General features: G+C 38.6%; 1 protein-coding gene across 1 annotated transcript; it reads left to right on the top strand.

Moving 5' to 3' along the window:
• Positions 1 to 10,518: 10,518 nt before the first annotated feature.
• LOC145403306 (uncharacterized) lies at positions 10,519 to 13,716 on the top strand. Its single transcript, XM_080275108.1, has one exon. The coding sequence runs from the start codon at positions 10,519 to 10,521 to the stop codon at positions 13,714 to 13,716; it is 3,198 nt and encodes a 1,065-aa protein (XP_080131234.1).
• Positions 13,717 to 65,030: the final 51,314 nt, after the last annotated feature.

Raw genomic sequence — 65,030 nt, 5'->3', positions numbered from 1 at the left:
GCATATGACAGGGTGGATGGACAAGGATTGTGGGAATTATTAAGAATATATGGAGTAGATGGCAAGTTGTTGAATGCTGTGAAGAGTATGTGTGAATATATGGAGTAGATGGGGAGTTGTTGAATGCTGTGAAGAGTATGTGTGATTGTACCCCCTCCACAATATGTCTACCCCCGATGTATATGTCCCCCCCCCAATGCATACATGCCCCCACTAAACTTGGTAGGTCAGCACCCTTTCCCACGCCTGAAGACGGCGTTATTGCATCAGTTCTTAGCAGACAGCCGACCCGGGCAGACTGTTTTACTGTGAGCTTGTAATAAACTCCTTATCTAGCTGTTTGTACATGGAGTTTCTATCACCAAAGTATTGCAAGTTACATTTGGTAGCAGCGGTGTTTCGAACCATCACATTCTGACCGCCTCCTTGGATTTTTAGTGATACAACAAGATACACGACGACTAGCATCTGCCAGCCTCGCCCCTCCTCCGTGCCTCTATACCTTGGCTGTGCTTTTCGGGTGTACCATTTTTCTCACCAGTGCTCACCTCTCCAACAACCACACCCATACGCCTTGTTCCTGACCGCACGTGTCGCCGTCGCCAACCTACGCACCTGTTGCACCTGTTCCCAGCACCTGTTCCGGACTCATCATAGCTCCTGCCCCCACGGTGCCACTTATCACTGTCTGCCTGCTGTCTGCCCACCACCATTCTCTGCATTTGCAATTCACCAGCTCTACACCTGCCTTGCGCCGACATCTGCCTCACCACCCACCACCGTCCTCCGCCGTCGCCCGCATCTGGTCTGCATTACGGAGCCTCCTAAGCCGCCACTCCCTGCCGGTGATTCATCGCGGCGTCTCTTCTCCTCTCCGCCCAGCTGTCTCTCCACCCCCGCCCCGCACCGCCCCGCCCCGTCGCCCCGCCCTGCCCCAGCCCAGCTACGCCCAGCCACCCTGCACGTCATACATCTCGACACTCCCGTTTCTACTGTGTAACTATAGCATATCTTTCCTTTCTCCAGAGATTATCCTCGATTTTCTCTACAGATTGGTTATTGTAAATATTCCATCTCATTTCCATTACCTCGTTTTCATCTTCACCTACGTTATTTATTATCCATCTCATCCTTCGCATTTTATTTACACCATCCATGCCCGCACCTTCATTCATTTTCACACCTAGTGTATTTCATTCTCTCATTGTTATTTATACATTCCCACCTACGTATCCATCTTCCTCCTTTCATCTTCCATTGCCGCATTAAATGTCATACTTTCCACGTCAACTTCTTACCACCAGCCCTCACGACCCGGAAACATCACCTGCTCATACCCCGTCTGCCGACTCTAACACAATCACTCATTTACGAAGTGGCAAAGAGTACCACCGCCCTGTACCTGAGACTCCCGTTTCACTTCCCGCAGAATTACTTACTACCCATCCTACCCTCGTAAATCCAGATACCTCCTCCTCTACTTCTGCCTCTACCCTCCCTTCTTCTTCCTCTACTCCTTCCCCAGTTGTTCCTTCTCCTCCCTCCCTTCATACCCCGTCTTGCTCGCCCTTAACTGCCACTACCTTCTCTCTCTCCCACACCTCTCCTGCCGCCACTTCTGCTCTTCCAGCCGCCAACCCTCCACAGTCTATCTATCTCGACGATGCCAATCATCCCAAATTTACCGGCCAGGACCCAACTTGGTCTGTCTATGATTTCCTCAGAGAAGTCGAAACTGAAATAAATAATAGACAAATTACCGAGGAATCGCTCAAAGTAGCTTACCTCCTCGGTCGCTTGCACCACGGTAAATCAGACATCGGATCCGCGATCCGTGCAGGACATTTCGATAGCATTCGTACCTTTGCTGATTTTCATACGGAACTCATCAGCCTTTGTTGCCAGCATTCAAATTCCGTGATGGCTGTATCAACTTGTTTTGGGGGGAAATCGCTAAGCATGCAACTTCACAAAGAACTCAAAATTTAATGGGAATCACTCCCATTAACACCTAAATTCAGATGACCTTTCTGCGAGTGAAAACATCACATTTACGAAGCATAACAAGAAATCGAGTGACATGTTAAGAGAGCTGGCATCTGAGGTGTTTAAGAACAGTAAGTTTAAACTGATGTGGGGACAAAGCAACAAGCGAGAAATTTCCCATGAGTATTGTTATTTATCTGCAGTAGAAGCACTTGAAAATTACGTGGGGTTTCCTGATAGAATGGAAAAAAAAAAGGAATATTTGTACATTATCAATGTTCGTGTCACCCCATGAGCCACATTTCTCAGGTAAAATCTCTCAAAATTGCGATAACTCGTGAGAAGGAATATTGATTAGTTAGACCCTCACATAAAGATTAATACAAGAAAATATAAGCAATCTCAGAATACCGAAATATATAATTCATTACCATTTATTACTTTATTCCGTATCTCCCTAGACATTTAGTGCATTAAACCTACAAGAAAAATGCAATTTGAAGAGCACTGACTGAACTGTATTACTGTCGTCTGGAGATTGTTTAGATTTTCACGTAAGGAAGAGGGTCATGTGACTTTTTTTATTTGTACTGATAACTTTAGATTTAAAAAATGGTAAAGATGTTTTGTTACGGTAAAAGCATCCGCTTTAGGAATGATTCAAAACTGTTATACTTGAGTGACCCTAGAAGCCGCATAATTGAGGGCGAAAATAATAATATCCTATTTTCCCATTTGTGCTCTAAATTAGCTAAGAAACACTCCCAATTGTATCTATTGTATATTTGATTAAACATTTCCGCCATTGTGGAATTTCCGTCTCGAGAAAGAAATCAGTAATAAGGCTAAATGAAATAGCACGTAGGATGAAACTGATTCACAGGTAAAGAAGTCTGGCATTTGAGGGGTTCAAACCCAAAGAGTTTCATTTGATTAGAGACGTGTATACAACTTGGAAATTCAGAGATAAAAAGGGTATTATATTTATCTGCATAACTATTCGGTACAGAGGAATCTTGAGGCTGCTGATCAAGTTAAAAAAAAAAAAAAAAGGAATATTTTAGCAGTATGACTTCGTGTGATATCATTATCCATATTTCTATCTATCCATCTATCTATTGCCAGACGCCTCAATCCCGTTTCGTCAGTCTTTCCATCCTCTCCACATGGCCAAACAACCTCAATTTGTTCCTCATAACGCTTCTTATCACATCGATATCCACACCACAAAGCTCCTTTATATCCTCATTCGTCAGCCTGTCTCCATGTGACTCCACAGGGTCCTCTTAAATAACTCATTTCCACTGCTCCCACTCTTGACTTGGTCGTCCAAGCTTCACTTCCATACGTTAGAGTTGGTATCACAATACTGTCATGTAGTAACTTTTTCACTTCCATGCTCACTTCCCTGTTTCTTATCACTGCTTTCAAAGAACCAGCAACCTTTCTTCCCTGCTGTACCCTTTCAAACACTTCCTCCAAACTTCCATCCATACTCTTCACACTACCCAAGTACTTAAACGTACTCACATTTTCCAATTCCTCACAATTCAACCTCGCTGTACATTCACTGACTTCACCTCTCTCAAAGACCATCACTTAACTCACTTTTAGATTCCGTTTCTTACACACTCTCCCAAACTCATCCACAAAGCCTTGCAGCTCCCCTTCGTCTTCACTCAACAACACAGTATCATCTGCAAACAACAGTACAGTGAGTTTCCAAACACTATCCTCTCTCACCAGGGCCACTCCAACATCCACTACCCTACCTTGTACCTCGTTTATTACCCCATCCATGTACAGATTGAACAACCATGGAGACATGACACATCACTGTTTCAACCCAACATTCAAAGAGAAAAATTCACTTAGTTCATCATCCACACGCACTGCAGCCTTAGCACAATCATATATACTCCTCAGCATTCAACAACTTCCCATCCACTCCATATATTCTTAATACTTTCCAGTCCGAAAAGCAATATATCGTATAAGAGAAAAATGTCTATTATCAGATATTTATTAATAGGAAAAAGTAATTACATCGCCGTACTGAGATATACGATTTATAAACATTACTTGGTTCCTCATATAAGCAGTTATATTGCTCATGATGAGTCTTTAAAAATTCAGGCCCAAGCGTCGACCTAAACTGTTGTATCTGTCTACTGAGATTAACTGGATTATTTTTATTTTCGATGAATCTATTATTTTTTTTTTTAATTCATCACAGCCGTGACTTAAAGGATAAAAAGTAATAAAAGTTGTGAAATAGTTACGGCTAACATCCGTTTTAGGGGTAGTTCAAAACTATTTTACTGGAGTGTTGTCTTTATAAAAGTATTCTGGGGCGAAATCCCTAAATATGCTATTTCCATAAATCTAATCAAAATTGATTTGGAAACACCCAATTATTTCAGTCAAAAGACATTTGTGTTAAAAATCACATATAGGAAACATAAAAATCGATTTACATGTAAAGGGAGCTGGCCCTTGAATTATTTAAGAACAATACGTGTGAATTAATTTCGTGGTCACCAAAACAACCTAGAAACTTCGAATGAGTATTCATTTTTATCTGCAGTAGAAGCACTTTAAAATTACATCGAGCCTCCTCACACAATTTAAAAAAAAATGAATTTTTAATGATGAAGGTTCGTGTTACCCCATAAGCCACATATCGAAACTATTTTACCTAATTTGAAGGAATATTCATGAACTTTTGACACGTAAAAATTTGTATGAGAAAGTATTAACACTGTGTCAGTACCGAGATATATAATCAATTATCATTTATAACTATTCCTCATCTTAGACATTTAGTGCAAGTGAAAAAAAAAAAAAAAGGAAAACTGAATGAAGTGTATTAACGTCGTCTGGAGATTGTCTCTTCTGAAGTTAGGAAAAGTCTCATTTATGATTTTTATTTCATTTGTAGTAGTAACATCAGATAAAAAAAAAATTTGTTTTGTTACGGTAAAAACATCCTCTTTAGGAAAAATTGAAACATACTTGTGTGATCCTTAAAACCGCATAATTGAGGTCGAAAACGCTAAACATGCAAATTCTTCAAATGTACTCTAAATTAAGAGAGAAACACTCCCAATTCTTTCTTAAATTCAGAAAACATTTCTGAGGGTGAAAAAATTTCGTCACCTCAAAAAATCAGTAACCAGACAGAATGAAATTGATTCACAGGTAAAGAATTCTAGTATTTTAGGGGTTTAAGCTCAAAGAGTTTCGTTAGATTAGACATGAAAAAATCACGGAAAATTAGAGACTAAACGAATATTATTTTTTTCGGTATAATTAGGCCTATAAAGAGGCATCTTGAGCCACCTGATCAAATATAAAAATGGAATATTTTTTTCTATATAATGGTTCGTGTGGTATCATTATCCATATTTACCATGGTAAAATCACCGCGAAAGCAATAAATCGTTTACAAGGAAATATATATATATATATATCATTAGGAAATGTACATACATAGCCGAGCTGAGATATACAATTTATAAATTTTACTTGGTTTCTCATATACGCAGCTTTATTGATCATGATGGATCTAAAAAAAAAAAATCAGGCTGCAGTAGCATAGACCTGAACTGTTGTGTCCATCGTGTTGAGATGAACTGGATTTTTAGTGTGCTAATAGTATACTGTCTTTTATTCGTCTTGGCCGTGACGTGAAGGATAAAAAGTAGTCCAATTGTGAACTAGTTACGGCTGATAGCATCGACTTAAAGTGTAGGACAAAATTATTTTCCTAAGTGATGGCTGTATAAACTTATTTTTCGGCGAAATCGTTACGTATGGAACTTCCCACAAATGCTTACACATTATCGGGAAACACTCAATTACAAAACTCAGATGACCTTTCTGAAAGTGAAAACATCAGATTTAGGAAACATAAGAAATCGATTGGTATGTAAAGTGGACAGGCATCTAAGGTTTCTAAGAACAGTAAGTTTCAGTTCATGTGGAGGTCAAAGCAACATGCGAGAAATTTATAAGGAGTATTTTTTCTTATCTGCAGTAAAAGAAAAAGCAGGAACATTTGCACATCATCCAGGTTCGTGTAAACTCTCTCGGATTAAGGAGGTATATAATTAATTATCATTAATAACTTTATGCCTCATGTCCCTAGACATTTAGTGCATGACAGCTACAAAAAACACGCAATTTCAAAAACAATGAGTGAACTATAATAATGTCGTCTGCAGATTTTTTATATTTTTACGTTAGCAAGAGGGTCATCTATGATTTTTTCCATTTGTGGTGGTGACTTTAGACAAAAAATAAAAGTAAAGTTGTTTTGTTAGGGTAAAAGCATCCACTTTAGGAATAATTCACAACTGTTATACTTGAGTGATCTTGAAAACCGCATAATTGAGGGGGAAAACACTAAATATAAAACTTCTCCAACTGTGCTCTAAATTAGATAGGAAAAACTCCCAATTGTATCTATAATTCAGAAAAAAATTCTGAGCATGCGGAATTTCCGTCTCGGAAAAAGAAATCAGTAACAAGGCTAAATGAGGTAATACGTAGAATGAAATTGACTCACAGGTAAAAAAGTCTGCCATTTCGTTTAAGCTCAAAGACGTGAAAACAAATTGGAAATTTACAAATTAAACAGATATTACTTTTATCTGTATAACTAGGGCTTTAAAGTGGCATCTTGAGTTTCCTGATCAAATATAAAAATTGGAATATTTTCTCTGTATGACAGTTCGTGTGATATTATCCGTATTTACCATGGTAAAACCACTCCGAAAGGCAATTGTTTAAAAGAAAATTCTGTTTGTAATGATAATCAGATATATAATATTAGGAAACAGTAAATACATGGCCGTACTGAGAATTACAATTTATAAACATTACATGATTTCTCATATGCGCAGTTTTATTGTTCGTGAGGGACTAATAAAATCAGGCTGCAGGACAATCAACTGAACGGTTGTGTCCGTCATGTTGAGATTGATCATTTCCGATTAGTAATTCTTTTTTTATTCGTCTTGGCCATGACGTAACTATAAAAAGGAGTCCAGTTATGAACTAGTTACGGCTAATAGTATCCTAGACATTTAGTGCATGACAGCTACAAAAAACATGCAATTTGAAGAACATTGAGTGAGCTTGTTTTTTTTTATTTTTACTTTAGGAAGAAGGTCACCTGTGACTTTTTTCATTTGTACTCGTAACTTTAGATTTTAAAAAATGGGAAAGTTTTGTTAAGGTAAAAGCATCCGCTTTAGGAGTAATTCAAAACTGTTATACTAAAGTGATCCTAAAACGGCATAATTGACGCACTCTCCTGCTGACCGCCGTACCATCGACACCTCCTGCTCCTGTCTTGCCACAACAAGGGTAACAGCTCTCCGGTTCGGCGTTGATTGAGCTGCTCTGCCCTTTTGTCTCACGCCAGTGCTTGAGGTGTCTGCTGTTGCGGCTGTTTCGCATTTTCTGACTGCCGTTGTGGTGTGAGAATCTTGTCTCAGATCACTCCAGTAGTCTTCTGGCTGCCCTAGTGCGTATCACTATATCCTGTGCTTCGCATTGCATTTGCAGTATTCCCGGCCAAGCTTTCTGGTCTTCCCCCACGTCTGTGTACCGGGGTGCGCACACTTGTGTGCACCCGCCCTTTCGTGGGTCTTTCGTTCCTTCTACTTTACTTCCTTTCTGGCCCTCAGCGTCCTCTGGTACGTGGTACGACGCCGAACCCCGCGGTTTCCTGGCGCAGGCCAGGTACACAAGGGGGCCCCTTAGTAGGGGTGGTTATAGGAAGCTGCAGAGGTGGGCCAAACACTGTTAGGGTTTAGGCAAAGACCTTCGGGGCTGTGGCAAGGGCTGTCGTACTCCGCTAGCGGGGGGGCAGTTCCACCACAGTAGGTAGGCTCCTTCTTTAATTCTGTGTGATTGTGTGTGTGATTGAGAGTGTGAGTGTGGTGTGTCGGCCGCCAACGAGGGCGAGCCAAGGATGTCGACATCCAAGAGCCTCCCGCGGGTGCCCCATGCATCCCGAGATCCACGACTGGAGTCAAAGATACCGCGGCCTCTCACTGGTAACAGGAAGCCACCGACGTCAGGGAAGCAGAAACGAACCAGGCACAGGTCAGGAGAGAGCAACTCGTCTACGGGATCGACTGACCCACCATCGAACACTCATGGACAAGCAGGAATGTCCATCGGATCCCGAGGTGAGAGTGCACACACGGAAGCCTCAGCAGCTCCCCGCAAGATGCTGCGGACCACGGAGGTCATGGATGTAGTTCTCCCGGCGTCCTCAGACCTCTGCGGCTTCTCAAAGCCAGCGCCCGCCCCGAAAACCAAGCCTGCCTCCTACACACCTGAAACCACTGCGGCTCCGTGCAATCCACCGCGCACGACAGAGGATACGGACCTTGCACTGCTGGCACCCCTTGACCCCCGCCCTTCCCAGACATCCGCCACGACCTCCACATCTGCGCCGGCCGCCTCCGCACCACCTGCGGCAACCCCTGCCATTGCCAATGAGGATGGTTTTACCCTGGTAACCAAAGGGGGAAAATGGAAAAATACCAGGAAGGCAGGGGAGGTTTTTACAACACCACCTCCTGCTCGGCCAGTGCCTCGGGCACGCCCATCAGTGTCGGTATCCGCACCTCCGCCTCCGCGCTCCGCCTTCCCTGCTTTCAGAGTACCACAACAGGAGGGGTACGCCACCTCATACGATGCGGTAGCCGCTCTCGAGGCGCAGCTGCCGGACCTAGCTGTACAGAACCGCTTCGGCCGGGACGACAGCTGTGTCCTCATCCCTCAAACAGAGGTGGCATATCAACAACTAAAGCAGGTAGCAGAGGACGAGGCTTCTATGGTAAAGATCATAGAACTACAGAAAGGGGGACAAACAACAAAGGCAGTGGTTATGGGGTACCCCAGGAGAATGCCACTCGATCTCCTGCGCAGACACGAACTAGTAGAGGAGGCAGAGAGGTGCCAGCATCAGCGCACCAGGGAGGAAACACTACAGGTCCTTGTGACCCTGCATGGCCCCATAGTCCCGTCTTTAGATCTAGGGAACTGGGGCAAATTTTGGCTGCGCCCCTTCACACCAGAGCCACTGAGGTGCTACCGGTGCCAGCGCTATGGCCACCACAGGACCACTTGCACCAGACCCTTCGTATGCGGCATCTGCAGTGGGGCGCACGACACCACGATATGCCTGAACAAATTCAAGGCAAAGGAGGCGGTCACTGCAAGATGCCCCAACTGCAAGGGGGCACATCACGCCTGGCACCCCAACTGCCCAGCCAGAACACAGAGAGTAAATCAGGGGAGAGAAAATCAAGTGGCTTGGGTAAAACAGCAGCAGACCTCCCTTGCCTCCCCAGCTCCTCCAGGCACTTTTGTTTGGGGGCAGCAACGTCAGGCACCACCACCTGCACCGGCTCTAGCTCCAGAAGCATTCCCACCACTCCCAACACCTACGATCATCACCACAGTGGCGGAGGTCCACAACCCTCCTGCACCGTCGTCAGGGCCCAGTCAGACACCTCACCACTACTGCCTGCCTCCCTCACCTCCTTCTCCACCTCCTACGGCCCCAGCTCAACCAGCAGTCACCATGGAGCAGGTGATGGAGGTTGGGAAGTCCATTGCGATGCACCTCCTGCAGCTCATGGTAGAGTTTATACCAACCACGGTGCCGAAGGAACAGTTCCTGGCAAGGGCCAAATCAGTCCTGGATGTGGAGACGGACAAGCTGTATCCTGGGGCGATACCCACAACATCACAGGCCACAGAACAGGAGCCATCACAGACAAAACTGATATCACAGGGCGAAGAACAGGAGGGTTCAGCTCCCACAGTTCCCGAGGGTGCCAGGGAGAGACCGAGGAACAGGTGCCAGCACCGCAATCGCCGGCTGCACTCACCAAAAGACCACAGTCGGAGCCGCAGTCGCCAGCGCTCCCCAGCGGACTCACGGGAGGCCCCATGGTCTCTGCATGTGCTGCAGGAGGAGTCGGGCACACGGCTCCAACTTTCCCCAGACCGGGGATCCCCACCTCCCTCAAGATCATGCAGTGGAACTGTGCGGGAGTACTGAAGAAGCTCTCACTACTCCAGGAGGTGGCAGTGAGGGACCAACCTCACGTGTTCCTTCTGCAAGAGACTCTGCTGGGGGAGAGATCCCCGTTCCGTCTGCCGGGATACACCACTCATCTCCTCCCTTATGTCCGGGGTATTACTAGAGGATGTGCCATTTTAGTCCAGGACCACATCGCTTTCACAGTGTGTAAGCCCACTCCATTCTGTGGAACTGATGTAGAGGTTCATGGTGTGCAACTACAACTTGCTCAGTCGTCTCTCACGGTATACAATGTATACAGCAGACCCGGTGCTGCCCTGGAGTTGGGGGACTTGTTCTCCCAAGCTACTAGGGAGCCCGTGCTCTTTGGGGGCGACTTTAATGAGCACCATGACCTCTTGCAATCAACGCAAAGGTCCAATGAGGCAGGACGGCACATAGCCCTAGTATTAGAGGAAATGGCTGGTGTGTCTCTGTTGACAGATGTCACAGGACCCACTCATGTTAGGGGGGGGCGTCTGGATTTAACCTTCGTGTCAGATTCCTTAGTGGATTTGGCACGTTGGTCCATACACCCCACCCTCATGAGTGACCACTTTGCTATAGTTACTGAGCTAGGTTTAACTCCCCTCCCACCTCCCGACCCGCCATCACGGTGGGATGTGGAGAGAGCGGACTGGGCGGCTTTCGAGCGAGCTCTAGCCGGCGCTTTTTCCTCATCCCCCCCCCCCACAGACTTGGAGAGACTGGCGGATCAAGTAGCCTGTGTCTTCAGGCAAGCTGCCACAGAGGCAATCCCTCAGAGGCGGCGATTCTCGAGGTCATACCGGGACGGTTGGTTCTACTGTGACCGAGTCAGGGAGCTGAATAGGCGGCTGAATGCGGCGCGTCGAGATTACCGGCGGCGTCGAAACTCACCTCTTCGAAGACGCTTGGAGGCTGTGTCCCGACACGTCCTGGTTGAGAAGCGTCGCCTTCGGGAAGAGGCGTTGGTTCGGTGGTGTCGGACTTTAGGACCTCACTCCACTCTCCGACAGATGTGGAGAAGGTTGCGGTCCATCACCGATCCCCGCCCCTCTCGTCCGCCGTCACACCCTGACCCGGCCTCAGAGGCTGACCGCCTGGCTAAACACTTTGCAGATCGCTCAGCCTCCCACAATCTCCAGAGGTCCGTTCTAGCCCAACAGGAGCAACTGTCGGACTCTCGCGCTGCGGTTATCCGAAAAGCTTGTGCTTGTCCTGATGTGGCGGATTGCCCCATCACGGATGATGAGCTCCAGGTAGCTTTGCGGCGCAGGGCTGACACTGCTCCTGGGCTAGACGGGCTTACTTATTCGATACTGTCCCATGCTGGAGATTGTGAAAAGAAGCGACTCTTAGATCTGATAAATCTCTCCTGGTCTGAGGGGCGATTACCGAGGTCGTGGAAGACTGCTGTCATCCACCCCATTCCGAAGCCAAACGACCCAGGCGCCATGCGTCCCATCTCCCTGCTCAGTTGTATAGGAAAGACAGCTGAGAGGGTAGTGAGGGCAAGACTTACATGGCGTCTGGGTCCACTACACCCGAGGATATTTGCTTACCATCACGGCCGCAGTGCTGCACACTGCTTGGCGTCTTTCCTCGGGGAGCTTCGGGGTGGAGTGGGGATGGCAGTCTTCCTCGATCTAGAAAAAGCTTTTGAGCTGGCAAGCCCCCTGGTTATTCTTAGTGCCCTTGTGGCTCGAGGGGTGGGAGGCAAACTCCTACAATGGATTCAGGACTTCTTCCTCGAGAGAACTGCCAGCGTCCGCTTCCAAGGACTTGTCTCCCCGTCATATTCACACGAAAACGGCACGCCTCAGGGCAGTGTCCTAAGCCCCATCCTCTTCAACATCTTGATGGAGGGGCTTTTAGATGTGAATTACGGCCGGGGAGTCACGCTTCTTGCATATGCGGACGATCTGGTTCTAGTTTTCCCGAGAAGAGACTGCTACACACAAGCCAATGAAGCCCTCTCACGGCTATACAGGAAGTCGGCGGAACTGGGGCTAAAGGTCAATATGGCGAAGACTCGTCATATGCCCTTTGGTCTCCGCCCACCGGCTTTTCCGTTGTTGCTGGGAGGGCAACCATTGACGTGTGTGACTACACATAAGTATCTGGGAGTGTGGATGGACACAGGGTTAAAGTTCACAAGTCATATCAGGTACCTGCGAGAGAAGGCTAAGACTCGGATGGCAGCACTTCGATTTCTTTCTAGAAAGGGACTGGGGGCCTCGTTTGGGGTCCTCCGCACCTTCTATGTGCACGCCATCCGGTCGATGGTCGACTACAGCGCTATCTGTCTGACAAGCTTGCCCCCGAAAGTGGCTGGATCGCTGGAGGTGATTCAGAATGAAGCACTACGCATCATGCTCCGCGCCCCCATGTGGACCAGAATAGTAAACCTCCGTCTGGAAGGCGGCCTTCCCTCTTTGAGAGGTAGGGTCGTACTCCGGGCTACAGCAGTTGTCCTCCAGCTTGTGCAGCGTAGACCCCAGCTTGCGGTCTCAACTCTGCTGACACGGTTGCTTGCCCGACCTCCAGATAATACACCTGGTAGAGACTGGGTCCGTGGGCTGGTTGCTGCGATGCATGGGCTGGGAGTGGCTGCTGGTATCTGCGAGGAACCAGATGCACCCTGTGTGGGCTACACTGACCCACCACCCTGGTCACCACCTTCTTTTGAGTTTGTTTGTCCGGAGGGGGGCAGGGCACGGGATTCCGTCCCTGCTCTCCTTCGGCAACGGGCTCTTGAGCGGGTGGAAGGGCTGCGGCATGAAAGGACCGTAGACTTCTACACTGACGGCTCAGTTACTGCAGGCGGAGCTGCTGGGGCAGCCTTCGTCTGTAAGAATGTGGTGGCGTCGTGGCGCCTTACACAGGATGTATCTGTCTTCCAGACGGAGCTTACAGCTATTCTGCAGGCTTTACGGCATGCCTACAGACAGAAATATGACAGCGTGGTGATTCATTCTGACTCACTCTCAGCGATCCAGACCATCCGTTCACGCTCCCTGGAGGACAATCAGTTCTTGTTGTCCTCCATTCACAAATATGCAGCTCGCATAGCAAGCCGTGGAAATAAGGTAATCCTCCACTGGGTGCCAGGGCACGTTGGTCTGGCGGGTAATGAGCGTGCAGATCAGGCGGCGCATTCTGCGTGCTCCCTCCCAGAGATCACTTTTGTTCTTAGGGAAGGTCCACGCAGAACACTTAATACAGCTAAGGCAACAGTGTGGCAGTGGGCTCGAGATGACCATCGTCTCTGTGTCACGGAAGCCTCCCGATCGGCTACCTGGTACGCGGTAGCCACGAGATATGAGCCACTGCCATCTCTGTCTGCCGTCCCCAATAATGTTCTTGTGCATCTGCGCCGCCTCCGTTTAGGATACCTGTCCTACAATCAAATTGCTCATACCCGACCAGACCCATGTGAGCACTGTCACGAAGTGGAGGAAGAGCCACTCTTACATTATATCTTGAGATGCCCAGTCGCACATGCCTTCCGCTCGCGACTGGGTACCGACTTTATACGTACAGGGGTGGACATCACTGATGCCCCAGAAATTTTATCAAGAGTGCCACTCTCCACGCTGCTCCGGGTGGTGTCCAACTACCCTCCTCCTCGCTAATTTTATGATGATGCAAGCAAGGCATCCCACTTAACGGGCTCATGTTTGCCCGTACCTCAGTGCGCTGAGGTTAATATTCCACCACCACCATAATTGACGGCGAAAACACTAAATATGAAACTTCCCCAGTTGTGCTCTAAATTAGCGAGGCAACATTCTCAGCTGTAATTATAATTCAGAAAAATATTCTGAGCTCACGGAATCTCCGTCTCGGAAAAAGAAATCAGTAACAAGGTTAAATGAAGTAACACGTAGAATGAAACTGATTCACAGGTAAAGAAGTCTGGCATTTGAGGGGTGTAAGCCCAAAGAGTTTCGTTTGTTTAGAGATGCGTATACAACTTGGAAATTTAGAGATAAAAAGGTTATTATTTTTATCAGTATAACTATTCATTACAGTGAGATCTTGAGGCTCCTGATCAAAGTTAAAAAATGGAATATTTTAGCAGTATGATGGTTCGTGTGATATCATTATCTCATTATCCATATTTACCAAGGTAATATCAGTCCGAAAGGCAATATATCGATTAGTTTTTTTTTTTTTTTAGTAGATAGATATTATTAAGAAAAAGTAAATACATAGCCGTACTGAGATATAGAATTAGTAAATATTACTCAGTTCCTTATATACTCAGTTTTTTTGTTCATGATGGGTCTTTTAAAATTCAGGTTGCCGAAGCGTCGATCTTAACTGTTGTTTCTCTCCTATTGACATTAACTGAGATTTTTTTTTTTTCGATTATTGTCGTTTTTTATTTTTAAAATTCATCGGTCTTGACATCAAGGATAAAAAAGTAGTACCAGCTATAAACTAGTTACGACTGATAACATCCGCTTTGGGGGTAGTTCAAAACTATTTTACTGGAGTGATGGCTGTATAAACGTATTCTGTGGCGAAATCGCTAAATATGCTCCTTCCAGAAACGTACTGAAAACTGATTGGGAAACACACCCAATTATTTCAAAACTCAGGACATTTCTGAGGGTGAAAAAATCACATTTAGGAAACATATAACAATAATCGATTTAAATATAAAGAGAGCTGGCGTCTGAATTAAGAACAACAAGTTTGAATTAATGTTTGGGTCACCGAAAAAGCTACAAACTTCGAATGGGTATTCTTTTTTATCTGCAGTAGAAGCAATATAAAATTATATCGAGCCTCCTCAATAATGTTAAAAGGAAAATGAAAACTTCCACATTTTGAAGATTCATGCTGCACCATAAACCACATATCCCCAGGTAAAATCTCTCAAAACTTTTATATCTAGTGAGAAGGAATGTTGATGAGCATTTGACTCTCACCTAAAAATTTATACGAGAATGTATCAACACTGTCGCAATACAGATATATAAATAATTATCATTTATAACTAATCATCTTAGACATATAGTTATGAGCTACAAAAATGCAGGTTGAAGGAACAATGAAAGAATTGTATTAATGTCGTCTGGAGACTTTATATTCTTACGTAAGGAAGTGGGTCATTTGTAATTTCTTTTCATTTGTAGTGATAACTTAATATTTAGAAAATGGTCAAATTGTTTTCTTACGGAAGAAACATCCATTTTAGAAATAATTGAAAACTAATATACTTGTATGGTCCTAAAAACCATACTATTGAGGGCGAAAACACTAAATCTTCAACTTCCACACGTGTGCTCTGTTAGACTCGATATACCCGCAATTTTATGTTAAATTCAGAAAACATTTCCGAGGGTGAAAAAAAAAAAATCAGTAACAAGGCTAAAAGAGGTAATAGGTTGGATGAAGTTGATTCATAGGTTGCATATGAGGGATTTATGCTCAAAGAGTTTCCCTTAATAAGAGGCGTAAAAACAACTTGGAAATTTATACTTATATTATTTTTGTCTGTATAACTAAGGTATTAAAGAAGCATCGACTATTCTGATCAATTATTTTTAAAAAATAAATATTTTCTATGTATGACGGTTCGTGCGATATCATTATCCATGTTTACTATGGTAATATCACTCCGAAAGGCAAAAAATCGTTTACAAAAAATTCTTTTTGTATTGATAATCAGGTATATATTTTTGGAAAAAGTAAATACATGGAAGTACTGAGACATACAACATATAAAGATTACCTACTTTCACATATACGCAATTCATGATGGGTGTAAAAAAGAAATCAGGCTGCAGGAGAGTCGACTTGAACTCTTGTGTCCGTCGTACTGAGATTACCTGGATTTCTAATTTCCGATTAGTATATCTTTTTTTTATTCGTATCAGCCGTGACATCAAGGATAAAAAGTAGTCAAACTGTGAACTGGTTACGGCTAATAACATCCGCTTTCCGCGTAGGACAAAAGTATTTTCCTGACTGATGACCGTATAAGCTTATTTTTTAGCGAAAACGCTAAGTATGCAACTTCCACAAATGTTCTCAATTCATTGCAAAACTCAGAAGACGTTTTTGAAAGAAAAAAAAAAAAAAAAAAGGAAACATAACACCAGATCGATTGACATGTAAAGAGAGCTGGCAGCTGAAGTGTTTAGTAACTGTAAGCTTGAATTAATTTGAGGGTCAAAGCAACAAGCGAGAAATTTCGCGTGAGAATTGTTTTGTATCTGCGGTATAATCACTTGAAAATTACTTGGGGCTTCATGATTGAATGTAAAAAAGAAGGAATATTTGTACAGTTGGCCGCACTCCCGCGAGGGCCACCTTAGTGTTGGCAACGCTGGCCGAGATAGTAACCGCGAATCATTAGTAGTGAGCTCTGATCGAAGCATTCACAGGACTGGGGGAGGGAGCGGGTTTGAGGTGGGTAGGTGGGTGCCTGTACACGAGAGGCGAGATATGACGATTGTTGAGGCGACAGAAAAGTGTAATATTTATTAAAAGAATTTTTTTTTTTTTTTCGGTGTTACTTTTGCCATCATGAAAAGTAAAAAGATCAACTTCAAATATTATACTGCAAAACAAAGACAACCGATCAAGATTCATAATTGTAGACTTTAATCGTATTTTATTTTATTGTTTCCAAGCAATGGACACTGTAAAATACAGACAAAAACTGCCTGAAAATAATGAATCAGAATGCTGTTTATTAATCACATGTAACAAATGTAAGTAACTTCATCCGGAATGTGGCAGCTGCTGACACCACTGGCACATATCAACATCGCCCATATCTAGCGTTACGTAACAAGCAGTTGAAAATCGCATCGTTGCGTCATCGCATCGTGGAGTTATCAGGGCTCCCATTGACCTTCACATGATAGCAGATTAAATATATATATATATATATATATATATATATATATATATATATATATATATATATATATATATATATATATATATAGATAGATAGATAGATAGATAGATAGATAGATAGATAGATATATATAGATATATATATAGATAGATAGATAGAGAGAGAGAGAGAGAGAGAGAGAGAGAGAGAGAGAGAGAGAGAGAGCAAGAGCGGGAGAGAGAGAGAGAGAGAGAGAGAGAGAGAGAGAGAATCACAAATTGTTTAAAGCCTCATTGGTCAAGACGCCCATAATTTCATTTTTACAAACAACCATCTGTTGCCATCGTGTCCGTGCCTCTTTGCCTATCTCTTATCGATGTAAATTTTTACATAGCAAAATCTGACTATAGCATTTAGCGTTTAGTATCATTAATCAGAATGTAGAAAAAATAGTAAGGTAAAAGAGTGATACAGCATCCCTAAATGCGGTGTTTGTTGTCGGGTGTTAGGAAACGCTTGATAAGGAGGATACGGAGGTGTGTGCTAGGGGTGTCAGCAATTACCGCATGCAGTATTAAGGATTCACATTTGCTATATTCAATAGCATTATGCTTTATGGTTTCCAAGCTTTAACTGTGCCACTTTTCACAGCGGTAATAACTTGACAATAAGGGTATTAAAATATATATTTTTTACCAGGTATTGTAGATTTTTATTATATATAGCTTCCAGCCTTCCACTCATGTTTCAGACGTCATCCCTCACCTCTCGTGCATAGGTATCCCCCCACTCTCCTCAAACCCCCTTCCTCCCCCCCAAACTCTCTCTGTACGACTCTCTCTTACTGGCTGTGGATGCTTCGAACGCATCTCTCTACTAGTGTTTCAGAGTCAATATCTTGGCCAGCGTTGACAACGCTGTGGCCCTCGCGGGAGTGCGGCCAGCTGTACATTATGAACGTTCGTGTCACCCCAGAAGCCACATTTCCTTGGGTAAAATCTCTCAAAATTTGTGATAACTCGTGAGAAGGAATATTGATTATACTTTCCCGTATTAATTTTTGTGTCTAAAGCTAAACACCTTCGGAGTACCGAGATATATAATGAATTACCATTTATAACTTTATTCCTCATTTCACTAGACATTTAGTGCAGGAGAGCTACAAAAAAAAAAAAAAAATCTGAAGAACACTGAATGAACTGTATTAACATCATCTGAAGATTTTTTAGATTTTTATGTAAGAAAGAGGGTCATCTGTAACTTTTTTCATTTGTAGTGGTCACTCTAGATTTTTTAAAAATGGTATACTTGTTTTGTCACTGTAAAACGATCCGCTTTAGGAATACTTCAAAATTGTCATACTCGAGTGATCCTATATATCGCAAAATTGATGGCTATAACACTAAATATGAAACTTCCCCAATTATGCTCTATTTTAGCTAGGAAACACTCCCAATTGTATCTGTAATACAGAAAACATTTCTGAGCTTCCGGAATTTCCGTCTCGGAAAAAAAAATCAGTAACAAGGCTAAATGAGATGACACGTAGGATGAAATTGAATCACAGGTAAACAAGTCTGGCATTTGAGGGATTTAAGCCCAAAGAGTATCGATTGATTAGAGACGTGTATACAACTTGGAAAAATTTATAGATAAAACGGATATTATTTTTATCTCTAACTAGGGCTTGAAAACGGCATATTCAGCCTGCTGGTCGTATATAAAAAGGGGAATATTTTCTCTGTACGACGGTTCGTTTAGTATCATTATCCATATTTACCATAGTAAAATCAGTCCGAAAAGCAATAAATCGTTTACAATAAAACTGTTACTGTATTGGTAATCAGGTATATACTATTAGGAAAAAGTAAATACAGCCGTACTGGGACATACAACTTATAAACCTTATGTGGTTTTGCATGTAGGCAGGTTTATTGTTCATGATGAGTCTAAGAAAAAAATCAGGCTACAGTAGCTTCGACCTGAACTCTTGTGTCCGTCTTCTGAGATTATCTGGATTTTTAATTTTCAATTAGTACTTTTTTTTTTTTTTATTCGCCCTGGCCATGAAGTCGATAAAAAGAAGTAGAATTGTGCATTACTTACGGCTGTTACAATCCGCTTTGGGTGTAGGTCAAAACTATTTTCCTGATTGATGGCTGTATAAACTTATTTTTATGCAAAATCGCTAAGTATGCAACTTCCACAAATATGCTCAAAATTTATTGGGAAGCACTCCTAATTAATTCTATATCTCAGATGCCCTTTCTGAGCGTGAGAAAATCACATTTGGGAAAGATATAACAAGAAATCTATCGACATGTAAAGTGAGCTTTTGTCTGAGGTGTTTGAGAGCAGTAACTTCGAAATGATGTGAGGATCAAAGCAGCAAGCGAGAAATTTCGAATGAGTATTCTTTTTCATCTGCAGTAGAAGCACTTGAAAATTACGTCACGCTTCCTTATTGACTTAAAAAAAATATATATATATTTGCACAATATGAAGGTCCACATTTCCTTAGCTAAAACCTCTCGAAACTGTGATAACTCGTGAGAGGAAATACTGATTAGCTTCAGACTCTCATTAAAATTAATAGGAGAAAGTATAAACACTATCGGAATACCGAGATATATAATTAACCATCATTTATAACTTTATTCCTCATCTCACCAGACATCTACAAAAAAAAGTGCACGTTGAAGGGACACTGAATGAACTGTATTAATATCGTCTGGAGATTTTTTAGGTTTTTACATTAGGAAGAGGGTCATTTTGACATTTTTTCATTTGTACGGCGAACTTCAGGATAAAAAATGAGACAAAGTTTATTATGGTAAAAGAATCCGCTTTAGGAGTAATTCAAAACTTGATTGATCCTAAAAACCGCATAATTAAAGGCGAACACACTAAATTGTCACTTCGACGAATGTACTTCAAATTCTATGAGAAACACACCCAATTCTATTTAAAATTCAGAAAACATATTTGCGGGCAAAAAAATTCAGCCTCAAAAAAGAAAATAAATTAGTAATAAGTCTAAATGAGGTAATATGAAGGATGAAATTGATTCACAGGTAAAGCAGGTTTTGATTATTTAGGGGATTAAACTCAAAGATTATCGTTTTATTAGGAAATTTAGAGATAAAACGGATATTATTATCTGTATAACTAAGGGTTTCAAATGGCATTTTGAACCTCCTGATCTTATTTTAAAGATTGAATATTTTAGTAGTATGACCGTTCGTGTGATATCAGTATCCATATTTACTAAGGTAATATTAGTCCGAAAGGCAATATTACCGTTTAAAGGGAAATTTTTTTTATATATATGATTATCAGAGATATATATTTAGGAAAAGAAAATACATAGCCGTACTGAGATGTCTAATATACTATAGCAGAAGCCGTATGTGTGTTTGTGTGTGCGTGTGTGTGTGTGTGTGTTTTGGGCAGCCGAAACTACACATTCAAATTGCACCAAAGTTGACACACAAATCGCAAAAAAATCAGATGTAAAAAAAACCTGGTTCGATCACCATTGAAAAAATTCCTATTTATTGAGCGCTCACATTCTGACTAAAACGCTGCTCCCGGAGCCCGGCATAGGATCTCCGTAGAATTTTTTGCCCAGAGGTAGAACTACAATAAACTGTAGCAGTAGCAGTGTGTACTTCGGACTAGCATTCGGACAACTTGGGTTCCATTCGCGAAGCTGCAGATAACACGGTCAACTGTTTAGCTGCAAAAAATCGAAGTGACAACATTACAGTAGAACAGCACATGAAGACCATCAAGGGCCTTTTTATGTCGTCTTGATGGCCGATAGTGACAACGTTAGATTAGAACGGCACATAAACGCGAGAGCTCTCCGCAGGAGCAAGTGCGAGGGGCCCGATGAGCCCACGAGCACTTGTACAATTTATAAACATTACTTTCGTTCCTCATATATGCAGTTATATTGTTTATGGGTCATAAAAATCAGGTGGTGAGAGCGTCGACTGTATTGAAATTAACTGTATTTTTCATTTTAGATGAGTATCCTTTTTCTTTTTAATTAATCATAGCCGTTACTTAAAGGTTAAAAAGTAATGCCAAATGTGAACTAGTTGCAACTGATAGCATCCGCTCTGAGGGTAGTTAAAAACTATTTTACAGGAGTGATGGATGTGAAAACTATAACTGAGGGAGAAAACACTAAATAAATAAGCAACCTCCGCAATGTGCTCTAAATTAGCAAGGAAACACTCCCAATTGAATTTAAAAATCAGAAAACATTCCTCAGCTTGAGGGAATTCCTTGTCGGGGGAAAAAAAATATCAGTAACAAGGCTAAATGAGGTAACACGTACGATGAAATTGATTCGTAGGTAAAGAAGGTTGCAGCTTGAAGGCTTTAAGAACGAGTTTCGTTTGAGTAATGATCTGTATACAACTTGGAAATTTTGAGATAAATCAAATGTTATATTGATCTGTATAACTGGGAATTAAAGTGGAATCATGATCAAATTGAGAAAAATATTTTTCACGTATGACGGTTCGTGTGATATCAGTATCCATATTCATCAAGGTAAAATCATTCCAATAGGCAACAAATCATCTTAATGAAAATTATCTATTATCATATATATATTATTAAAAAAAGTAAATAGCCGAACTAGATATACAAATTATAAACATTATTTGGTTCCTCATATACGCAGTTTTATTGTTCTTAATGGGACTTTCATAAATCATGTTGCCGTACTGTCACCCTTAACTGTTGTGTCTCTCGTGTTGTTTAACTGGATTTTTTTTTTTTTTTAATTCATCTTACCAGTGACTTCAAGGATTAAAAGTTGGAACAATTTTGAACTAGTTAAGGCTGATAGCATCCGCGTCGGAGATAGTTCAGAACTGTTTTACTGCAGTGATGGCTGTATGAACGTATTTTGAGGCGAAATCGCTAAATATGCTACTTCCACAAATGTACTCAAAACTGATTGGTAAACACCCAGTCATTTCCAAAACAAAAGACATTTGTTAGGGTGAAAAAATATCACATATGGGTAACTATCTATCTATCTATCTATTGCCAGACGCCTTAATCCCGTACGGGGTGGCCAAAAACAAATCGCCTCCACGTCGCCCTGTCCCCCGCCATTTCACATATAACAAAAATCGATTTCCATGTAAAGAGAGCTGGGCGTTGAATTGTTTAAGGAAAATAATTCTGAATCAATGTGGGGGTCACCGAAACAAGAAAGAAACTCTTAAATTATTATTCTTTATTATCTGTAGTAGTAGCAATTGAAAATTACATCAAGCCTCCTGACAATGTAAAAAAAAAAAAAAAAAAAAAATTGTACATTATGAAGATTCGCGTCATTCCATAAGCCACATTTCCTTAGGCAAAATCTCTCAAAATTGTGATAACTTGTGACAAGAAATATTGATTAGCTTGTGACTCATAAAAAACTCTCGGAATGATGAGATATATAAATATAAATTAATAACATTGTTCCTCATCTCCCTAGACATTTAAGGCATGACAGCTGGATAAAAAAAAAAAATGCAGTTTGAAGAACATTGAGTGAACTGTATTAATGTAGACGAGGTTTTTTAGGAAGAGGGTCATCTGTGACTTTTTTCATTTCTACTGGCTTTTCAGATTTCAAAAAATGGTAAAGTTGTTTTGTTACAGTAACAGTATCCGCTTTAGGAATAATTCAAAACTGTTATAGTTGTGATCCTAAATCTCGCATAATTGAGGGCTAAAACACTTAATATGAAACTTCCCTAATTGTGCTCTAAATTAGCTTGGAAACATTCCCAGTTGTATCTACAATTCAGAAAGCACTTCTCAGCTCACTGAACTTCCTCTAGGAAAAGGAAATCAGTAATAAGGCAAAATGAGGTAACAAGTGTGTTGAAATTGATTCACATGTAAAGAAGTCTGGCATTTGTGGGATTCACGCCCAAAGTGTTTCGTTTGATTAGAGACATGTATACAACTTGGAAATTTAGAAATAAAACGGATATTATTTTACATGCATAACTATTCATTACAGTGGAATCTTGAGGCTGCTAATCGTTTTAAAAATGGAATAATTTAGCAGTATAACTGTTCGTGTGATATCATTATCCACATCCGAAAGGCATTATATAGTTTAAAAGAAAATTATCATATTTATTATTAGGAAAACGTAAATACATAGCTGCATTGAGATATACAATTTATAAACAATACTTGGTTCGTCATAAACGCAGTTCCAAAGTTCAAGATGGGTCTTTTAAAATTCAGATTTCCGAAGAGAAGACCTTAACTGTTGTGTTTCTCCTATTGAGATTAAGTGGGTGATGTTTTCTTTTCGATAAGTCTATTGACTTCAAGGATAAAAAGTAGTACCAGTTTTGAACTAGTTACGGCTGATAGCATCCGCTTTAGGGGTAGTTCAAAACTATTTTCCTGGAGTAATGGTTTTATAGTATTTTGGGGTGAAATCGCTAAATATGCTACTTCCACAAATGTACCCAAAACTGATTGAGAAACACACCCAGTTATTTCCAAAACTCAGAAGACATTTGTGAGTGAAAAAAACACATTTAGGAAACATAAAAAAAGCAGACATGTAAAGAGAGCTGGCTTCTGAATTGTTTAAGAACAATAAGTTTGAATAAATGTAGGGGTCACCGAAACAAGCTAGAAACTTCGAATAAGTATTCTTTTTTATCTGCAGTAGAAGCACTTTAAAATTACATCGAGCTTTCTCACTAAATGTAAAAGGAAAATTATACGAGAAAGTATTGACACACAATACTGAGATATATAATTCATTACCATTTATAACTCCTCCTCATCTCAGACATATAGTGCATGTGAGCTACAAAAAATGCGGGTTGAACACTGAATGAAGTGTATTAATTTCTTCTGGAGATTGTTTCTATTCTTAGGTAAGGAAGAGGGTCATTTGTGATTTTTTTTTTACATTTGTAGTGGTAACCTCAGATTTAAAAAAAAAAAAAGGTCATTTTGTTTTGCTACAGTAAAAACATCCGCTTTGGGAATAAATGAAAAACTAATAACTAATATACTTGTGTGACTAAAAACAATATAATTGGGGACGAAAACACTAAATATACAGCTTCAACAAATGTACTCCAAATTAGCTAGGAAACACTCCCAATTCTATCTTAAATTGGGAAGTCTTTTCTGAGTGAAAAAAAAAAAATCCGTTTGGCAAGAAACAAAAAAAAAAAAAAAACTAACAAGACTAAATGAGGTAATATGTAGGACGAAACTGATTCGCATGTTAAAATGTCTGGCATTTGACAGGTTTAAGTTCAAAGAGATTCGTTTGATTAGGGACATGAAAACAAACTGGAAATTTAGAGATTAAACGGATGTGATTTTTGTCTGTATATCTAGGGCTTTAAAGTAAGATCTTGAGCCTCCTGATCAAATATAAAAAAATGGAATATTTTCTCTGTATGAGGGACCTGCGGATATCATCATCCATATTTACCAGGTAAAATCGCTCCGAAAGGTAATAAATCGCTTAAAAGAAAATTCTTTTTGTGTTGATCATCAGGTATATATTATTAGAAAAAAGTAAATGCATGGCCGTACTGAGATATACAATTCAGAAAAAATACATGGTTTCACATATACACAGATTAAGATGGGCCTTTAAAAAATCAGGCTGCGGGAGAATCGACCTGAACTACTGTGTCCGTCGTTTTGTGATGCTTTGGAATTTTATTTTCCGATGAGTATATTGTCTTTTTTAATCGTCTTATCCTTGACGTAAAGGATTAAAGCTAGTCCAATTGTGAACTAGTTCCGGCTGATGGCACCAGCTTTGAGGATATGACAAAGCTATTTTCCTGAGTGATGGGTGTATAAACTTAATTTTGGGCGAAATCGCTAATTATTCAACTTCACAAATGTACTCAAAATTGATTGGAAAACACTCCCAATTAATTCAAAACAAATCTTTCTGAGTGAAAAAAAAAATATATATATATTTAGGAAACATAAGATATCGATTGACATGTAAAAAGAGCATGCATCTGAGGTGTTTAAGAACAGTAAGTTTCGATTAATATGGGGGTCAAAGCAACAAGCGAGAAACTTAGAATGAGTATCGTTTTTTTTTTTATCTGCAGGAGAAGCACTTGATAATTATATCGAGCTTCCTGATTCAGTATAAGAAATGAAAGGAATATTTGCACATTATGAAGGTTCATGTCACTCCATGATCCTCATTGTTTCATTACCGTCTCGGAATAACAAACCAGTAACAAGGCTTAATGAGGTAACACGTAGCATGAAACTGATTCACAGGTAAAGAAGTCTGGTATTTCAGGGGTTCAAGCCCAAAGAGTTTCGTTTGATTAGAGACATGTATACAACTTGGAAATTTAGAGATAAAACAGATACTGTTTTTGTCTGTATAACTATTCATTACAGTGGAATCTAGAGGCTTCTGATCAAAATTAAAGTGGAATATTTTAGCAGTATGACTGTTCGTGTGATATCATTATCCATATTTACCAAGATAAAATCATTCCTAAAAGCAATATATCTTTTAAAAGAAAATTTTCTATCATTTATTATTAGGAAAAAGTAAATAAATAGCCGTATTGAGATATACAATTTATAAACATTACTTGGTTCTTAATATGCGGTTCATATATATATATATTTTTTTTATTCAATTTGCCGAAGCGTCGACCTAAACCGTTGTATCTCTCCTGTTGAGAGTAACTGGATTATATGTATTTTCGATGAATCTATTCACTTTTCCTTAGTTCATCTTAGCCATGACTTCATGGATAAAAAGTAATACCAGTTGTGAACTTGTTACGGCTGATAACATCCTCTGTAGGGGTAGTTCAAATCTGTTTTACTGGAGTGATGGTTTTATACACGTATTCTGGGGCGAAATCGCTAAATAATAATGTACTCAAAACTAACAGGGAAACCCATCCAATTATTTCAAAAAATCAAAAGATTTGTGAATGAAAAAAAAAAATCACGTTTAGGAAATATATAACAAAAATCGATCTACATAGAGCTGGCGTCTGAATTGTTTAAGAACAATAAGTTTCAATTAATTTACGGGTCACCAAAACAAGCAAGAAACTTCGAATGAGAACTCGTTTTTATCTGAAGTAGAAGCACTTTAAAATTACATCGAGCCTCCTCACTAAAGGTAAAAAAAAAAAAAAATGAATATTTGCATATTATAAAGATTCGTGTTACACCATAAGCCACATATCCCTAGGTAAAAATTTCTCAAAACTGTAATAACTAAATTAGAAGAAATATTGACGAACTTTTGACTCTCCTAAAAATTTATATAAGAAAGTATTAACACTGCCCCAATACCGAGATATATAATTAATTATCCTTTTATAACTATTCTCCATCTCCTTAGACATATAGTGCATGCGAGCAGGTTGAAGGAACACTGAATGGTTTTGATGTCGTCTGGAGATTGTTTCTATTCTTACATAAGGAAGAGGGTCATTTGTGATTTTTTTTTCTTGTAGTTGTAACAAGATAAAAAAAATGTTTTATTAAGGTAAATAAATCCTCTTTGAGAATAATAATTGAGGTTAAAAACATTAGATATGCAACTTCAACAAATTTACTCTAAATTAGCTGGGAAACGTAATTCTCTCAAATTCAGAAAATAGTTATGTGTGAAAAAATTCTCAAAAAAAAATCAGTACAAAGGTTAAATAATGTAATACATATGATGAACCTGATTCACAGGTAATGAAGCCTGGCTATTGAGTGGTTCAAAGAGTCTCCGCTGATTTGAGACGTGAAAAAGACTTTGAAATTTAGAGATGAAACGGATAATTTTTTAATTGGTATAACTAGGCCTTTTAGGTGGCATTTTGAGCCTCATGATCAAATATATAAAATGGAAAATTTTCTTTGTATAACGGATCGTGTTGTATCATTATCCATATTTACCATGGTAAAACCACGGCGAAAGCAATAAATCGTTTATATACAAGGAAATTGTTTTTGAATTTTATATATATATATATATATATATATATATATATATATATATATATATATATATATATATATATATATATATATATATATATATATGGATCAGATGGGTCAAGGATTGTGTGGGTAATATTGAAAGTTGGACTACAAATGTGGGCTGGGAGGGGGTTGGTGATAGCCAATACCCTCTTCAGGCATACATACATGGCGAATGATGATAAGGGTGGGTGGTGAACTGAATGAAAGGAAGGTTATGATTGATTATGTGTATCTGGATGAAAGGATGAGAAAATGTGTAATGAATGCAAGAGCTTATAGAGGTTGGGAGAGTGGACTTTCTGACCACAATATCCAAACAAGATGGAGAAATAGAAAAAGGGAATGACGGGAAAAAGGAGTTTTTGTAAGGAAAGTGGAAAGGTTACAAGAGGATGAGAAAACGCTGATTTGAGACGTGAAAAAGACTTTGAAATTTAGAGATGAAACGGATATTTTTTTAATTGGTATAACTAGGCCTTTTAGGTGGCATTTTGAGCCTCATGATCAAATATATAAAATGGAAAATTTTCTTTGTATAACGGATCGTGTTGTATCATTATCCATATTTACCATGGTAAAACCACGGCGAAAGCAATAAATTGTTTATATACAAGAAAATTGTTTTCGAATTTTATATATATATATATATATATATATATATATATATATATATATATATATATATATATATATATATATATATATATATATATATATGGATCAGATGGGTCAAGGATTGTGTGGGTAATATTGAAAGTTGGACTACAAATGTGGGCTGGGAGGGGGTTGGTGATAGCCAATACCCTCTTCAGGCATACATACATGGCGAATGATGATAAGGGTGGGTGGTGAACTGAATGAAAGGAAGGTTATGATTGATTATGTGTATCTGGATGAAAGGATGAGAAAATGTGTAATGAATGCAAGAGCTTATAGAGGTTGGGAGAGTGGACTTTCTGACCACAATATCCAAACAAGATGGAGAAATAGAAAAAGGGAATGACGGGAAAAAGGAGTTTTTGTAAGGAAAGTGGAAAGGTTACAAGAGGATGAGAAAACGCTGATTTGAGACGTGAAAAAGACTTTGAAATTTAGAGATGAAACGGATATTTTTTTAATTGGTATAACTAGGCCTTTTAGGTGGCATTTTGAGCCTCATGATCAAATATATAAAATGGAAAATTTTCTTTGTATAACGGATCGTGTTGTATCATTATCCATATTTACCATGGTAAAACCACGGCGAAAGCAATAAATTGTTTATATACAAGAAAATTGTTTTCGAATTTTATATATATATATATATATATATATATATATATATATATATATATATATATATATATATATATATATATATATATATATATGGATCAGATGGGTCAAGGATTGTGTGGGTAATATTGAAAGTTGGACTACAAATGTGGGCTGGGAGGGGGTTGGTGATAGCCAATACCCTCTTCAGGCATACATACATGGCGAATGATGATAAGGGTGGGTGGTGAACTGAATGAAAGGAAGGTTATGATTGATTATGTGTATCTGGATGAAAGGATGAGAAAATGTGTAATGAATGCAAGAGCTTATAGAGGTTGGGAGAGTGGACTTTCTGACCACAATATCCAAACAAGATGGAGAAATAGAAAAAGGGAATGACGGGAAAAAGGAGTTTTTGTAAGGAAAGTGGAAAGGTTACAAGAGGATGAGAAAACGGCAGAGTATAAGAGAGAAGTGGAGGAACGATTGGGCAAATATGAATTGCAGCAGATGGAGGACGTGGAAGGTGTATGCATGACATTCACAGAAGAAATGTGTGCAGCATGTTATGTGGTGTGTGGGATGAAGAGAAGACGGAGGCGGGTGCAAGGAACAGCGTGATGGAATGAAGAGGTGAGACAGGCTGTGGCACAAAAGAAGAAAGCATACAATGAATGGATGAGAAATAGGGACGTGGAAGAAGTTGAGAGGCGGAAGAGAGAGTTATATGTAGAAAGAAAGAGGTGAAAAGATTAGTAAGAGAGTAAGAGAAATAAAAGGAATTTGGAAGGAATTTGAGTGTAAAGTGGAGGGACTAAGAAAATGTTCTGGAAAGAGGTGAAAAGAGTGAATCAGGGTGGAAATGAAGTTATCAGAGGAGTGAAAGATAAAAATGGTAGATTACTAGTGGAGAAGGGAGAAAAAGTGAGCAGATGGAGAGAACACTTTAAGGAATTGTTGAACATAGAGGATGGAAGTAATGCGAGTATAAGTGGCTGGGGAATGGCTGGGAAAAGGAGGGAGGTGGGAAGACAGGAAGATATCAGTAGGATAGAAGTTGTGGAAGCAATGAAGAAAGTTAAATCGGGGAAAGCCCCAGGAATTGATGGAGTGTGTGGTGAAATACTGAAGCATGGAGGACAGTAGTAGAATGGATGTGGAAAATGTGGAGATTAGCATGGAAGGAAGGTAGAGTCCCAGAGGATTGGAAGTCAGGCATAATTATTCCCTTGTACAGAGGAAAACGGGAAAAAGAAGTGTGTGGTAATCACAGGGGCATTTGTCTTCTTAGTAGAATAGGAAAAGTGTATGGTAGGATACTTATTGACAGAGTTAGAGAAAGAACAGGTAGGCTTTAGGAAGGGAAGAGGTTGTGTAGATCACATATTCATTCTTAGAGCTTTAGTGGAAAAGTTTCTAGAGAAGGGAAAGAAGTTGTATGCGGCTTTCATGGATTTGGAGAAAGCATATGACAGGGTGGATGGACAAGGATTGTGGAAAGTATTAAGAATATATGGAGTAGATGGGAAGTTGTTGAATGCTGTGAAGAGTATGTGTGATTGTACCCCCTCCACAATATGTCTACCCCCGATGTATATGTCCCCCCCCCCAATGCATACATGCCCCCACTAAACTTGCTAGGTCAGCACCCTTTCCCACGCCTGAAGACGGCGTTATTGCATCAGTTCTTAGCAGACAGCCGACCCGGGCAGACTGTTTTACTGTGAGCTTGTAATAAACTCCTTATCTAGCTGTTTGTACACGGAGTTTCTATCACCAAAGTATTGCAAGTTACATTTGGTAGCAGCGGTGTTTCGAACCATCACATTCTGACCGCCTCCTTGGATTTTTAGTGATACAACAAGATACACGACGACTCGCATCTGCCAGCCTCGCCCCTCCTCCGTGCCTCTATACCTTGGCTGTGCTTTTCGGGTGTACCATTTTTCTCACCAGTGCTCACCTCTCCAACAACCACACCCATACGCCTTGTTCCTGACCGCACGTGTCGCCGTCGCCAACCTACGCACCTGTTGCACCTGTTCCCAGCACCTGTTCCGGACTCATCATAGCTCCTGCCCCCACGGTGCCACTTATCACTGTCTGCCCGCTGTCTGCCCACCACCATTCTCTGCATTTGCAATTCACCAGCTCTACACCTGCCTTGCGCCGACATCTGCCTCACCACCCACCACCGGCCTCCGCCGTCGCCCGCATCTGGTCTGCATTACGGAGCCTCCTAAGCCGCCACTCCCTGCCGGTGATTCATCGCGGCGTCTCTTCTCCTCTCCGCCCAGCTGTCTCTCCACCCCCGCCCCGCCCCGCCCCGCCCCGTCGCCCCGCCCTGCCCCAGCCCAGCTACGCCCAGCCACCCTGCACGTCATACATCTCGACACTCCCGTTTCTACTGTGTAACTATAGCATATCTTTCCTTTCTCCAGAGATTATCCTCGATTTTCTCTACAGATTGGTTATTGTAAATATTCCATCTCATTTCCATTACCCCGTTTTCATCTTCACCTACGTTATTTATTATCCATCTCATCCTTCGCATTTTATTTACACCATCCATGCCCGCACCTTCATTCATTTTCACACCTAGTGTATTCCATTCTCTCATTGTTATTTATACATTCCCACCTACGTATCCATCTTCCTCCTTTCATCTTCCATTGCCGCATTAAATGTCATACTTTCCACGTCAACCGCTTACCACCAGCCCTCTCGACCCGGAAACATCACCTGCTCATACCCCGTCTGCCGACTCTAACACAATCACTCATTTACGAAGTGGCAAAGAGTACCACCGCCCTGTACCTGAGACTCCCGTTTCACTTCCCGCAGAATTACTTACTACCCATCCTACCCTCGTAAATCCAGATACCTCCTCCTCTACTTCTGCCTCTACCCTCCCTTCTTCTTCCTCTACTCCTTCCCCAGTTGTTCCTTCTCCTCCCTCCCTTCATACCCCGTCTTGCTCGCCCTTAACTGCCACTACCTTCTCTCTCTCCCACACCTCTCCTGCCGCCACTTCTGCTCTTCCAGCCGCCAACCCTCCACAGTCTATCTATCTCGACGATGCCAATCGTCCCAAATTTACCGGCCAGGACCCAACTTGGTCTGTCTATGATTTCCTCAGAGAAGTCGAAACTGAAATAAATAATAGACAAATTACCGAGGAATCGCTCAAAGTAGCTTACCTCCTCGGTCGCTTGCACCACGGTAAATCAGACATCGGATCCGCGATCCGTGCAGGACATTTCGATAGCATTCGTACCTTTGCTGATTTTCATACGGAACTCATCAGCCTTTGTTGCCAGCATTCAAATTCCGTGATGGCTGTATCAACTTGTTTTTTGGGGAAATCGCTAAGCATGCAACTTCACAAAGAACTCAAAATTTAATGGGAATCACTCCCATTAACACCTAAATTCAGATGACCTTTCTGCGAGTGAAAACATCACATTTACGAAGCATAACAAGAAATCGAGTGACATGTTAAGAGAGCTGGCATCTGAGGTGTTTAAGAACAGTAAGTTTAAACTGATGTGGGGACAAAGCAACAAGCGAGAAATTTCCCATGAGTATTGTTATTTATCTGCAGTAGAAGCACTTGAAAATTACGTGGGGTTTCCTGATAGAATGAAAAAAAAAAAGGAATATTTGTACATTATCAATGTTCGTGTCACCCCATGAGCCACATTTCTCAGGTAAAATCTCTCAAAATTGCGATAACTCGTGAGAAGGAATATTGATTAGTTAGACCCTCACATAAAGATTAATACAAGAAAATATAAGCAATCTCAGAATACCGAAATATATAATTCATTACCATTTATTACTTTATTCCGTATCTCCCTAGACATTTAGTGCATTAAACCTACAAGAAAAATGCAATTTGAAGAGCACTGACTGAACTGTATTACTGTCGTCTGGAGATTGTTTAGATTTTCACGTAAGGAAGAGGGTCATGTGACTTTTTTTATTTGTACTGATAACTTTAGATTTAAAAAATGGTAAAGATGTTTTGTTACGGTAAAAGCATCCGCTTTAGGAATGATTCAAAACTGTTATACTTGAGTGACCCTAGAAGCCGCATAATTGAGGGCGAAAATAATAATATCCTATTTTCCCATTTGTGCTCTAAATTAGCTAAGAAACACTCCCAATTGTATCTATTGTATATTTGATTAAACATTTCCGCCATTGTGGAATTTCCGTCTCGAGAAAGAAATCAGTAATAAGGCTAAATGAAATAGCACGTAGGATGAAACTGATTCACAGGTAAAGAAGTCTGGCATTTGAGGGGTTCAAACCCAAAGAGTTTCATTTGATTAGAGACGTGTATACAACTTGGAAATTCAGAGATAAAAAGGGTATTATATTTATCTGCATAACTATTCGGTACAGAGGAATCTTGAGGCTGCTGATCAAGTTAAAAAAAAAAAATGGAATATTTTAGCAGTATGACTTCGTGTGATATCATTATCCATATTTCTATCTATCCATCTATCTATTGCCAGACGCCTCAATCCCGTTTCGTCAGTCTTTCCATCCTCTCCACATGGCCAAACAACCTCAATTTGTTCCTCATAACGCTTCTTATCACATCGATATCCACACCACAAAGCTCCTTTATATCCTCATTCGTCAGCCTGTCTCCATGTGACTCCACAGGGTCCTCTTAAATAACTCATTTCCACTGCTCCCACTCTTGACTTGGTCGTCCAAGCTTCACTTCCATACGTTAGAGTTGGTATCACAATACTGTCATGTAGTAACTTTTTCACTTCCATGCTCACTTCCCTGTTTCTTATCACTGCTTTCAAAGAACCAGCAACCTTTCTTCCCTGCTGTACCCTTTCAAACACTTCCTCCAAACTTCCATCCATACTCTTCACACTACCCAAGTGCTTAAACGTACTCACATTTTCCAATTCCTCACAATCCAACCTCGCTGTACATTCACTGACTTCACCTCTCTCAAAGACCATCACTTAACTCACCTTTAGATTCCGTTTCTTACACACTCTCCCAAACTCATCCACAAAGCCTTGCAGCTCCCCTTCGTCTTCACTCAACAACACAGTATCATCTGCAAACAACAGTACAGTGAGTTTCCAAACACTATCCTCTCTCACCAGGGCCACTCCAACATCCACTACCCTACCTTGTACCTCTTTTATTACCCCATCCATGTACAGATTGAACAACCATGGAGACATGACACATCCCTGTTTCAACCCAACATTCAAAGAGAAAAATTCACTTAGTTCATCATCCACACGCACTGCAGCCTTAGCACAATCATATATACTCCTCAGCATTCAACAACTTCCCATCCACTCCATATATTCTTAATACTTTCCAGTCCGAAAAGCAATATATCGTATAAGAGAAAAATGTCTATTATCAGATATTTATTAATAGGAAAAAGTAATTACATCGCCGTACTGAGATATACGATTTATAAACATTACTTGGTTCCTCATATAAGCAGTTATATTGCTCATGATGAGTCTTTAAAAATTCAGGCCCAAGCGTCGACCTAAACTGTTGTATCTGTCTACTGAGATTAACTGGATTATTTTTATTTTCGATGAATCTATTATTTTTTTTAATTCATCACAGCCGTGACTTAAAGGATAAAAAGTAATAAAAGTTGTGAAATAGTTACGGCTAACATCCGTTTTAGGGGTAGTTCAAAACTATTTTACTGGAGTGTTGTCTTTATAAAAGTATTCTGGGGCGAAATCCCTAAATATGCTATTTCCATAAATCTAATCAAAATTGATTTGGAAACACCCAATTATTTCAGTCAAAAGACATTTGTGTTAAAAATCACATATAGGAAACATAAAAATCGATTTACATGTAAAGGGAGCTGGCCCTTGAATTATTTAAGAACAATACGTGTGAATTAATTTCGTGGTCACCAAAACAACCTAGAAACTTCGAATGAGTATTCATTTTTATCTGCAGTAGAAGCACTTTAAAATTACATCGAGCCTCCTCACACAATTTAAAAAAAAATGAATAATTTTTAATTATGAAGGTTCGTGTTACCCCATAAGCCACATATCGAAACTATTTTACCTAATTTGAAGGAATATTCATGAACTTTTGACACGTAAAAATTTGTATGAGAAAGTATTAACACTGTGTCAGTACCGAGATATATAATCAATTATCATTTATAACTATTCCTCATCTTAGACATTTAGTGCAAGTGAAAAAAAAAAAAAAAAAAGGAAAACTGAATGAAGTGTATTAACGTCGTCTGGAGATTGTCTCTTCTGAAGTTAGGAAAAGTCTCATTTATGATTTTTATTTCATTTGTAGTAGTAACATCAGATAAAAAAAAATTTGTTTTGTTACGGTAAAAACATCCTCTTTAGGAAAAATTGAAACATACTTGTGTGATCCTTAAAACCGCATAATTGAGGTCGAAAACGCTAAACATGCAAATTCTTCAAATGTACTCTAAATTAAGTGAGAAACACTCCCAATTCTTTCTTAAATTCAGAAAACATTTCTGAGGGTGAAAAAATTTCGTCACCTCAAAAAATCAGTAACCAGACAGAATGAAATTGATTCACAGGTAAAGAATTCTAGTATTTTAGGGGTTTAAGCTCAAAGAGTTTCGTTAGATTAGACATGAAAAAATCACGGAAAATTAGAGACTAAACGAATATTATTTTTTTCGGTATAATTAGGCCTATAAAGTGGCATCTTGAGCCACCTGATCAAATATAAAAATGGAATATTTTTTTCTATATAATGGTTCGTGTGGTATCATTATCCATATTTACCATGGTAAAATCACCGCGAAAGCAATAAATCGTTTACAAGGAAATTGTTTGTGTGTGTGTGTGTGTATATATATATATATATATATATATATATATATATATATATATATATATATATATATATATATATATATATATATATATATATATCATTAGGAAATGTACATACATAGCCGAGCTGAGATATACAATTTATAAATTTTACTTGGTTTCTCATATACGCAGCTTTATTGATCATGATGGATCTAAAAAAAAAAATCAGGCTGCAGTAGCATAGACCTGAACTGTTGTGTCCATCGTGTTGAGATGAACTGGATTTTTAGTGTGCTAATAGTATACTGTCTTTTATTCGTCTTGGCCGTGACGTGAAGGATAAAAAGTAGTCCAATTGTGAACTAGTTACGGCTGATAGCATCGACTTAAAGTGTAGGACAAAATTATTTTCCTAAGTGATGGCTGTATAAACTTATTTTTCGGCGAAATCGTTACGTATGGAACTTCCCACAAATACTCACACATTATCGGGAAACACTCTCAATTACAAAACTCAGATGACCTTTCTGAGAGTGAAAACATCAGATTTAGGAAACATAAGAAATCGATTGGTATGTAAAGTGGACAGGCATCTAAGGTGTCTAAGAACAGTAAGTTTCAGTTCATGTGGAGGTCAAAGCAACATGCGAGAAATTTATAAGGAGTATTTTTTCTTATCTGCAGTAAAAGAAAAAGCAGGAACATTTGCACATCATGCAGGTTCGTGTAAACTCTCTCGGATTAAGGAGGTATATAATTAATTATCATTAATAACTTTATGCCTCATGTCCCTAGACATTTAGTGCATGACAGCTACAAAAAACACGCAATTTCAAAAACAATGAGTGAACTGTATTAATGTCGTCTGCAGATTTTTTATATTTTTACGTTAGCAAGAGGGTCATCTATGATTTTTTCCATTTGTGGTGGTGACTTTAGACAAAAAATAAAAGTAAAGTTGTTTTGTTAGGGTAAAAGCATCCACTTTAGGAATAATTCACAACTGTTGTACTTGAGTGATCTTGAAAACCGCATAATTGAGGGGGAAAACACTAAATATAAAACTTCTCCAACTGTGCTCTAAATTAGATAGGAAAAACTCCCAATTGTATCTATAATTCAGAAAAAAATTCTGAGCATGCGGAATTTCCGTCTCGGAAAAAGAAATCAGTAACAAGGCTAAATGAGGTAATACGTAGAATGAAATTGACTCACAGGTAAAAAAGTCTGCCATTTCGTTTAAGCTCAAAGACGTGAAAACAAATTGGAAATTTACAAATTAAACAGATATTACTTTTATCTGTATAACTAGGGCTTTAAAGTGGCATCTTGAGTTTCCTGATCAAATATAAAAATTGGAATATTTTCTCTGTATGATAGTTCGTGTGATATTATCCGTATTTACCATGGTAAAACCACTCCGAAAGGCAATCGTTTAAAAGAAAATTCTGTTTGTAATGATAATCAGATATATAATATTAGGAAACAGTAAATACATGGCCGTACTGAGAATTACAATTTATAAACATTACATGATTTCTCATATGCGCAGTTTTATTGTTCGTGAGGGACTAATAAAATCAGGCTGCAGGACAATCAACTGAACGGTTGTGTCCGTCATGTTGAGATTGATCATTTCTGATTAGTAATTCTTTTTTATTCGTCTTGGCCATGACGTAACTATAAAAAGGAGTCCAGTTATGAACTAGTTACGGCTAATAGTATCCTAGACATTTAGTGCATGACAGCTACAAAAAACATGCAATTTGAAGAACATTGAGTGAGCTTGGTTTTTTTTATTTTTACTTTAGGAAGAAGGTCACCTGTGACTTTTTTCATTTGTACTCGTAACTTTAGATTTTAAAAAATGGGAAAGTTTTGTTAAGGTAAAAGCATCCGCTTTAGGAGTAATTCAAAACTGTTATACTAAAGTGATCCTAAAACGGCATAATTGACGGCGAAAACACTAAATATGAAACTTCCCCAGTTGTGCTCTAAATTAGCGAGGCAACATTCTCAGCTGTAATTATAATTCAGAAAAATATTCTGAGCTCACGGAATCTCCGTCTCGGAAAAAGAAATCAGTAACAAGGTTAAATGAAGTAACACGTAGGATGAAACTGATTCACAGGTAAAGAAGTCTGGCATTTGAGGGGTGTAAGCCCAAAGAGTTTCGTTTGTTTAGAGATGCGTATACAACTTGGAAATTTAGAGATAAAAAGGTTATTATTTTTATCCGTATAACTATTCATTACAGTGGGATCTTGAGGCTCCTGATCAAAGTTAAAAAATGGAATATTTTAGCAGTATGATGGTTCGTGTGATATCATTATCTCATTATCCATATTTACCAAGGTAATATCAGTCCGAAAGGCAATATATCGATTAGTTTTTTTTTTTTTTTAGTAGATAGATATTATTAAGAAAAAGTAAATACATAGCCGTACTGAGATATAGAATTAGTAAATATTACTCAGTTCCTTATATACTCAGTTTTTTTGTTCATGATGGGTCTTTTAAAATTCAGGTTGCCGAAGCGTCGATCTTAACTGTTGTTTCTCTCCTATTGACATTAACTGAGATTTTTTTTTTCGATTATTGTCGTTTTTTATTTTTAAAATTCATCGGTCTTGACATCAAGGATAAAAAGTAGTACCAGCTATAAACAAGTTACGACTGATAACATCCGCTTTGGGGGTAGTTCAAAACTATTTTACTGGAGTGATGGCTGTATAAACGTATTCTGGGGCGAAATCGCTAAATATGCTCCTTCCAGAAACGTACTGAAAACTGATTGGGAAACACACCCAATTATTTCAAAACTCAGGACATTTCTGAGGGTGAAAAAATCACATTTAGGAAACATATAACAATAATCGATTTAAATATAAAGAGAGCTGGCGTCTGAATTAAGAACAATAAGTTTGAATTAATGTTTGGGTCACCGAAAAAGCTACAAACTTCGAATGGGTATTATTTTTTATCTGCAGTAGAAGCAATATAAAATTATATCGAGCCTCCTCAATAATGTTAAAAGGAAAATGAAAACTTCCACATTTTGAAGATTCATGCTGCACCATAAACCACATATCCCCAGGTAAAATCTCTCAAAACTTTTATATCTAGTGAGAAGGAATGTTGATGAGCATTTGACTCTCACCTAAAAATTTATACGAGAATGTATCAACACTGTCGCAATACAGATATATAAATAATTATCATTTATAACTAATCATCTTAGACATATAGTTATGAGCTACAAAAATGCAGGTTGAAGGAACAATGAAAGAATTGTATTAATGTCGTCTGGAGACTTTATATTCTTACGTAAGGAAGTGGGTCATTTGTAATTTCTTTTCATTTGTAGTGATAACTTAATATTTAGAAAATGGTCAAATTGTTTTCTTACGGAAGAAACATCCATTTTAGAAATAATTGAAAACTAATATACTTGTATGGTCCTAAAAACCATACTATTGAGGGCGAAAACACTAAATCTTCAACTTCCACACGTGTGCTCTGTTAGACTCGATATACCCGCAATTTTATCTTAAATTCAGAAAACATTTCCGAGGGTGAAAAAAAAAATCAGTAACAAGGCTAAAAGAGGTAATTGGTTGGATGAAGTTGATTCATAGGTTGCATATGAGGGATTTATGCTCAAAGAGTTTCCCTTAATAAGAGGCGTAAAAACAACTTGGAAATTTATACTTATATTATTTTTGTCTGTATAACTAAGGTATTAAAGAAGCATCGACTATTCTGATCAATTATTTTTAAAAAATAAATATTTTCTATGTATGACGGTTCGTGCGATATCATTATCCATGTTTACTATGGTAATATCACTCCGAAAGGCAAAAAATCGTTTACAAAAAATTCTTTTTGTATTGATAATCAGGTATATATTTTTGGAAAAAGTAAATACATGGAAGTACTGAGACATACAACATATAAAGATTACCTACTTTCACATATACGCAATTCATGATGGGTGTAAAAAAGAAATCAGGCTGCAGGAGAGTCGACTTGAACTCTTGTGTCCGTCGTACTGAGATTACCTGGATTTCTAATTTCCGATTAGTATATCTTTTTTTTATTCGTATCAGCCGTGACATCAAGGATAAAAAGTAGTCAAACTGTGAACTGGTTACGGCTAATAACATCCGCTTTCCGCGTAGGACAAAAGTATTTTCCTGACTGATGACCGTATAAGCTTATTTTTTAGCGAAAACGCTAAGTATGCAACTTCCACAAATGTTCTCAATTCATTGCAAAACTCAGAAGACGTTTTTGAAAAAAAAAAAAAAAAAAAGGAAACATAACACCAGATCGATTGACATGTAAAGAGAGCTGGCAGCTGAAGTGTTTAGTAACTGTAAGCTTGAATTAATTTGAGGGTCAAAGCAACAAGCGAGAAATTTCGCGTGAGAATTGTTTTGTATCTGCGGTATAATCACTTGAAAATTACTTGGGGCTTCATGATTCAATGTAAAAAAGAAGGAATATTTGTACAGTTGGCCGCAATCCCGCGAGGGCCACCTTAGTGTTGGCAACGCTGGCCGAGATAGTAACCGCGAATCATTAGTAGTGAGCTCTGATCGAAGCATTCACAGGACTGGGGGAGGGAGCGGGTTTGAGGTGGGTAGGTGGGTGCCTGTACACGAGAGGCGAGATATGACGATTGTTGAGGCGACAGAAAAGTGTAATATTTATTAAAAGAATTTTTTTTTTTTTTCGGTGTTACTTTTGCCATCATGAAAAGTAAAAAGATCAACTTCAAATATTATACTGCAAAACAAAGACAACCGATCAAGATTCATAATTGTAGACTTTAATCGTATTTTATTTTATTGTTTCCAAGCAATGGACACTGTAAAATACAGACAAAATCTGCCTGAAAATAATGAATCAGAATGCTGTTTATTAATCACATGTAACAAATGTAAGTAACTTCATCCGGAATGTGGCAGCTGCTGACACCACTGGCACATATCAACATCGCCCATATCTAGCGTTATGTAACAAGCAGTTGAAAATCGCATCGTTGCGTCATCGCATCGTGGAGTTATCAGGGCTCCCATTGACCTTCACATGATAGCAGATTAAATATATATATATATATATATATATATATATATATATATATATATATATATATATATATATATATATATATATATATATATATATATATATATAGATAGATAGATAGATAGATAGATAGATAGATAGAGAGAGAGAGAGAGAGAGAGAGAGAGAGAGAGAGAGAGAGAGAGAGAGAGAGAGAGAGAGAGAGAGAGAGAGAGAGAGAGAGAGAGAATCACAAATTGTTTAAAGCCTCATTGGTCAAGACACCCATAATTTCATTTTTACAAACAACCATCTGTTGCCATCGTGTCCGTGCCTCTTTGCCTATCTCTTATCGATGTAAATTTTTACATAGCAAAATCTGACTATAGCATTTAGCGTTTAGTATCATTAATCAGAATGTAGAAAAAATAGTAAGGTAAAAGAGTGATACAGCATCCCTAAATGCGGTGTTTGTTGTTGGGTGTTAGGAAACGCTTGATAAGGAGGATACGGAGGTGTGTGCTAGGGGTGTCAGCAATTACCGCATGCAGTATTAAGGATTCACATTTGCTATATTCAATAGCATTATGCTTTATGGTTTCCAAGCATTAACTGTGCCACTTTTCACAGCTGTAATAACTTGACAATAAAGGTATTAAAATATATATTTTTTACCAGGTATTGTAGATTTTTATTATATATAGCTTCCAGCCTTCCACTCATGTTTCAGACGTCATCCCTCACCTCTCGTGCATAGGCCCCACTCTCCTCAAACCCCCTTCCTCCCCCCCAAACTCTCTCTGTACGACTCTCTCTTACTGGCTGTGGATGCTTCGAACGCATCTCTCTACTAGTGTTTCAGAGTCAATATCTTGGCCAGCGTTGACAACGCTGTGGCCCTCGCGGGAGTGCGGCCAGCTGTACATTATGAACGTTCGTGTCACCCCAGAAGCCACATTTCCTTGGGTAAAATCTCTCAAAATTTGTGATAACTCGTGAGAAGGAATATTGATTAGCTTTAGACACATAAAAATTAATACGGGAAAGTATAAACACCTTCGGAGTACCGAGATATATAATGAATTACCATTTATAACTTTATTCCTCATTTCACTAGACATTTAGTGCAGGAGAGCTACAAAAAAAAAAAATCTGAAGAACACTGAATGAACTGTATTAACATCATCTGAAGATTTTTTAGATTTTTATGTAAGAAAGAGGGTCATCTGTAACTTTTTTCATTTGTAGTGGTCACTCTAGATTTTTTAAAAATGGTATACTTGTTTTGTCACTGTAAAACGATCCGCTTTAGGAATACTTCAAAATTGTCATACTCGAGTGATCCTATATATCGCAAAATTGATGGCTATAACACTAAATATGAAACTTCCCCAATTATGCTCTATTTTAGCTAGGAAACACTCCCAATTGTATCTGTAATACAGAAAACATTTCTGAGCTTCCGGAATTTCCGTCTCGGAAAAAAATCAGTAACAAGGCTAAATGAGATGACACGTAGGATGAAATTGAATCACAGGTAAACAAGTCTGGCATTTGAGGGATTTAAGCCCAAAGAGTATCGATTGATTAGAGACGTGTATACAACTTGGAAAAATTTATAGATAAAACGGATATTATTTTTATCTCTAACTAAGGCTTGAAAACGGCATATTCAGCCTGCTGGTCGTATATAAAAAGGGGAATATTTTCTCTGTACGACGGTTCGTTTAGTATCATTATCCATATTTACCATAGTAAAATCAGTCCGAAAAGCAATAAATCGTTTACAATAAAACTGTTACTGTATTGGTAATCAGGTATATACTATTAGGAAAAAGTAAATACAGCCGTACTGGGACATACAACTTATAAACCTTATGTGGTTTTGCATGTAGGCAGGTTTATTGTTCATGATGAGTCTAAGAAAAAAATCAGGCTACAGTAGCTTCGACCTGAACTCTTGTGTCCGTCTTCTGAGATTATCTGGATTTTTAATTTTCAATTAGTACTTTTTTTTTTTTTTATTCGCCCTGGCCATGAAGTCGATAAAAAGAAGTAGAATTGTGCATTACTTACGGCTGTTACAATCCGCTTTGGGTGTAGGTCAAAACTATTTTCCTGATTGATGGCTGTATAAACTTATTTTTATGCAAAATCGCTAAGTATGCAACTTCCACAAATATGCTCAAAATTTATTGGGAAGCACTCCTAATTAATTCTATATCTCAGATGCCCTTTCTGAGCGTGAGAAAATCACATTTGGGAAACATATAACAAGAAATCTATCGACATGTAAAGTGAGCTTTTGTCTGAGGTGTTTGAGAGCAGTAACTTCGAAATGATGTGAGGATCAAAGCAGCAAGCGAGAAATTTCGAATGAGTATTCTTTTTCATCTGCAGTAGAAGCACTTGAAAATTACGTCACGCTTCCTTATTGACTTAAAAAAAATATATATATATTTGCACAATATGAAGGTCCACATTTCCTTAGCTAAAACCTCTCGAAACTGTGATAACTCGTGAGAGGAAATACTGATTAGCTTCAGACTCTCATTAAAATTAATAGGAGAAAGTATAAACACTATCGGAATACCGAGATATATAATTAACCATCATTTATAACTTTATTCCTCATCTCACCAGACATCTACAAAAAAAAGTGCACGTTGAAGGGACACTGAATGAACTGTATTAATATCGTCTGGAGATTTTTTAGGTTTTTACATTAGGAAGAGGGTCATTTTGACATTTTTTCATTTGTACGGCGAACTTCAGGATAAAAAATGAGACAAAGTTTATTATGGTAAAAGAATCCGCTTTAGGAGTAATTCAAAACTTGATTGATCCTAAAAACCGCATAATTAAAGGCGAACACACTAAATTGTCACTTCGACGAATGTACTTCAAATTCTATGAGAAACACACCCAATTCTATTTAAAATTCAGAAAACATATTTGCGGGAAAAAAATTCAGCCTCAAAAAAGAAAATAAATTAGTAATAAGTCTAAATGAGGTAATATGAAGGATGAAATTGATTCACAGGTAAAGCAGGTTTTGATTATTTAGGGGATTAAACTCAAAGATTATCGTTTTATTAGGAAATTTAGAGATAAAACGGATATTGTTATCTTGATAACTAAGGGTTTCAAATGGCATTTTGAACCTCCTGATCTTATTTTAAAGATTGAATATTTTAGTAGTATGACCGTTCGTGTGATATCAGTATCCATATTTACTAAGGTAATATTAGTCCGAAAGGCAATATTACCGTTTAAAGGGAAATTTTTTTTATATATATGATTATCAGAGATATATATTTAGGAAAAGAAAATACATAGCCGTACTGAGATGTCTAATATACTATAGCAGAAGCCGTATGTGTGTTTGTGTGTGCGTGTGTGTGTGTGTGTGTGTGTGTTTTGGGCAGCCGAAACTACACATTCAAATTGCACCAAAGTTGACACACAAATCGCAAAAAAATCAGATGTAAAAAAAACCTGGTTCGATCACCATTGAAAAAATTCCTATTTATTGAGCGCTCACATTCTGACTAAAACGCTGCTCCCGGAGCCCGGCATAGGATCTCCGTAGAATTTTTTGCCCAGAGGTAGAACTACAATAAACTGTAGCAGTAGCAGTGTGTACTTCGGACTAGCATTCGGACAACTTGGGTTCCATTCGCGAAGCTGCAGATAACACGGTCAACTGTTTAGCTGCAAAAAATCGAAGTGACAACATTACAGTAGAACAGCACATGAAGACCATCAAGGGCCTTTTTATGTCGTCTTGATGGCCGATAGTGACAACGTTAGATTAGAACGGCACATAAACGCGAGAGCTCTCCGCAGGAGCAAGTGCGAGGGGCCCGATGAGCCCACGAGCACTTGTACAATTTATAAACATTACTTTCGTTCCTCATATATGCAGTTATATTGTTTATGGGTCATAAAAATCAGGTGGTGAGAGCGTCGACTGTATTGAAATTAACTGTATTTTTCATTTTAGATGAGTATCCTTTTTTTTTTAATTAATCATAGCCGTTACTTAAAGGTTAAAAAGTAATGCCAAATGTGAACTAGTTGCAACTGATAGCATCCGCTCTGAGGGTAGTTAAAAACTATTTTACAGGAGTGATGGATGTGAAAACTATAACTGAGGGAGAAAACACTAAATAAATAAGCAACCTCCGCAATGTGCTCTAAATTAGCAAGGAAACACTCCCAATTGAATTTAAAAATCAGAAAACATTCCTCAGCTTGAGGGAATTCCTTGTCGGGGGAAAAAAAAATATCAGTAACAAGGCTAAATGAGGTAACACGTACGATGAAATTGATTCGTAGGTAAAGAAGGTTGCAGCTTGAAGGCTTTAAGAACGAGTTTCGTTTGAGTAATGATCTGTATACAACTTGGAAATTTTGAGATAAATCAAATGTTATATTGATCTGTATAACTGGGAATTAAAGTGGAATCATGAGGCTCCTGATCAAATTGAGAAAAATATTTTTCACGTATGACGGTTCGTGTGATATCAGTATCCATATTCATCAAGGTAAAATCATTCCAATAGGCAACAAATCATCTTAATGAAAATTATCTATTATCATATATATATTATTAAAAAAAGGTAAATAGCCGAACTAGATATACAAATTATAAACATTATTTGGTTCCTCATATACGCAGTTTTATTGTTCTTAATGGGACTTTCATAAATCATGTTGCCGTACTGTCACCCTTAACTGTTGTGTCTCTCGTGTTGTTTAACTGGATTTTTTTTTTTTTTTAATTCATCTTACCAGTGACTTCAAGGATTAAAAGTTGGAACAATTTTGAACTAGTTAAGGCTGATAGCATCCGCGTCGGAGATAGTTCAGAACTGTTTTACTGCAGTGATGGCTGTATGAACGTATTTTGAGGCGAAATCGCTAAATATGCTACTTCCACAAATGTACTCAAAACTGATTGGTAAACACCCAGTCATTTCCAAAACAAAAGACATTTGTTAGGGTGAAAAAATATCACATATGGGTAACTATCTATCTATCTATCTATTGCCAGACGCCTTAATCCCGTACGGGGTGGCCAAAAACAAATCGCCTCCACGTCGCCCTGTCCCCCGCCATTTCACATATAACAAAAATCGATTTCCATGTAAAGAGAGCTGGGGGCTGAATTGTTTAAGGAAAATAATTCTGAATCAATGTGGGGGTCACCGAAACAAGAAAGAAACTCTTAAATTATTATTCTTTATTATCTGTAGTAGTAGCAATTGAAAATTACATCAAGCCTCCTGACAATGTAAAAAAAAAAAAAAAAAAAATTGTACATTATGAAGATTCGCGTCATTCCATAAGCCACATTTCCTTAGGCAAAATCTCTCAAAATTGTGATAACTTGTGACAAGAAATATTGATTAGCTTGTGACTCATAAAAAACTCTCGGAATGATGAGATATATAAATATAAATTAATAACATTGTTCCTCATCTCCCTAGACATTTAAGGCATGACAGCTGGATAAAAAAAAAAAATGCAGTTTGAAGAACATTGAGTGAACTGTATTAATGTAGACGAGGTTTTTTAGGAAGAGGGTCATCTGTGACTTTTTTCATTTCTACTGGCTTTTCAGATTTCAAAAAATGGTTAAGTTGTTTTGTTACAGTAACAGTATCCGCTTTAGGAATAATTCAAAACTGTTATAGTTGTGATCCTAAATCTCGCATAATTGAGGGCTAAAACACTTAATATGAAACTTCCCTAATTGTGCTCTAAATTAGCTTGGAAACATTCCCAGTTGTATCTACAATTCAGAAAGCACTTCTCAGCTCACTGAACTTCCTCTAGGAAAAGGAAATCAGTAATAAGGCAAAATGAGGTAACAAGTGTGTTGAAATTGATTCACATGTAAAGAAGTCTGGCATTTGTGGGATTCACGCCCAAAGTGTTTCGTTTGATTAGAGACATGTATACAACTTGGAAATTTAGAAATAAAACGGATATTATTTTACATGCATAACTATTCATTACAGTGGAATCTTGAGGCTGCTAATCGTTTTAAAAATGGAATAATTTAGCAGTATAACTGTTCGTGTGATATCATTATCCACATCCGAAAGGCATTATATAGTTTAAAAGAAAATTATCATATTTATTATTAGGAAAACGTAAATACATAGCTGCATTGAGATATACAATTTATAAACAATACTTGGTTCGTCATAAACGCAGTTCCAAAGTTCAAGATGGGTCTTTTAAAATTCAGATTTCCGAAGAGAAGACCTTAACTGTTGTGTTTCTCCTATTGAGATTAAGTGGGTGATGTTTTCTTTTCGATAAGTCTATTGACTTCAAGGATAAAAAGTAGTACCAGTTTTGAACTAGTTACGGCTGATAGCATCCGCTTTAGGGGTAGTTCAAAACTATTTTCCTGGAGTAATGGTTTTATAGTATTTTGGGGTGAAATCGCTAAATATGCTACTTCCACAAATGTACCCAAAACTGATTGAGAAACACACCCAGTTATTTCCAAAACTCAGAAGACATTTGTGAGTGAAAAAAACACATTTAGGAAACATAAAAAAAAGCAGACATGTAAAGAGAGCTGGCTTCTGAATTGTTTAAGAACAATAAGTTTGAATAAATGTAGGGGTCACCGAAACAAGCTAGAAACTTCGAATAAGTATTCTTTTTTATCTGCAGTAGAAGCACTTTAAAATTACATCGAGCTTTCTCACTAAATGTAAAAGGAAAATTATACGAGAAAGTATTGACACACAATACTGAGATATATAATTCATTACCATTTATAACTCCTCCTCATCTCAGACATATAGTGCATGTGAGCTACAAAAAATGCGGGTTGAACACTGAATGAAGTGTATTAATTTCTTCTGGAGATTGTTTCTATTCTTAGGTAAGGAAGAGGGTCATTTGTGATTTTTTTTTTTACATTTGTAGTGGTAACCTCAGATTTAAAAAAAAAAAAAAATGGTCATTTTGTTTTGCTACAGTAAAAACATCCGCTTTGGGAATAAATGAAAAACTAATAACTAATATACTTGTGTGACTAAAAACAATATAATTGGGGACGAAAACACTAAATATACAGCTTCAACAAATGTACTCCAAATTAGCTAGGAAACACTCCCAATTCTATCTTAAATTGGGAAGTCTTTTCTGAGTGAAAAAAAAAAAAATCCGTTTGGCAAGAAACAAAAAAAAAAAAAACTAACAAGACTAAATGAGGTAATATGTAGGACGAAACTGATTCGCATGTTAAAATGTCTGGCATTTGACAGGTTTAAGTTCAAAGAGATTCGTTTGATTAGGGACATGAAAACAAACTGGAAATTTAGAGATTAAACGGATGTGATTTTTGTCTGTATATCTAGGGCTTTAAAGTAAGATCTTGAGCCTCCTGATCAAATATAAAAAAATGGAATATTTTCTCTGTATGAGGGACCTGCGGATATCATCATCCATATTTACCAGGTAAAATCGCTCCGAAAGGTAATAAATCGCTTAAAAGAAAATTCTTTTTGTGTTGATCATCAGGTATATATTATTAGAAAAAAGTAAATGCATGGCCGTACTGAGATATACAATTCAGAAAAAATACATGGTTTCACATATACACAGATTAAGATGGGCCTTTAAAAAATCAGGCTGCGGGAGAATCGACCTGAACTACTGTGTCCGTCGTTTTGTGATGCTTTGGAATTTTATTTTCCGATGAGTATATTGTCTTTTTTAATCGTCTTATCCTTGACGTAAAGGATTAAAGCTAGTCCAATTGTGAACTAGTTCCGGCTGATGGCACCAGCTTTGAGGATATGACAAAGCTATTTTCCTGAGTGATGGGTGTATAAACTTAATTTTGGGCGAAATCGCTAATTATTCAACTTCACAAATGTACTCAAAATTGATTGGAAAACACTCCCAATTAATTCAAAACAAATCTTTCTGACTGAAAAAAATATATATATATATTTAGGAAACATAAGATATCGATTGACATGTAAAAAGAGCATGCATCTGAGGTGTTTAAGAACAGTAAGTTTCGATTAATGTGGGGGTCAAAGCAACAAGCGAGAAACTTAGAATGAGTATCGTTTTTTTTTATCTGCAGGAGAAGCACTTGATAATTATATCGAGCTTCCTGATTCAGTATAAGAAATGAAAGGAATATTTGCACATTATGAAGGTTCATGTCACTCCATGATCCTCATTGTTTCATTACCGTCTCGGAATAACAAACCAGTAACAAGGCTTAATGAGGTAACACGTAGCATGAAACTGATTCACAGGTAAAGAAGTCTGGTATTTCAGGGGTTCAAGCCCAAAGAGTTTCGTTTGATTAGAGACATGTATACAACTTGGAAATTTAGAGATAAAACAGATACTGTTTTTGTCTGTATAACTATTCATTACAGTGGAATCTAGAGGCTTCTGATCAAAATTAAAGTGGAATATTTTAGCAGTATGACTGTTCGTGTGATATCATTATCCATATTTACCAAGATAAAATCATTCCTAAAAGCAATATATCTTTTAAAAGAAAATTTTCTATCATTTATTATTAGGAAAAAGTAAATAAATAGCCGTATTGAGATATACAATTTATAAACATTACTTGGTTCTTAATATGCGCAGTTCATATATATATATTTTTTTTTATTCAATTTGCCGAAGCGTCGACCTAAACCGTTGTATCTCTCCTGTTGAGAGTAACTGGATTATATGTATTTTCGATGAATCTATTCACTTTTCCTTAGTTCATCTTAGCCATGACTTCATGGATAAAAAGTAATACCAGTTGTGAACTTGTTACGGCTGATAACATCCTCTGTAGGGGTAGTTCAAATCTGTTTTACTGGAGTGATGGTTTTATACACGTATTCTGGGGCGAAATCGCTAAATAATAATGTACTCAAAACTAACAGGGAAACCCATCCAATTATTTCAAAAAATCAAAAGATTTGTGAATGAAAAAAAAAAAAATCACGTTTAGGAAATATATAACAAAAATCGATCTACATAGAGCTGGCGTCTGAATTGTTTAAGAACAATAAGTTTCAATTAATTTACGGGTCACCAAAACAAGCAAGAAACTTCGAATGAGAACTCGTTTTTATCTGAAGTAGAAGCACTTTAAAATTACATCGAGCCTCCTCACTAAAGGTAAAAAAAAAAAAAAAATGAATATTTGCATATTATAAAGATTCGTGTTACACCATAAGCCACATATCCCTAGGTAAAAATTTCTCAAAACTGTAATAACTAAATTAGAAGAAATATTGACGAACTTTTGACTCTCCTAAAAATTTATATAAGAAAGTATTAACACTGCCCCAATACCGAGATATATAATTAATTATCCTTTTATAACTATTCTCCATCTCCTTAGACATATAGTGCATGCGAGCAGGTTGAAGGAACACTGAATGGTTTTGATGTCGTCTGGAGATTGTTTCTATTCTTACATAAGGAAGAGGGTCATTTGTGATTTTTTTTTCTTGTAGTTGTAACAAGATAAAAAAAATGTTTTATTAAGGTAAATAAATCCTCTTTAAGAATAATAATTGAGGTTGAGAACATTAGATATGCAACTTCAACAAATTTACTCTAAATTAGCTGGGAAACGTAATTCTCTCAAATTCAGAAAATAGTTATGTGTGAAAAAATTCTCAAAAAAAAATCAGTACAAAGGTTAAATAATGTAATACATATGATGAATCTGATTCACAGGTAATGAAGCCTGGCTATTGAGTGGTTCAAAGAGTCTCCGCTGATTTGAGACGTGAAAAAGACTTTGAAATTTAGAGATGAAACGGATAATTTTTTAATTGGTATAACTAGGCCTTTTAGTTGGCATTTTGAGCCTCATGATCATATATATAAAATGGAAAATTTTCTTTGTATAACGGATCGTGTTGTATCATTATCCATATTTACCATGGTAAAACCACGGCGAAAGAAATAAATCGTTTATATACAGGGAAATTGTTTTTGAATTTTATATATATATATATATATATATATATATATATATATATATATATATATATATATATATATATATATATATATATATATATATATATGGATCAGATGGGTCAAGGATTGTGTGGGTAATATTGAAAGTTGGACTACAAATGTGGGCTGGGAGGGGGTTGGTGATAGCCAATACCCTCTTCAGGCATACATACATGGCGAATGATGATAAGGGTGGGTGGTGAACTGAATGAAAGGAAGGTTATGATTGATTATGTGTATCTGGATGAAAGGATGAGAAAATGTGTAATGAATGCAAGAGCTTATAGAGGTTGGGAGAGTGGACTTTCTGACCACAATATCCAAACAAGATGGAGAAATAGAAAAAGGGAATGACGGGAAAAAGGAGTTTTTGTAAGGAAAGTGGAAAGGTTACAAGAGGATGAGAAAACGGCAGAGTATAAGAGAGAAGTGGAGGAACGATTGGGCAAATATGAATTGCAGCAGATGGAGGACGTGGAAGGTGTATGCATGACATTCACAGAAGAAATGTGTGCAGCATGTTATGTGGTGTGTGGGATGAAGAGAAGACGGAGGCGGGTGCAAGGAACAGCGTGATGGAATGAAGAGGTGAGACAGGCTGTGGCACAAAAGAAGAAAGCATACAATGAATGGATGAGAAATAGGGACGTGGAAGAAGTTGAGAGGCGGAAGAGAGAGTTATATGTAGAAAGAAAGAGGTGAAAAGATTAGTAAGAGAGTAAGAGAAATAAAAGGAATTTGGAAGGAATTTGAGTGTAAAGTGGAGGGACTAAGAAAATGTTCTGGAAAGAGGTGAAAAGAGTGAATCAGGGTGGAAATGAAGTTATCAGAGTAGTGAAAGATAAAAATGGTAGATTACTAGTGGAGAAGGGAGAAAAAGTGAGCAGATGGAGAGAACACTTAAAGGAATTGTTGAACATAGAGGATGGAAGTAATGCGAGTATAAGTGGCTGGGGAATGGCTGGGAAAAGGAGGGAGGTGGGAAGACACGAAGATATCAGTAGGATAGAAGTTGTGGAAGCAATGAAGAAAGTTAAATCGGGGAAAGCCCCAGGAATTGATGGAGTGTGTGGTGAAATACTGAAGCATGGAGGACAGTAGTAGAATGGATGTGGAAAATGTGGAGATTAGCATGGAAGGAAGGTAGAGTCCCAGAGGATTGGAAGTCAGGCATAATTATTCCCTTGTACAGAGGAAAACGGGAAAAAGAAGTGTGTGGTAATCACAGGGGCATTTGTCTTCTTAGTAGAATAGGAAAAGTGTATGGTAGGATACTTATTGACAGAGTTAGAGAAAGAACAGGTAGGCTTTAGGAAGGGAAGAGGTTGTGTAGATCACATATTCATTCTTAGAGCTTTAGTGGAAAAGTTTCTAGAGAAGGGAAAGAAGTTGTATGCGGCTTTCATGGATTTGGAGAAAGCATATGACAGGGTGGATGGACAAGGATTGTGGAAAGAATTAAGAATATATGGAGTAGATGGGAAGTTGTTGAATGCTGTGAAGAGTATGTGTGATTGTACCCCCTCCACAATATGTCTACCCCCGATGTATATGTCCCCCCCCCAATGCATACATGCCCCCACTAAACTTGCTAGGTCAGCACCCTTTCCCACGCCTGAAGACGGCGTTATTGCATCAGTTCTTAGCAGACAGCCGACCCGGGCAGACTGTTTTACTGTGAGCTTGTAATAAACTCCTTATCTAGCTGTTTGTACACGGAGTTTCTATCACCAAAGTATTGCAAGTTACATTTGGTAGCAGCGGTGTTTCGAACCATCACATTCTGACCGCCTCCTTGGATTTTTAGTGATACAACAAGATACACGACGACTCGCATCTGCCAGCCTCGCCCCTCCTCCGTGCCTCTATACCTTGGCTGTGCTTTTCGGGTGTACCATTTTTCTCACCAGTGCTCACCTCTCCAACAACCACACCCATACGCCTTGTTCCTGACCGCACGTGTCGCCGTCGCCAACCTACGCACCTGTTGCACCTGTTCCCAGCACCTGTTCCCAGCACCTGTTCCGGACTCATCATAGCTCCTGCCCCCACGGTGCCACTTATCACTGTCTGCCCGCTGTCTGCCCACCACCATTCTCTGCATTTGCAATTCACCAGCTCTACACCTGCCTTGCGCCGACATCTGCCTCACCACCCACCACCGGCCTCCGCCGTCGCCCGCATCTGGTCTGCATTACGGAGCCTCCTAAGCCGCCACTCCCTGCCGGTGATTCATCGCGGCGTCTCTTCTCCTCTCCGCCCAGCTGTCTCTCCACCCCCGCCCCGCCCCGCCCCGCCCCGTCGCCCCGCCCTGCCCCAGCCCAGCTACGCCCAGCCACCCTGCACGTCATACATCTCGACACTCCCGTTTCTACTGTGTAACTATAGCATATCTTTCCTTTCTCCAGAGATTATCCTCGATTTTCTCTACAGATTGGTTATTGTAAATATTCCATCTCATTTCCATTACCCCGTTTTCATCTTCACCTACGTTATTTATTATCCATCTCATCCTTCGCATTTTATTTACACCATCCATGCCCGCACCTTCATTCATTTTCACACCTAGTGTATTCCATTCTCTCATTGTTATTTATACATTCCCACCTACGTATCCATCTTCCTCCTTTCATCTTCCATTGCCGCATTAAATGTCATACTTTCCTCGTCAACCGCTTACCACCAGCCCTCTCGACCCGGAAACATCACCTGCTCATACCCCGTCTGCTGACTCTAACACAATCACTCATTTACGAAGTGGCAAAGAGTACCACCACCCTGTACCTGAGACTCCCGTTTCACTTCCCGCAGAATTACTTACTACCCATCCTACCCTCGTAAATCCAGATACCTCCTCCTCTACTTCTGCCTCTACCCTCCCTTCTTCTTCCTCTACTCCTTCCCCAGTTGTTCCTTCTCCTCCCTCCCTTCATACCCCGTCTTGCTCGCCCGTAACTTCCACTACCTTCTTTCTCTCCCACACCTCTCCTGCCGCCACTTCTGCTCTTCCAGCCACCAACCCTCCACAGTCTATCTATCTCGACGATGCCAATCGTCCCAAATTTACCGGCCAGGACCCAACTTGGTCTGTCTATGATTTCCTCAGAGAAGTCGAAACTGAAATAAATAATAGACCAATTACCGAGGAATCGCTCAAAGTAGCTTACCTCCTCGGTCGCTTGCACCACGGTAAATCAGACATCGGATCCGCGATCCGTGAAGGACATTTCGATAGCATTCGTACCTTTGCTGATTTTCATACGGAACTCATCAGCCTTTGTTGCCAGCATTCAAATTCCGCGTCTCATGGTATTCATTAATCTCCTAAACCAACTAGATGAGGACTTGCGCGTCCCAGCACAATATGCCAAGCTCCGCAAAGCTGCCGCCGCCATGAAAGCAACTAGTAGCGAGATGCTCCAATTACTGGTAGGCACGAAATGGTTAGAAGACAAGAATGGCGTTCCAATGCTTTCACTCACCAACTTTGCTGACTTAATTGGTTACCTCAGATTCCTTCACTGGCTTACTCCTAAACAGCGAGAGCTAGCCTTGGAAATCGGTTTCAATCCAGGAGATAAAATTATTCAGGTCACTAAAGCCATTCATGAAAGAACAGGATCGAACTACATGCGTCAGGGCACCACCCAACCCTTGGCCTCCTCAGTCTGTCACACCTCCACTACGCCAGACCAATCTCGCTCCCGTCCCACCACACGCGGCAGACCTGCCACACATCGCTCTCCTACCGCAGGTCGTGATCAATCTAGCGCCCGACGGAAGACAATCTTCGATTCTTTGCTGGTACTGTGGTCATCCTGGACATCGAGCATCCAGTTGCGACCGTACATACAGACGTCCTCACTCCCAAACCAGACAGCGTACGCCTTCCCGCTCACGTCGTCCACACTGCAAATACCACAAATCAAGCACGACTCACACCACTGAGGAATGTCGTTACCTCAACCGCCCACAGTCGGGGGAAGCGCCGCGCCCGTATCGGACCAATATCACGTAGAACCAGACACCCAACTCCCCATCCGCCATGTAGGTCCCATAACATCCTCGGGTTTAGTCATTCTCGGCAGCAGTCATGACATACCAACGTCATTCTTCTTGGACACAGGATCTATAGTAAATCTCATCTCCGAAAATTCCTTACAAATTATTCATCGCCATCACAGCCACGTCAGTTTCCTAGAACCACCAGACATTCGCCTATATGATGGGTCTTTAAAAATTCAGGTTGCCGATGTGTCGACCTTAACTGTTGTGTTTTCTCCTGTTTAGAGTAACGATTTTTTTTTTCCGATGAATCTATTCTATTTTTTCTTTATTCATCTTAGCCGTGACTTTATGGATAAAAAGTAGTACCATTTGTGAACTAGTCACTGGTGATAGCATCGGCTTTGTTGGTAGATCAAAAGCATTTTACTGTATTGATGGTTGTATAAACTTATTTTCAGGCGAAATCGATAAACATGCTACTTACACAAAAATACTCAAAACGGATTGGGGTAAAAAGCCAGTTATTTCCAAAACTCAGGAGAAATTTGTGGATGAAAAAGCGATTTATATGTATAGAGAGCTGGCGTCTGAAGTGTTTAAGAACAGTAAATTTGAATTAATGTGGGGGTCACCGAAACAAACTAGAAACTACGAATGGGAATTCTTTTTTATCTGCAGTAGAACCACTTAAAAATTACATCGAGCCTCCTGACCAAGGCAAAAAAATAATGAAAATTTGCAAGTTATGAAGGTTCGTGTTGCACCATAAGCCATACATCCCTAGGTAAAAACCTAGTGAGAAGGAATATTGATGAACTTTTGACACCTATAATTTATTCGAGAAAATATTAACACTCGCAACACCGAGATATACAATTAATTACCATTTATAACTATTCCTCATAGACATATAATGCATGTGAGCTATTAAAAATGAAGGTTGAAGGAACACAAATGAAGTGTTTTAATGTCCTCTGGATATTGTTTCTATTTTTATATGAGAAAGAAGATTGTGATTTTTTTTTTCATTTATTGTGGTAACCAGATAAAGAAATTAAATGGTCGAGCTGTTTTGTTACGGCAAAAGTATCCGCTTTAGGAATAATTGAAAACTGTTATATGTCATCCTATACACCACATAATTGAGGGCGAAAACACTAAACATCCAACATCCCTAAATGTTCTCCAAATTAGCTGAGAAACACTCCCAATTCTATATTAAATTCGGAAAACATTTGTGAAAAAATTCCGTCGAAGAAAAAAAAAATCAGTAATCAAGCTTAACTACGTAATACCTAGGATGAAATCGATTCACAGGCGAAGAAATCTGCTATGAAACTCAGAGTTTCATTTGAACAGAGACGTGAAAACAACTTGGAAATTTAGATCAAACGAATATTATTTTTGTCTGTATAATTAAGGCTTTAAAATGGCATCTTGAGCCTTCGAATCAATAATAAAAAATGGAATATTTTCTCTATATGACGGTTCGTGTGACATTATCCATATTTACCTATAGGCAATAAATTTTTTACAAAAAAATCTTTTTCTATTTATAATCAGGTATATATTATTAGGAAAAAGTAAATACATAGCAGTGATGAGGCGTACAATTTGATGGTGGGTCTAAAAAAAAAATCAGGCTGCAGAAACGTCTACCTGAACTGCTGTGTCCGTTGTGGTGAGATTAACTGGATTATTATTTTCTGATTAGAATTTTTTTTTTTTTTTTTTCGTTAGCCGTGGCGTCAAGGATAAAATGTAGTCCAATTGTGAACTAGTTTCGGCTGATAGCATCCGCTTCGGGAGTAAAACAAAACTATTTTCCTTAGTGATGGTTGTATAATTTATTTTTGGCCACTAAATATGCAACTTTCACAAATGTACCCAAACTTGACTGGGAAACACTTCCAATAAATTGCAAAACTCAGAAGACATTTCTGAGTGAAAAAATCACATGTAGGAAACAGCTACAAATCGATTGACATATAAAGAGAGCTGGCATCTGAGGTGTTTAAGAACAGTATGTTTGAACTGATATGGAGGTCAAAGCAACAAGCGAGAAATTTCGAATTATTCTTTTTTATCTGCAGTTGAAGCAATTGAAATGTACGTCGAGCTTCCTTATTGAATGTAAAAAAAAAAAGAAACGCATATTTGGACATTATGAAGGATCTAGTCATCCCATTTGACACTTCCTTCTGTAAAATCTCTCAGAACTGAGATAACTCGTGAGAAAGAATCTTGATTAGCTTTAGACAAAGATAAAATCAGTCCGAAATGCAATAGATAGATTAAAAGAAAAATGCCTATTATCAGATATAATTATGTTATTAGGAAAAAGTAAATACATAGCGTACTGAGATAAACAATATATAAACATTACTCGGTTCCTCATATACTCAATTTTATTGTTCATGATGGGTCTTTAAAAATTCAGGTTGCTGAAGCATCGACCTTAATGTTGTGTCTCTCCTGTTGAGATTAACTGGATTATTTTTTTTCGATGAGTATATTTTCCGACTTCAACGATAGAAAGTTGTACCAGTTTTGAACTAGTTACGACTGATAGCATCCGTATCGGAGGTAGTTCAGAACTATTTTACTGCAGTGATAGGTGCATAAACGTATTTTGGGGCGAAATCGCTAAATATGCTAATTTTACAAATGTACTCAAAACTGATTGGGAAACACCCAATTATTTCCAAAACTCCGTAGACATTTGTGAGTGAAATCACATATAGGAAACATATAACAAAGCTCGATTTACATGTAAAGAGGACTGGCGTCTGAATTGTAAGTTTGAAATAATGTGGGGGTCACCGAAACAAGCTACGAAGGTTGAACGAGTTTTCTTTTTTATCTGCATTAGAAGCACTCTAAAATTACATCAAGCATCCTCACATAATATAAAAAGAAAAACAAATTGCATACTATGAAGGTTCGTTTTACACCATGAGCAACATATCCCTAGGTAAAATCTGTTAAATTTGTGGTACCTAGTCAGACGGGATATTGACGGGTTTTTGACTCACCTTTAAATTTATTCGACAAACTATTAACACTGTCGCAATATCGAGATAATTAATTACCATTTATAACTTCTCCTCATCTCCTTAGGCATTTGGTGAACGTGTGCTACAAAAAATGCAGGTTGAAGGAACACTGAATGAAGTGTATTAATGTCGTCTGGAAATTGTTTCTTCTTACATAAGGAAGAGGGTCATTTGAGATTTTTTTCATTTGTAGTGGTAGCTTCAGATAAAAATAAAAATGGTCAAGTCGTTTCGCTTTAGGAATATTTGAAAACTATTATAATTGTGATCCCAAAAACAAAATAATTGAGCTCAAAACCACTAAATATGCAACTTCCAAAAATGTACTCTAAATTACCTGGGAAACAATCCCAATTCTTTCTGAAATTCAGAAAACTTTTCTGAGGGCAAAAAAATTCCTTCTCGCAAAAAAAATAAATAAATAAATAAATAAAAAATCAGTGACAAGGCTTCATGAGGTAATGCGTAGGATGAAATCGATTCACAGGTAAGGAATTAAGTCTGGCATTTGAGGGGTTTAGGCTCAGTTTTGTTTGATTAGAGACGTAAAAATAATTTGAATATTTAGAGATAAAGCGCATATTATTTTCATCTGTATAACTAGGGCTTTAAAGTGGCATCTTGATCCTCATAAAAAATGAAATATTATCTCTGTATGACGGTTCCTGTGATAATATTATCCATATTTACCATGGTAAAATCACTCCGAAGGGCAATAAATTGTTTACAATAAAATTGCTTTTGTATTTGTAATCAGTTATATATTATTGGGAAAAAGTAAATACATAAGCCATATTGAGAAAATATATAAACAATACTTGGTTTCACATATACCTACTCTTATTGATCATGATAGGTCTAAAAAAAAAAAATTCAGGCTGCAGAGGTGTCGATCTGTACGTTGTGTCCGTCGTGCTGAGATTAACTGGATTTTTAATTTCCGATTAGTATTTTTTTTTTTTCGTCCGCGCCCTGGCGTCAAGGATAAAAAGTAGTCCAATTGCGAACTAGTTACGGCTGATAGCATCCGCTTTGGGGGTAGGACAAAGCTATTTTCGTGAGTGATGGCTGTATAAATTTATTTTGTGGCGAAATCTCTCAGGATGCAACTTCCACAAATCTATTCAGAATTGATTGGGAAATACTCCCATTTAACTGCAAAACTCAGACATTTCTGAGAGCGAAAAAAAATCACATTTAGGAAACATAACAAGAAATCGATTGAAATGTGGAGAGCTGGCATCTGAGGTGTTTTAGAACAAATTTGAAATAATGTGGTCACCGATACAATCGAGAAATTTCGCATGAGTATTCTTTATCGGCAACAGAAGTACTTGAAATTTAAATCGAGATTCCTGATTGAATGTAAAAAAAAAAAAAAAAGGAATATTTGCACATTATGAAGGTTCATGTCACACCATGTTACCTTACGTAAAATCTCTCAAAACTGCGATAATTCGTGAGAAGGAATAATGAAGTTTAGACACACATGAAAATTAATACAAGGTGTAAAGACTACCGGAATACCGATATATATAATGAAATATCATTCATAACTTTATTCCTAATCTCCCTAGGCATTTAGTGCATGACAGGTAAAAAAAAAAAATAATGCAGGTTGACGGAATACTGAATTAACTGTACTAATATCGTCTGGAGATTGTTTGGATTTTTACTTTTGGAGGAGGGTAATTTGTGACTTTTTCCATCTGTAGTGGTAACTTCAGGTAAAGAGATGGTCGTTGTTCTGTTACGGTAGTAGTATCCGCCTCAGAAATAACTGAAAACTATTATACTTGAGCAATCCTAAAACTACATAATGGAAAGGGAAAACACTAACTATGGAACTTCCACAAATGTACTTTAAAATAGGTGGGAAACACTCCCAATTAAATCTGAAAGGCAGAAAACATTTCTGAGGGTGAAAAAGAAATCCGTCTCGGAAAAATAATCAGTAACAAGGCTAAAAGAGGTAATACGTAGGATGAATTAGATTCACAAGTAAAGAAGTCTGGCCAGAGTTTCGTTTCATTTGAGACGTGAAACCAACTTACGGATATTATTTTTATCTATATAACTAGGGGTTCAAAGTGGCATCTTGAGCCTCCTGATAAAATAAAATAAATGGAATATTATCTCTGTATGAAGGTTCGTTTGATGTATTATCCACATTTACCATGGTAAAATTACTCCGAAACGCAATAAATCTTTTTCATGAAGATTGGTTTTGTATTGATTATATATATATATATATATATATATATATATATATATATATATATATATATATATATATATATATATATATATATATATATATATATATATATATATATATATATATATATATATATATATATATATATATATATATATATATGTATATATATATATTGTTACGGAACAGAGAAAGATAATGTACACTTTAAGTGAGAATACGAAGAGTCACTACTGTCCCGTAAAGTTCCAGGTTCAAAACAAAAGAGTTAGGTAAAATTACAAGTTAAAGTTTAATGCTTAAATTAACAACAAAACATTCAGGACTCATAAGGATAATGTAATGGCAAAAACAGGTTAAATATATGGTTAACTGCAATAGCCTCTATTAACACGAAATTAGCAAGAATAAATTTATCTAAGTCAGCCCTGATAAAATGAGATACCAGATAATACTCAGTGAATGCCAGATAAATAATTACAGATACAAACTATTATCAAAAATGACTGACATAAAGAACCCCACACGAATTACAAAAACCTCACTAGGCCTACAAATTAAACTTATGCTATACAGTACAAGAAAAAATGCAACAACAGCTATACTCAAATTACACACAGCTGCTAGATGGTTGGAGATTTCTTGAGCACTCACAATAATAATATCTGTACAGGGGAGGACAGAGATGTGAACAAAATGAGGAGCAGATCTAAGTGGCCATGATGCAGAGATTAAGCTCATTATATAGGGGCCAGCAGAGCCTGATACAACTTGTAAGAGGGACGCGCAAATGAAGCCATGGGGACAGAGAGCTGAAAATCCCGCACTGAAACAACAGAAATGACGACTTACTCTACTATAACGGTAGAAGAGGGGGACTGAGGCAGAACACGCTCGTGATCAAACATGCAGCAACTGTGCGTTAAAATTACGCAAAGGATGATGAAATCATAGGCTATGTAACACCTCCCCACAAAGAAAAAAGAAATTTACAAAGGAAATTTCTTATTACTCTAAAACAATCTGTATCTGGCATTACAGACCATGCAAAGGTCTTTCCTAATGTTACAAAAAATGAGATCTCCCTAGCACGTTCAGTCATAGGTACTTGCCAGTATCCCTTTAACAAATCAAACTTACTTATGTACCTAGCCTTTCCGATCTTGTCTATGCAATCTTCCACACGAGGGAGAGGGTAAGTGTCTGTTTTGGTTATCTGATTAACACGTCTGTGGTCGATGCAAAGCCTCTGTGACCCACCTGGCTTAGGGACCAGAGTGACAGGAGAACTCCACTCGCTCTGACAGGGCTCAATCATCTTGTGGTCCAACAGGTAGCCAAGCTCCTTCTGGATGAGAGGAACTTTCACTGGGTTCACACGGTAAGGAGGCAATTTAATTGGCTTTGCGTCTCCAACATAGACATCATGCATCAACACAGTGGTTCTTCCTGGAGTGGCACGGAACACTTGCGGGTACTCCTGCAGTAATGCCGAAAACTCCTGCCTTTCCTTAGGAGGTAGATGAGAAAGCTTAGTCTGGAGATCATTCATGATATCAGGATTCTTCCCCAAACTATCACTCAGGCTCATACTGCATGGGAGAGCTTCACTTGCAGACTCGGGTGGAACAGCTACAGTGCAGACTGGATTATTTTCGTCCCGCCTGTGATATAACTTTAGCATGTTAATGTGACAAAGTTGCTTGTTCTTTCTACGATCTGGTGTCGTGATGACATAGTTGACATCACTGAGTTTCTTCTCCACGGAATAAGGGCCACTAAACTTGGCTTGAAGAGGTTGCCCATGAACTGGTAGCAGAATCAAAACCTGATCTCCTGGCTGAAAGTGGCGTAACCTGGACTTCTTATCATACCAAGTCTTCATCTTCTCCTGAGCAGCTCCTAAATTCTCTCTCGCCAGCTGTAAAGCAGTGGACAGCCGTTCTTTGAAATTCATCACATACTCCAGCAGGTTGACGTCATCTTCCTCCGACAGCCAGCATTCCTTGAGTAGCTTAAGGGGTCCTCTTACTTCATGGCCAAACAGTAGTTCAAAAGGTGAGAAGCCCAATGATTCATTTGGAGATTCTCTTGCAGCAAACACAACGAATGGAAGACCTTTATCCCAGTCTTCCTGATGTTCCAAACAGTATTTCTTGAGCATCGATTTGAGTGTTTGATGATATCTCTCCAACGCTCCTTGGGTCTGGGGATGGTAAGCTGAAGACGTGATCTGGGTGATGCCCAACTCTTTCAGAGACTGTTTGAAAACGTTTGACATGAAATTACTTCCTCGGTCTGACTGTACCTCCTTGGGCAGACCAAACTTTGTGAAGAACCCTAGCATTTCCTTAACCACGTTCTTTGCTGAGATGTTTCTAAGTGGAATGGCTTCAGGATAACGAGTAGCCATATCAATCAGGGTCAACACATAAGAAAATCCTGAAGAAGTCTTAGGAAGAGGGCCCACAATATCCACCAACACACGGGTGAAAGGCGCCTCAAAAGGAGGAATGGGAACTAGAGGTGCAACCTTTTCGGTCTGATTACACTTCCCCACAACTTGACAGGTGTGACAAGACTTACAATACCAGGAAACATCCCTGAAGATACCTGGCCAGTAGAAGTGTTTCAAAATGCGTGCCACAGTCTTCCTCACTCCAAGGTGTCCTGCCAAACTGGAATCATGAGCCACTCTAATGATATCCTGCCTACAAACACGAGGGATGACAACTTGATGTACAACCTCCCATTCACAGTCGGCTGATGCTGTTGGGGGTCTCCACTTCCTCATAAGTACTCCTGACTTTACATAATAACAAGTAGAAGCACCGGCTGACTCTTCTTCACTGTAAGCAGAGTTAGCTAGACCTTTCAACTCAGGGTCAGCAACCTGCAACTCAACCAACTCTTGACGAGACAAATTATCAACACTACGGGGTACTGCCTCATCTGGTGAGTGGTCCAAATTAGCAAGAAAAGTGTCAGCTAGGATAACATCATCATCATCCTCTAAATCACCAGTAACTTTAGACTTAGCCCTAGTGACAGCACATGCAGGGAACACATCAGGGACATCACAATCCTGGGACACAGCCACTGGCTCACTAGACAACTGAGGAGCTGGACACACTTGACTTCCACCAATATCATTTCCAAGTAAGAAAGTTACACCTGACATTGGGAGTGTCTCAACCAACCCAACCACAACGGAACCATTAACAAAACCAGACTCTAAATTCACTCTGCACAGAGGGACAGAGAAGTAATTATTCCCTACACCTTGTAAGATTACAGTTTCATCAGAGGAATTAACATTAGAGCCTAGAACACTGGTCAGCATAAGGGATTGGCAAGCACCTGTATCACGATATATTTGAACTGATTTCCTGTCATTACTGTCCAGAGGACTGACAAAACCATCAGACAGGAAATTAGCACATGAATTCTTGAGAGTGTCACCCACGTTACTGCTCAAAAGAGGAGCTCCATCATGAGAATTTAAGTTACCCCTCAAAGCAGGTTCAGTTAACTCAGTTAAAGAATTCTGGGAACTCTCAAGAGTGGACACTAGACCAATTGACTGAATATTTAAAGACTCCTTTTTGTTCACATCACGCTGTCTCCTGAAACATCTCTCCGTAGTATGACCAAGCTTACTACAATAAGTACATTTACTTTTCTGAAATCTAGAGGTGAAGCTGGTATTTACTTCCTGAGAAACATCATCTTTATTCTCTTTCCTGTTACCTGTACTCTGAGTAGAGGCAACGTACTTACTCTCAGCTTTCCTTTTTCCTCTAAAATATCTCTTGTGAGTGAGAACATACTCATCAGCTAAAACTGCAGCATCAGACAAATTATCTATTCTTTTCTCATCAAGATATAGGCTTACATCTTTATAAATACACCTTTTGAAGTCCTCCAGCAAAATCATCTGCTTAAATTTGTCAAAATCAGAATCCACATTCTTAGAATTTAACCACTGCTCCAACAAATCTTCTTTGATTTTTGCATACTCAACATGGGATTGCTTATCTTGCTTGAAAGTTGTCCTAAATTTTACTCTATAGGCTTCAGGAACAAGCTCATAGGCCTTAAGAATCAAGCTCTTAACTACATCATAATTATCACATTGATCCTGAGGCAAAGATGCATAAGTTACTTGAGCTTTACCGGTGAGAACAGTTTGAAGGAGTACTGGCCAATACTCCTTAGGCCAATTAAAACCTGTAGCTACCCTCTCAAACAACTGAAAATACTTTGTTAAGTCAGATTCATTAAAAGGAGGGACAAGTTTAACATTTTTAGCCACATCAAAATCATCAGAGCTAGATGATCCAGTTCCACCTTGTTTCATGCGATACTCATGGTCTGCCTGAATCCTAGCAAGTTCAACTTGTGCGTGAAACTCAGCCTCCTTAACATCAGCCTCCTTAGCACGTGCTTGAAATTCAGCTTCCTTCACACGAGCCTCCTGCAGGGCTAGCTGTAACTTAGCTAATTCAATCTGCGTTTGCTCATTTGGAGGAGTTACATTAAACAAGCTTTTATTAATCATGCCAACAATTTGATCTTTAGAATGATGAGAGTGAACTGCAATTCCCAATTGTTGAGCAACAAGCTTAAGTTCATTCTTTGTTCTGTTTTCTATATCACACACTGTTTGCACATTTGACAAAAAATCTTTGGCTTCATCAAGTGTAGAAATAGTAGCCATCATGAATATATCACAGTCACAAAATATCAAACAATATCCTTATGATAATATCCTGAATATCCTGGCGAGGTCGCCAAATTTATGTTACGGAACAGAGAAAGATAATGTACACTTTAAGTGAGAATACGAAGAGTCACTACTGTCCCGTAAAGTTCCAGGTTCAAAACAAAAGAGTTAGGTAAAATTACAAGTTAAAGTTTAATGCTTAAATTAACAACAAAACATTCAGGACTCATAAGGATAATGTAATGGCAAAAACAGGTTAAATATATGGTTAACTGCAATAGCCTCTATTAACACGAAATTAGCAAGAATAAATTTATCTAAGTCAGCCCTGATAAAATGAGATACCAGATAATACTCAGTGAATGCCAGATAAATAATTACAGATACAAACTATTATCAAAAATGACTGACATAAAGAACCCCACACGAATTACAAAAACCTCACTAGGCCTACAAATTAAACTTATGCTATACAGTACAAGAAAAAATGCAACAACAGTTATACTCAAATTACACACAGCTGCTAGATGGTTGGAGATTTCTTGAGCACTCACAATAATAATATCTGTACAGGGGAGGACAGAGATGTGAACAAAATGAGGAGCAGATCTAAGTGGCCATGATGCAGAGATTAAGCTCATTATATAGGGGCCAGCAGAGCCTGATACAACTTGTAAGAGGGACGCGCAAATGAAGCCATGGGGACAGAGAGCTGAAAATCCCGCACTGAAACAACAGAAATGATGACTTACTCTACTATAACGGTAGAAGAGGGGGACTGAGGCAGAACACGCTCGTGATCAAACATGCAGCAAC

Source organism: Coenobita brevimanus, chromosome 60 (assembly GCF_032717465.1).
Source record: "Coenobita brevimanus isolate Jiangsu-jjx chromosome 60, ASM3271746v2, whole genome shotgun sequence".
NCBI classification, from domain to species: Eukaryota; Metazoa; Arthropoda; class Malacostraca; order Decapoda; family Coenobitidae; genus Coenobita; species Coenobita brevimanus.
Note: the sequence above shows the minus strand (reverse complement) of the source record. Positions and strands in the feature narration are given on the sequence as shown.

What these genes read in the sequence shown, in the direction of transcription:
- LOC145403306 (XM_080275108.1), top strand. Translation starts at nt 10,519, where the DNA reads ATGGCTGGTGTGTCTCTGTTGACAGATGTCACAGGACCCACTCATGTT.